This window comes from Varroa jacobsoni, unplaced genomic scaffold, assembly GCF_002532875.2.
Source record: "Varroa jacobsoni isolate VJ856 unplaced genomic scaffold, vjacob_1.0 scaffold_75, whole genome shotgun sequence".
Classification (NCBI taxonomy): domain Eukaryota; kingdom Metazoa; phylum Arthropoda; class Arachnida; order Mesostigmata; family Varroidae; genus Varroa; species Varroa jacobsoni.
Window position 1 is genome coordinate 176,662 of NW_019212977.1, and position 72,089 is coordinate 248,750.

General features: G+C 40.6%; 1 protein-coding gene across 3 annotated transcripts; it reads right to left on the bottom strand.

Moving 5' to 3' along the window:
• Window positions 1–5,613: 5,613 nt before the first annotated feature.
• On the bottom strand, window positions 5,614–45,333 carry LOC111263041 (uncharacterized). Of its 3 annotated transcripts, none has more exons than XM_086969483.1 (7): window positions 43,948–45,333; window positions 40,771–41,831; window positions 27,111–27,220; window positions 15,145–15,222; window positions 11,488–11,909; window positions 10,470–11,079; window positions 5,614–9,752 (listed from the first exon to the last, which is right to left on the bottom strand). In XM_086969483.1, exons 2-6 carry the CDS (start codon window positions 40,812–40,814, stop codon window positions 10,948–10,950), a joined length of 786 nt encoding a protein of 261 aa, XP_086825609.1. In that variant the 5' UTR covers window positions 40,815–41,831; window positions 43,948–45,333; the 3' UTR covers window positions 5,614–9,752; window positions 10,470–10,947. The 3 variants fall into 3 exon arrangements, with proteins under 3 accessions (XP_086825609.1, XP_022693514.1, XP_086825607.1); XM_022837779.2 differs by lacking the exon at window positions 43,948–45,333 and adding an exon at window positions 42,536–43,495; XM_086969481.1 differs by lacking the exons at window positions 40,771–41,831; window positions 43,948–45,333 and having other exon boundaries at window positions 27,111–27,466.
• Window positions 45,334–72,089: the final 26,756 nt, after the last annotated feature.

The window sequence follows — 72,089 nt, forward strand, 5'->3', positions numbered from 1 at the left end:
AATTAACATTGTTTTCGAAACAGAACATCTATGCTTAAATGTTATTAGAAATGTAAAAATATAGCAGAAATATAAAGATGATACTGTAGAGTTTCGGATCCATCAATGCGATTTACAATTAATCACATAAAAAATAAGCTTGAAAACGATGGAACTGTTCGGGGTGTTCGTAGACAATGTTTCGCAAGACCGAAAACATTAAGGAGCCTCACTAGCCGAGGAAAAGTAGTAAAGAGAAAGCTTCAAGAAGTTCGTGAGAAACTCGCGCCATGAGCCTGGCATCAGCAAATCAGATGACCATCACATTTTGAGACGTTGTAAGTGGACAGGTTATATTCCATATGGACGACTCCGGCTTTGCGAATGCTAGTTAGAAAAATGTTGCACAGCTTTTTGGGGAAGATGGATTGTAGCGGTAGCATAATGCTAGATAATATAAAACTAGATAAAAACTAGACATTACTCGGCATCTACATGCTACCATATAGATCTTTGGTACGCTGCGGCATTTCGCGCAATAGACTGATGAATCACATTGTTCATCGTTTCAATGCGAACTATCTGAATTTTCTATAGTAATCCATTTTGTCACGCGCATAAAATAACTGGATGGCAACCGAATGGGGCATCTGTACATTATGATCGTGATATAAAAGCTTGTACCTTTCAAAGAGGTACGTTGGGCGAAAAGGTCTTGCTGGTTCTTTTCACTTGACGCCGACATGATGCTACTTATAATACAGAGACCAACAATATTTAACTATCGTATTTGAACTAGAATACACTACAGAGCTATATGAAATATCCACTAAAGGTCGTTAGTAGAAACGGTAATCATTTCTGGGAATGAAGATTATTATATATGTAATGCAGATTTTTCTTCAATTTATTATATAAAACATATGTAAAACATTATAATTAGTTAGTTAAACCGTGCATACATTTGTATATATATATGCAGTTTATATTGTACCGTGTATTGATATAAGTTGCAACGTGAGGCCGTTGTCGGCCCAGATCACCTTCCTCTAAAACTAGCAATCCTGTAGCTGTGCCACGCTCTTTCATATGTAGTTTTTTTTACCTCCTGCATCAGCAATGCAATTTGCGTAAAGGTCATCTTAATGGGCTGCTTTGTATAGAGTCTGGTTCCCCGTGCAGGCAGTAACTCACACATGTTTACATTCTTTCATTCTTATAATATCTTTGGTCTATTCATGGCGTTAGCTTTAATGTCTCAGCGCAGGAATGGCGAATGTCCTGACATTCAGACCAACTAAATATTTCCGCCGGAGCTGTATATATATTACGGCTATTAGAGGATAGAATATGTACATATCGTACAGCGCAGCAGCGGGCGTGGGGCTAGTAACAGACGACAACGGTAGTGCATTATCTGCATAGCGCCGTCGCTTAGCAGTAATAAGAACTACTGGTAATAAGTTCTTCGAGTCCTGCTTTTATCATTCTCAAGTCAGGCGAGACGGTCTGGTTTGGTCAAGCAAGCGTTATCGACAGACGTTTTAAAAAAGTCGATGTCATTAAGCTTTTTTAGCAGTCATTAGAGGACACCGAATATTGTATATCGCAGTGAATGAGTATGTGTCTTAGACTACATCTGAAGAACCAGCCGAACGAGTGAGAGCAAAGACTGAAACGGCAATGTCTTCAGGGAATAGTACAACTTTCGCCTTCAATCGATCCTCGATCAATTTAACTGAAGCCTGAAGATATTCCTTGCTCTGTATAACGCTAAATGACATTTGTTGTTACAGGGTGTTATAAAGCACTCAGCTCAAGTTTCTTGAGAAGTGTTAGAACTATCGAACGGATAAAGCAATGACCATAGCCGATAATTCTGCATCTACACAAATCCATGATTTCAAATAATGTCAATGGCTCAATAGGACCACATCTGTTTCAAGTGCCGATGCCATGCGATTTCGCCGGTTAGATCTCCTGCGAACGGTGGTGTAGAAAACAAATCCCATTGAATCACAAATAGTCGAAAATAATCTATATCACCGAGGCCTGCCACTTGTGCACGATTAATTCTATTTCGCTTATCATAGAGACCAATATTAGCATGACCCCGTTTGGATGCCAACGAGAAAAGGTCGTCACTGAGATAACATTGGTTAGGGACCTTCGTCTCTTTTGTCGAAGTTGCCCTGACAGCTAGAAAGACGATAGATGTGGAGTCGATCGAAAAGCACCGGTAGCGTCGCATCTTCGAGTAAGCTTCGATGCTGAGCTGAGGATTTTGGGACTTCGCATAAATTCCCAATTTATCAAAAAAGTGTCGTCGTCTCGTCATTTTAGTTGCTTTTGCACTGGGTTTAGACAATAGACGGTCTCTCTCTGAAAAGTGTCGCGGGCAAGGTTTTGACACCAGCTTAAGCTTGTCTCTCGTACTGTTTTTTAGAAATAGCTCAACGTTTTACGTTTGTGCGTTGCTGCCGACTTTCGGTACCGGCTTTATTATGAAATATTCTTTGAAAAAAACATTAATTATTAAAAACAACCGCACGACGTCAGCAGCCAGGGATATTGTGTTTTGCTAACGCTGTACAAATGTACGCACTATACATAGAAGCCTAATATTAATACATCATGAAGTACTGACAATAGATTAGGTATGCCGTACCAATATCCATAAAGAGAACTATTGCTCGATATTTGTTTCTTGATGACGCCTAATGTTTTGTTCGATAAATGAAAATTTCTAAGGGCAGTGCAGCAAACAAATAGCCTCGAGAATCAGTATACTGGTTATATCTCTTTTCGATACTGGCTAATAGAAGGGTTAATAAGAAAAATAGAACACGAAAACAAGATAAAGAGGGATTATTGTTGTATGAATCTACACTTAACTGGTTCCGTTTTTAAGAAATCGCTTGTCTATTCCACCTAAACGATCTTTAGAGGTCGCTGGATGGATATGTAAAGTGAGAAATTACATCATCCCGTTAGTACCGGTATAAACCTTTTCAAGTGAGTGTCGCTCAAATAGAGACGATGTTTGGATTAATGTTTCAAATATAGTACTTTTTTTTCCATACAGCAATTGTATTTCTACGTTTCTAGGTTTGTTTTCGAATTTTCGTCTAGTTAGGCTCGGTGGACCCTCTAATTTTTACATATACTGAGCCGTCCAATGGGTTCTTTGTCTTGCATCCTCTTAATGAATGTAGAAATCGAACCATCCGATATATGTTTGCCTTAGCCTTTGGTTGCATTTTGATTAGATAGTATAAAGCCTCAAATGGTCCCTTCAACCGCTATTTTTATTTGGTGTATTAAATTTATTTGTTATTAAACTTCGTAAGAGCAAGGCGTATGCTTCCACAGGAAAATAATGACCTATTCCCAGTCCACCGAAAGATATACGTCTTAACTCCAAATCGATGTGACAAACTGTGTACTGCTTTATCAGTGGCTTCGTACCTGTCGATAATATTGGCCATTTAGTATTTGGCTTATTCTCTAATCTGGGCTCTAATGTTTATCCGTTTGTCAAACATAGCTATTATGGATGTAAATAACGGTTTTTTTTTTTTTTCTAAATTCGCTAGTCGCAAACACAGCATCATCGAATTGAACTCTATGGTGCCGATACTACATTGTCGATCTGTTTCATATTACTCTATTCACTTGATAAGAAAAGACGCAGTGTTTAAAAAATAGTAAATTCAAATCGAACTGTGTGTTTACTCAAAGATACAATCGATTTACCGATAACTCCTTAAACGCAAAGTATATGGCTGCGTCCTGTGGTGGCGGACCCTCCCGAGTCGAGAAAGTTCTGTTTACCTGAAGAAAGGCTGCAACTTCATGATTTTACGGAGCAGCTAAGACTGTATTGCACTGGAGCAGTCGACTGACATATGAAGTTATATTGAATGCATTGCCTGCAGCGTCTCGGAGAAATCGAATATTTCTCTAGAATCTTGCTGAATAGAGATCTCGCGACCCGTTTGACGGATGGAAGCCCCAGCCGGACGATTATAAAGCGATATCATTCGTCCTAACCATAGTGACATTTGACAAGAAGAAACACCTTTGGTTTCCACTAGCAGCAGCGTTGTACGAGCCACTTAATACCGTTTATGTTACGTAACAGGGTATGGCACACTCATACCGCGGTGCTATAGCACAAAGTAAATATCCGCGGCAGTTCTCTTCGAATATCTGAGTGCGAAAAAAACGAATGAAAGCGAAACAACTGTTTCGCTTTCATTCGTGATTCACGAAAACAACCGCAGTCTGCCCCGAGCTCGATGAACGGGTTGAAGGATGAGCAGGCATGACGTATTCAGAGCTGTGCTTACACTGATACGATTACGTGCCTGACGATAGAGAACTTTTCTTCGTTGGTGGGGTTGATGCTGTTACAGAGAGACTCGGATGTAAACTTCAGGGCATGGCTGCGTGAATGGATTAATTCGGATGTAGATAATTAGGTATTAGGAAGAAAACTTAATTTAACGTAAAGTGCACGATGAAATTTTTTGAGCTACGCGTGCGCAAAAAGTTTCGCCATGCACTACCGCCAGCAAATATGTCCTATTTATTTGAAGTTATCTAAGAAGGATTCCAAAAGCACTTTTGCTTAGTTCTGGTTGAAATATTGACTGAATAGTGACTGAGCTCAAGTCACTATTGCATTGATAAGGTAATCATTGTTTTTAAATCATTTGTATTCTTTTTTTTATTGGTGGTTTATCTCGAACCGACCGACCGTGATGTGAGCGTTAGAGTTTGACCACCTTATTGTATCACTACAGCCCATTTTCCAGCTTTTTCTTGTCCAGTAGTTTACCCATATTCCTTGGAGAAACCAGAACGTCCAGGTTAGCTTTAAAGCGACGGGGTTAATTTGGACATGTTTAAATTATCGAAATTCATGGTAATGCGCTAAAGCCTAAGGGACACCCAGCACTAAAGAATGCGAACCTATGTCAAAAGGTCGAATAAATAAAGAAATTTTCTGCTCACCAGGTGAGCGGTAGTCGAGGTACTGACATTCAAGCTCGACTTGAAAACAAGTTCTATAAAAGCGGAACTAATTAGGATATTTCGAAACAAATATCCGTCACGATACCTCCACCATTCATAATGAGAACTACTGACATTTTTTATTGGAGCAGATATACGAGTCGCTAGCTCGAATTGTTTACTCGAGCTTTAAGTGTAACGAAGTAATCCTACTTCAGTTTTTCTAGTTATAAGCTAAGTGAATATTATGAGCCGAAAAATACCTTATAATACTTTAATTTGTTTACCTTTGATGTTAGGGTTCGTCGAATCTACAGTGTAAACATAAAAGAACACCCCGCTCCGAGTTCGATGAGAACTCTAAGCGGAAAGTTCCACAACTTCCTTCCAACCGCAGAAGTCTTCCGGACATTACAACGAACGTTATAAGGTGCGCGTGATCAATGCAAACCCTGTACGTTCTTCTATAGCATTGTTGTCACGCTATTTAGATTTGCCAGCCGCTGGATTTAGCGTGTCCGTCTAATTAGTACTATCATGAATAGCCAACGACCTATATACCTGTACGTAGGTAGAGCTGGCCACCATAACTAATTAATGAGGGATTTCGCCGTCTAAACCATATGATCGTCGTAATGTTTATTACTTGAACTTGTATTTGTTTATGACTTACTTGTTTGATTCTCCGTCTTTTAGAGTCGTCGACATTTCACAAAATTAAGTTACGAAGTTGACCTTATTTCTATACATATTTTCAATCATCATCGTAACCATTATTACGAATAATTTATTTTATTGTTTGTACATTCTGTAAACACCTTTTTTGTCGTTCTTGATTTTTCTAGACAATGTTATTTTTATGATGCCATCAATCGTATGTATCTATGCCGGGTAGTTTGCAACTTATGGTCCGATTCGTATTCGTGTTTCTTTTGATCATTTTTCTGAATCGCTCAAGAAAGTAACGACACTCGTTGATGCTACAACGAACTAGAAATAAAGGCAATTCTTTTGCATCACGCTATTTCCTTCTATTTTATTACGATGTCAATTGACCTTAACGAGTCTCGATGCCAATCGTTCAATAAATTAAATATCACTTTATTTCTAGAATCGAACAAAATCAAACACACCGTTGTTTCTATATCGAAGTCTGTTTTGTAACGCTTCATTACAACCTCATCAACGTTTTTATCATAAAGGTAATAGTAATAGAATCACGCACAAAAATGTTGTGCCTATTTACTAATTGGAATATGGGTGCATTTAGGCTTACGGGTGTGTGTATGTTTCGCTGTGTACACCTGAAATCTGGGTATTTTTTATATAGCTTCGATGGATTTCAGTGTACGTACTACAGGTTGCTATACAACGTATATTTATAGGTAATTTGTAACCGATTATGCCGTTTAACCTCTTCTTTTTTTTTAAGATTAATAATATCATTGTTTATTCACGCAGATTGTATAGCACTAGGATTGTGTAGTAATCTTAGAATTGGTGTTATTTTTATTGTCGTGTGCTTAGTAATGGGTCCGCGTGTTTTTCTTTCTCGCATTAATTATCTTGATGAGTTCCGTCTCATTTTTTCGACGTTAATGACCGCCGCCGTGTTCACCATTAGATGGGTCTATACTTTATTCGTGACCGTTTTTTTGTTCGGTGTTGTGAACAAGTACGATCAAAGGAAAATTATTTGTTGCATATATAGTAATGTTACAGATTTTACTATAGAAAATACGCTTTTTTTTTTTAAAATCTTCATTCGAAGTCGCTGCATTCTTATATCTATACGTTCTTTTGCCTCTCTTCATCTATTTGTATGTATACATGCATACGTTTTTCTCTTATACAATATTGTTCCTTTTATTATCCTCCATAAATTTTCCATGTATGCCACTCATGTGTCAAGAGCTACTTACAACTATAAATCCTCTATTTTAGACGATGTTCTCTATCAGTTTTACACATTGAAGCCGCTCGATTCCACCTGCTATTTTTACCCTAGGCCTCGAAACATTATACTAACATATAAGGCTAACAAATAGCGAACTGATGTAGCCTTCGACCTCTGTACACGGGCATCGAAATTGGCCACTCTAGTCTAGCATATGCTATGTCTCCGTATGACAGTGCTGGCTCTGAGAGAATCAAATTCTGTTTGTAAAAACCTAACCTTCAAAAGCAATCTCAACAAAGAACTGTTTAATGTATAATTTAATAGACTTTAAAGGTGTGGACGTTCCATAGGGTATTGTTTTTTCATTTATTTATTATTATTATTATATAATTATTCAATTCAGCAGAATTTAGCTTGATTCGTGTCACACGAAAAACGTAAAGGACGAACGAGAAGCTTTCTTATTGGACTTCCGCGACCGCTGTCCTGCGTTAAGTGTAGTCAACGCAAAAAAAAAAGGTCGTTTTTCTACTTGAAATTGTTACTTATGTTGGCAGAGGGTGTAATCAGACTAATACGTTTGTCACTGATTTTTTTCGCTAGCTTTTGTGTTTAATCAAGCTCGGCAAACTATGAAATAGGTTTTGCTAATCTTCGCCGGAAAGGTGTTACTTATGTGTCGCCATTGTCGTACAGGACCTGTATCATTTCTGATCAGCAGAACTGTAGACGATTCAGGCGCGCTCATAGAAGCATTTACTTGCGCACTTATCACTTTCGTATTCGGGTGGTGATCGTAATCGCAGGAGCGATTGTAAGAAAGATCGATGGATCATTTCTCGGTATCGATATACGTTTATGGTAGCTATGTATGTAATGATGAGGTGTCGCTTGATCAAATAGATGTTGTTTAATTTTTGCATGAAGTTTGCTCTTGACAAATTTGACGAAATTAAATGTAGAGAAATATTTCTTAATAAAACGTGCAAGATATTCACAATTAGGTTGTCCTTTTTGACGTTTCTCAAGGTCTGCTTTTTGGCTTTGTGTTTCGAACGAAAGCGAGCTAGCTTAATGGAAAGCGGCAAAACGCATCGAAGAGGGAAGCAAAGCGAACATTTCGTGGTTAACTGTACACTACTGTGCGATTGAAAGCCGTATCGGCACTTATTTCACCGCTATGAATTTTCATATGATCATGTCACGGACCGCAGCAAAAAAACAACCTGCTCCGTGTGTAACATTCATAGTTTGTATAGTAAAGACGGTGTGCTTATTGAATACACTAGACAAGTGTCTTGGACCCATTGTATTCAGTTGAATAAAAGCAAACGTACCATACGTTCGTACCGTCAGCTCCAAGTGATTCCAATGTTGTGACGATAGCCTGCGGCTGTACCATATTTGTGTACAATACCTCCCGCCATGCATCCGAAAGGTTAATGGGGGTGTTCACAGTCGCAGAAATAGTGGTAAGATATGCACGACCTATTTCGTAGATAACGTTACCTTTGATGACGTTCATTTTGTCTGTATGTCCACGCATCTATGAGTTTTCCTGTGTGCGCCTATCGTGAGTGCATGAGAACCACTACTGGCGCTGGGTCATCACCAAACGATTCCACAAAACGCATAATTGTATTAACGAACGGACAAATGTTGAGTTTGTACTCTGCGCGTAAGCATTTTAAGCAGTCATGCAATCAAAAGTGCGTTTACGTGTAAAGCAATAGGAGGACGAGCATGTTTATCCTAGAGCATTCTGTCCTAACCCTCTGATTGAGTGCGCGGCGTCATATTTATTTGTCTGTATATTTATATGCGTAATACTGCACATCTGCCTGCTGCAGAAAAGAGTATTTTTAATTAGGATGCTGTGATGCAGACTTTCTACCGTTCTATTTGACCCAGCCATAAGGGAAGCTTGAAGCGAGTTGTTTGGGGGGTTGGAATGTGCGAGTTGAACCAGGTGAGTTGAAATCGAAAGTTCAACATATGGCAATCATTACATGTACATCTACATAGCGATATGGTTTTGTATTCGAAAGAAAAAAGTTTCATTTCATAATTGACTTAGAATATTGGAATAGGCTAGACGTTTGTTTAGATAACAGTCACGTGGCTGACTAAAGCTGAACTCGGCCTGCGATCTAAAAAAGAGCCCGAAACATACGTTTTATAACGGAATTTGAACCAAAAAAAGAATGATGCGAAGAGAATTGTTGAGACGCAAAAAAAAACAGTAAACATTATTGTTGGCTGAAATAATTTGTTACTTGGCGGTAGCTAAAAACACAAATAGAACTGTAGGGGATACATTAGCGGGAGATAGAGTCGGTATGTTTGCAGTGATCTCAGACGCAAGAGCAATATCATTTTTTTGGGGCATGCCACTTGCTTTGTCGGTCTCGCAATCCATCAGCTGAGTGGAGCTATCCACTAGCGCGAAAGAAAGACGCTCGCTGGCGTCCTAAATAGAAGAGGATTAACTAAATTCATTATGTGTTCGATCATCATCGTCATCGGGGTAAACGTCATATGGATTGTATTTGGTCAGTTACTCCGCTGTCGAATATCAATAATTACACGAAAACGATGTGATAGTCGTCCGGACCATGACACCGCCCAGGCTTGGTGGCCATTGTCCTGGGCCACACATATAATTAATATATATATTGACAGGTACCCGGTGGGGCGGGTCGATATCAAGCGGACCCGGAGTTCTGCCTTTCGAGATGACGCCTGGTGCACCTTCGCCGCGTTGATGTCGTCCCACTTGTACAAAGAGCGATCATGTAAGGTGTTCACATCAGACCGCGCGACTAAGACCCGTACGTCTTCACATTATAGACGCCTACAACCGTAAAGGACAAAAAAGTCTGCCAGATAAATTAGCTAGTAGGGCACGTAGCTTACCTACACCATACATATCATACATTTCTTAGGCGGAAAAATAAAACATTTGCCACTATGTATGATTGATTACCTGTGGCAAATTCATGTCGTCGAATAATATCGCATAATTAAGATGTTGCTAAGCCATTTGGCAAACCTTGCCAAGAACCTGATTATGGCTAGGCGCTACTCTTTATAGGTTACGAACTGCGTACCCAACAAACTCTTAATTAAGTTGAGGGTGCATGAGTCCTCATGCTGACATTGTTCAGGCAGCGGCTTCATAGGAACGAAGCTGTCAATGGTAGGCTAGCCTAGGTTTATTCTTTTCAGACCTTCTGCCGTAGAATTTGTACAGACTTAATGGTTTGAAGAAAAGTGAAACATGGCTTGAGCGAACAGTCGGATGATACTATCCTAACTGAACTCTGAATAATTAATGAAATTTTAAGTTAATCTCTGAGAGTTAGCAATATTACCGAGAACATTTACGGCAACACATAATTTGAATTTTAAGGGCCCATAGAGTAAAATTTTACAGAAATCAAGACTAAAGCCATGCTACGAACAGTTTATACACGAATAAATAGTCATCTAGTTAAGGCTGCCTAAGCATGCTAACAGGACGTGAACAACTTTAAACACAAATGTTGCCATAGTAAGGATTATACTTAACCTGAAGTAGGAGCACGATTTGTCCAGAGGGTGTTCCTGCTACTTGGTTACGGCTTTCCAGTGTCCATCTGTACAATGCGATATAGAGTCTTCTTAATAATAGTCATCTTCTTGGTAGGGTTGAGCATGTTAGCGAATGGACCCTGTAGTCGATCTTCTGTTTTATCAGTTGCCATAATTTAACTCGTTGTTGAACACCTATATCATAAGGGGGCGAACGTTTACATGTTCTCCTCAACAGAACCTAGACGCAGCTCTCAACCATTTTTCAGGCTGTACAATTTTGGTAGTCTTGCTTTTCCTTCGACTTCACACTTCATCAAAGAATCATGACACCGCTTCTTTTGCACTCTTTCTACCTGTCATTGTTTTGAATCAGGTGTATGGGCTCATCCATCTGCGGGGCATTGCACATTCTGTAGTGCTATAACGTACGCTAAAATAGCGGTGACACGTCATTCTAAATCTCGCGGCGTCTTTCAGCTCGCATTAGAGGTTAGTTCCAATTTCTTCTTTCGGCGAGCTCGTTGCTGTTGGCTCCTCCACGAAGGCGTCCTTGGACGAGATGATCTCCGAGGCGGTTCTGGATAAGACATATAGCCTCCTACATTCTGAAGTGAAGTGAACGAAAAGTAGATAAGTAGGGACGAAACATATATAGTTGTGATTATCTAATGAATTAATGATTGTATCACGCCGCATAATTTAGTACCGTGTCTATGTAACCAGCAGGCGAGAATTTCCTATAAAATTTCAAGCGATCAACGACTAGTTTCCCGCAAACTGTGGTTGGACGCGTGAATGCGCCCGGAATGTGTAAGGGGCTTGGGTAAAATCTTAGTTATTATAAGCCGAAACGCAAATGAAAGACAAACGTATGGAATAACGTTCTTCCGAATGTCCTTGTTATTGTTTTTAAATTTTATTTGAGCTGGAAAAACACAACTTTTGTTCATAGCGTGAAGCCCTACATAAAAGGTTGCTAGAAGGCAGCAGTTAAGCTTGTAAGACGCGCTTACTTCAGTTCCTGAGTTCTCCTTGTTCTGATGCTCCCAGTAATTATGGTAGTTCGAAGCGCCATGACCTCCGCTGCTTAGAAGGTTGCAGTTACTTGAAGTGACAGCTGTGGGTGTCAGTGTGCTCGAAGAAGTCGAAGTCCTTGATGTATGCATGTGCTCCCTATCCCGGCCCCCGGATCCACCGTGCTGCCCTTGGGATTGCTGCTGGTGCAGTTGTTGATACTGATATTGTTGTGGCGTTGCCATCTGCTGCTGCTGTTGCTGTCGAAACTGGTGCTCATCTTGTTCATGTAGATCAGACGACTCCTCTTCAAATACACCATCCTTCTCATTGTCTTTATCCTCGTCGGAGGAGTCTTCCATGAACGACGGCTCGAAGATCGACAAGCTGGTTGACCGTGAGGTCCGATGGGTTCCTTGGTCTGTTAGGAATACGCCAGTTTCGATATTTACAACAAATGTGCTGATCTTTTAATCATAGATATTGCATGCTTAATCCAAAGTGAGAACTGACTGGAGGAAAGCAACGTTGCTGCGGGCAGCTTATTACTTTGTACTTCGAACATGCACTACACAGAACGAAAACATACACCCCAAGTTTTAATATAGAAAATAAAACATCTAGGCATCTAGACTAGAAATCGATGACTGACAGAAGTGTCGCTTCCCTGATACGCATTTAGTCCATATCCAGTGCGCTAGCGAACTCGAATCAACGATCAGCGATCATATACATAGACACTCTGAGAAAGATAATGACAGTAAATTGAACCATACAAGCTACTTTGCATTGTAAAGATACGAGTTTGGAGGACCGAATCATTATAGCATAGTACCTTTTTTACCTTCTAGTCCTTGTATAACTATGTATTGAATATTAAAACTGCTTGTTACTCTCAAACCTTGACATTATATGCTTTTACCGCTACACCCTTTCGATTAGAGCTAATCGTGAGAAATAAGTTTTTTTTTTTTATTTTCTGTTCTTAGCTTATGCCTATTTGTAGCCAGTCGTATCACTAATTGTTTGTCACACACGTAGTTTTGTATTAGAAATTATAGCATATCGAGAAATGTTCAGCAAAAAACAATTCGTGGATTTAGTAGTCTCTAACGCACCCAAGTGCGTTCGGTTAGAAGCGGTGAACCTAAAATACACCCAGTACTGCTCATTGTAGACGCTGCGTTGTATTCTTGGAAAAAAACCCGCAGCAATTTTCTAACCTCATGATCGCCATTCACAAATCCTAATGCCGATTTGAGCCGAGCGAGGTAACCGAATCCGATCCCCCCTAACCCACTCACTTGCAACTAGAGCGATTAAAGGCCATTTATATGTATATATAAGCCTTTTTTGCACTTGGGTGACATCTAATGGCCTTTTTCGTTAGCAGATTATATAAGCCCGAGTGTCGTCTAGCGGCACACACAGCTCAGACTAAATCAAACTAAGACGCAATGTAAAGTACTATATGTATAGGTCAAACAGCTTGTTAATGACCATATTGCGGTATTCTATTTCTCGTGCCTTCGATTGGCTTGGAGTAGTCCTATCGTTTCGCCACAAACACGGACACCCACCGTCCGAAGTCAAAACAATGACGATGTATCGTAATTTCAACCAAACTGGACGTCTCCCCTAAGCATTCAACCGTTTCGAGTTCCTCGTCTTGTCTGAGACTCCCACCTTCGCATTTTTTCTCCGTCTGGCCTTCCTTACTATATAATCTATTTAAATGAGGTTTAAGGTGAAATATTATTATAGTCGAAGGTGGATTTTGCATTAGAGGGTATTGAAGCGCGAATCGGCAAGTTCGATTGAGAAATAAACCGTCATCGAGAAATCAACACTAGAGTAGGTGGTATATGTCCGCTATGTATGTGTGTATATTTGTACCTTGTGACTGAAGCTTGGCTAGATCGGCTCCATATCGGGGAGAAGCGGAAAAGAACCTGTGGATGGCCGATTGGCGATAATGTCGCTCATTTTGTTAGTTCCTCTCGAATTGAGTCCCGCGACAAATGGTTTAGTTATCCCTTTCTCGGAGGAGAGTAAGCATATGGTTCTCATGGTGGTGAAGGGCTACCATGTGGTCGAAGCGGCCGGCAGGGCCGTGACTGGTTAGCGCCGGGTGTGTTATTGCAGCGAACAGGCGAACATTTTTGCCGGAATGGACGACGTTACGGTGCAATGCGTCGCCTTGATAGCTATTGTCAAGCAACAGTATGGGTCTATGGCCGTTTTGCCGAAAAGTAAACTACATAATATCATTTTGGAGTACACATCACGTACTACATAACCTAAGGAATGTTACTATATAATATTAGATCACAATACGAAGGTGTTTTCTATGATTCTCCATGAAAGGCCATTTATGGTTCTTTGTTTTATGTGACATAAGTCAATATAAGCGTACGAAAGCAACTTACGGAACAATTTTGGCCCGTATTATTTTAGCTCTATTTAACTATGCTAGCTATGAAAATCACAAGTGTAACTGAAGTAACCATGGACACCGATCAGGCCGGATAAGTTAAGTTCTAGGTTCGTCGAGTCGTATTCAGATTGGTGTTAATTCAAACGAATTTGACAATCTTTACGGATATTAAACTCCCTAATTAAAGATAGCATTAAGGGAAACATTTTCTAGCTCAACATACGTTGTCTCAATGAATACAAGTTACTCGCAAATAGGCTGCCATAAACACAACGTGGTCGGTTCTGAAAGATCGTTACCAGCGATGTTCAGCTCGGAGCAAATCGCCAGCGCGTACGCGGTGTTTTTCATTTTTCATTGTCTCCTCTGGATAGGAGTGTTTTAGCTGCTTGCTCCTTTTCTCAAATCCACTTTCACTTTGATCAGTCGATACCTTCCGCTGACCAACTTATTATAATGGAGATTTACGCAAAAAGATGCGACAAATGACCAATAGTACGAACAATTTCGGTGAAGGTTACTCTATCGTACTGGTGTATTCGAAATGAGCAGACTTTATTTCTGCACTTCTATTATTCAAACGCAAAAATGAGACTAGACTAAGGAATATAATTACAAGCGACCGTACAACTGAACTCGAGGGCAGTTGAAGATGCAATATTTAGAACCAGAGCCGGAGGAGGTTAGTGTCCTATCTCGTTTTCCGTCCACGGAAAGACTCAGCATACTTTACATGTGGGGGCAATTGGGCTATCAACTGCTGCACCAACGACCGAATATGCATGAGTTATCAGGACAGAGGCTCGAACGTCCATCATGAACGTGATTTATTCATGCAGGGTAGACGACGCTGCATATGACTTAGAATTCGATTGAAAAAGTTGACTGAATTTTTGAGAAGGACCTACTCAGGTAACTGGACGCTCTAGCTTACGCCGAAAGTTCAAATTTTTCTAAATCCGATTACGTATTAAAGATTTCGCCGATGTACAATGTAATACAAGCAGGCTCATCTAAGTGTAATGAACACGTTTTCCACCCTGATCAGCTATGACGAGCTTTAGTTTCTTTAAAATCTACAGTTTGTCCCTGAAGAACAGTGACAATAATAGGGAAATAGGACATGGGTTTGTATATTAGCATAGAATGAGTGTTTCGGTAAGGTGCCTCTGTTATAGTACGCGGACAAAATAGACAGATAATGGTAGATCATACTTACAAGATGATGTGGTGGGGACCTGAAGACTGCTCGTAGTCCGACTCATCTGCGAAGAGTGTCGGTTCGAAGAAGGGACGCCTGAAATTTACCGAACCAATTCGATTCAACGCGCCGATATGGGTCTGTGAGCGAGTGACCGCTAGACAATAACGCCCACAACGAAAACAAAAAAGATGACAACAACAACAACAGCAACAGCAACAACAAAAGCATTGCACGATTTGTGAGAATGACTATTGACGTTCAGCTCGTATAAAGCAACCTTTGTTTTCTAGCACAACTATATCTATAACGTATACAATGCGATCGATAGCTAGTCGAAAATGGACGACTACCATTGATGGGTAGGAACATCAAGTACAAGGTAAGCGGTTAACTATCCTGTTAATCAATAGCAATTCGCGGGCAGCACAGGGTGTCAAAACATGATGGTAGAGCATTTCTTTATGGTGGAATGGTTACTACGGCAATCAAACAGCATTTATGCACGTTCCGTTTTTAACTAAAGCCAAAAAAGTGGCTTAATTTAACGTTACACCACTACAATACTTGACACTGTTAATTAATGTTGACAATACGACTATATCGTGGCGGGGGATCGAGACGAAATTATGGGAAATAGCAATAAACACGACGACGACAACGACGACGACCACAACAACAACAACAACATCAACAACAACAACAACAACAACAACAACAAACAGCGGCTAAGAGACAACAACAAACGCTAAACTCCGTGGCACTAGGTACGCACGCAAAACATTATGTTCTTGTGCAGCATTTGTTTGTTTATCGTTGGCGCGTATTTCGTCGAAGTGGTAGATGATAGTGAATTCGTTTACGATCTCTGGTTGTCGTGGAATGGATCGTGCAAAGGCAGGCACCCGAGACGCTCGCTTATGATCAAGGAACAATGAATGGGGCATCAATTTTTACGCCTTTCCAGGTATTGTTGTATCTCGTATGATGCGGTAATTGGACATTGACTAGCATACAGGCTGTATGTTTGTGTGACAACTTGACAATTGTTTTAGTTCTTCCCTCTGTTCGGATTATCAGACTACTCACATTATGTGAGTTGTAGAGAAAATCGAGTGGGCATATATGTCCAAATTATACCTTCAAAGTCGTCTCTAGACTCACGTAGCTTTGCTGTGCAATTGCATACGATTATCGGTCACCAGAAGCGATAGATTTATGTCGACAAACGAAACGTTTTGCTTCAAGAAATTCGCATTGTTAACTATTTTTGCAAGTGTGCATATATAATATTTTCAACAGCTAGCGCATTCAGCAGGATTGGCCGTGTCAAAATACCTACGCAAATTCTAGCGGGCCTGTTGCCAAGTCCTTGAGTACTCTTATGTTATAACTTGTTCGATTTTATGCAAAAATCGTATATTTTAAATGATTTTTTAGCAAAACTTCTTAGTCCAGTTCTCTCGAATAGAGAGGATCCAAATCGACAAAATGTAAGGGTACCTGGTAAACATATGTCCACCGCACCCCAATCACGGCCACGTTTTCCAGGGCTAATGTTCCCGATCGCCGAAGAACTGGAAAAACGAAAAAAACCGATTCGGCCTTTTGTTCGCGTAAAACTCGGCAGCGACTCTATACAAGTAGCTATGTGCAGAAAATTCATTGCTGAACATCGTCGTAGTCTACGAAAGCACTATGGTCTTGCCGAGCGCCTTGAAACCGACGTGCCATTGGAACTTAGATGCAACTGAGCAGTTGTAAGAATCAGGTTCAACTTACTAGTACAAGAAACGAAGTCGTTGTGAATTAATCTAACGAATTCACTTCCATGATCTCGATACATCTGCTCAAATTTGCCAGTTTTTGTCACACGTACTGCCAATGTCGCGCGCGGTAGTTCCCATCTAAACTTCTCATAACTTTGATTTAGGGCAAAAGCCATACGTGTGGTCAGGTTGTTAACTGAGCATGAAATGCTTCCACTACAGAAGTTCCCAGATAGCAGGATTAGATAGACGACGCATACCGGCACCAGATACTGAAAACTAAAGACAGTAACTTGACGACTTTGACAAATGGCATGCTACTGGCTTACCCCCCACACTGGGAGCTTTAGTATGCTTTAAATGCAGCTCCACAGGTAGCATGACCGTTTTAGTAACTTGTACCGATAGTTGTACAGCAAATGTCATATCAAAGAATATATTATCTAACTGTTAGCCAAAGACATAACATAAAATTCGAGTTTGTCTTTGCGAAATTACCGAAACGGCGAGATCCCTCTTAACCAAGTAACGGTCTTCTATTTGCTAGGAGCTTGCGAATATTTCGCGAAATGTTTGCTAAAATATCGTTCCCTCTCAATATAGCCTATTACAATCCGCAAGGATTTTTCAAGAGGCCGATGATTAAAAATGCCATTGAAATATAAAAGACAATACGATCGAATGCGAGCGCCTTAACTCTGTTGGGGCCTGTCGTAAAAGGACTACTTCGAAGGCGTCGTAGACATTTCGAACTGTTGCAATTGGGCAACAAGAAAGGATGATCGACTAGGATTCACGTAGCACAAAATGAACGTTGTTAACACATAGATCTAACAAGGCTACCGTGATAGTACGGAGATGTCCAGCTTTTCACCTCTGGTCATTATTTTTATAAGCTGAGGGTAGAAAAATTGGATGCTGCATAATAACATATTCTTATTTGACCCGTTTTTGAAGGTGGACTCTACGCTAAATACCGACATACATTCTAGTATAATTTGAGTCTTTTTCGTAATAGTTCATTAGGCTTAACATAATGGTAGATTTTTATTTATACGTTCACAATATATAGGGAAACACTTTTTTATTGTAATTGTAAAAAAATTACCAGATTATTTTTGCCCGCCGTGCATTGCATTTTCTGCACAGCAAAGGTATAAATAATAGTCGAAGATAAGTAGTTACATAGGACATATCATTGACCTGCTGATCCTAGGCAATTTTCAAAAGAAAACATAAAACACTAAAATACTGATACGCTAAACAGATAGATAACGACCATAGCTGTCGAAAATAATTAGCAGTTAGTGAACTTTATTTCGTAATGAACAGTTGCTCCTTTAATATCTAACCTCCCTCTCCTTGATTTATTATCTTTACACACACACAATATATTTAAAATATAAATAATAGAACAAAATACCAATTAGACAACATTTGCGGCCAGTTATAGAAATCGTTTGTCTCAACTTTGTATATCGCAAAAACATTGAATATCGTCTCATTGCGTGGATGTACCGCATATCTGGCTATAAGTTCGATTATTCTTCTTGCCTGTGGCAGGCGATATGCTCGAAACATATAATAACTTTAATTATTTTATCTCCTACGGCTTAACAGGACCTGAAAAGAGTTTATGCTGAAGAAATCAATATAAGCGGAGGGAGCAGAATAAGCCGGAGAGCAAACAGTTTCATACTTATTCAAAAATATACCCTCTAGTCTGAAAAGATCTGACCGACAATATTTTTGATGAGAGTCACTCGAACAACCTATCAGTTCTCTCAGGGAGATTTGTATAATTCGTTCGGCCAGAATTAACACCTATGACCTTCGGGACGATTGGCACCTGTTATCGTCGGTTTTCTGCAGAGCCTGTATGAACATTTTATCCGCAGAGTCCATGAAGTTCTCCCCCCGCCGGGGAGAGGTTTTCTATTAGCCCGTAGGCACGTTCAGTGAACACAGGTATGATTCAGATGCACCTGTAATTATATGGATATTGCACATACGCATAATAGAATTACAGTAAAGTAGACCTTTATATAGTCTATACCCTTATTAACACCAATGTGTAGAACAATGTTACCATGAAGTGGCAATGCTAGTTACAGTATGGCTAACAGGTCAAAAGAGCATAGCAATATGGCCACAAAAAGCATTACACCCAACTAAATTGGAATTGGCAAAGGTATTTTTGAGTGCGATACATCTAGAGGAACGCTTCGTGCAATGAGGCGTGGTGAGACGTTTCTTGCCGAAGGAGGGCGTACCATACTCGGTAGTCCCGCTGCCTAAGGATTATCACGACTACGTGGTAGCAGAACATTAAACGCTTCCAACCAAAGCTTCCAAATCTACTGCTGTAATAAACGTTTGTATGCGTATCACTGTGGCCTCCGGTCTCATTCGACTTATTCATCGCCCCTCAGCTGATTTAAACTGTCAAGCCGTATGCTGAAAAAGGGAGCCGTTTCAAGGAGACAGAAGGTGTTAGACAAAAATAAAGTTTCCAAACCTCCTGTTTCGTATAAAATGGGAAGAAGAAACGAGCGAACGAATGGCTTGGCTTGGGAGCTTTTCGGGCTTCGAAAACTTGAGGGGTTCAGCGGAAGAAAAGCATGCCTACCAGCATAAACCACATTCACACGGGGGGCATTACATAAGGAAGGGAAGAGAAAGAATGATTTCAAAAAAGCTTTATCTCTTCTTTGACCTCTAATCCCTTGTCATATTTCTACGTTTCGTCTGGTTTCCAACAGGCTCTCAATTAGATGGCTGGGTTCGGGTGCGAAACGAGGTTTATTTATGTCCAGGTTTGAAGCTAGACAAGAACGTGTCCCTAAGATACCCAGTAAGACTTCATGCTTCTCATAACTGGAAGCACTGTAGATGGCCAGCGCTTGAAGGTGGCCTCCTTTCCAGAAATGAATATCCTTATCCTTTTGCATCTGGAGTTTCATGGCTGAGCTTCGGTCTTGACCTGCGGACTTGACAGGGCTGGCGCGCCAAAGTAAGAGAACTTAACCTGACCTGACATGGATCGGTCTGGGTGATAGCCACAGCACGCATCCGTATGTTGGGCGCACACCACTTCTCTATAGAGATATTTATTTAGGACCAACAAGACCTAGCAGCTAATGAAAGGTAGGTCCTTCAGCTAACTTAAAAAGAAAAAAGTAGTTCTGCAAAGTCAACATTTTATATCCACTAATTTGACATAGAAATCGTAGTGTCACTGATTGCGAGAGTCAGTCAGACTGTACTGTACAATATATCGAGTTGTATTAAATACTAATGGAAAAAAGTTGCTGTTTCACACCCTGTAACAATTTGACTAAGCTGCTATATACTTAGGATAGGTTAACCTCTATATGTTTCGTATGCAGTTGATAAAATCTAATACTGGACGGACCATATACTCATATAATGAGTAGCTTAGAGTTGTGAGTTCCCCACCATTTTCTTTCTAGCCATATAGAATATAGTATTTTAGTTTTAGTAGTAATTATAATAGCATTTTTCTATGCTCGATGGCAATAGCTTTCGAAAGGGCAATCAGCAATGGTAATCAATATCGCTTAGAACTCGCCTATTGTGAATCGCCCTACAATAAATGGTCCCGCAATTTACCCCTTATTTCAATAATTTGTGATTATTTGCTGCTGCTGCCATATAATAGTTGTACGTACACAGAGAAATTTTGTTATCAGAACGTCAAGGAATTCCGTTTTTACGTCGTTTGATTTATCTGACTTTGCCACAGTAATTGCGCGCAGTAGATGCGTCTGTGTGCCTATTCAATAGTGACACAACAAAAATATTATCGCCGAGAACGTGTTATCATTCAAGCTCAAGATCAACGGCTTTGTAGTGAGTGAGTTTCAAACGACCATAATGCAAGTCCTACCAGCCAAAACTGTCCTAAATACAGTGGATGGCCGGACAGGAGATGTATCGTCGCTGTAGATAAGACCTAAACACCAGATGAAATTTAGCGCACTTTTTTCAAACGCTGTCACCTGTTCTACTTTTGTTTATCTTCTAACTGCCAAAAGCTGTGCACGTTTCAATACGCACGATATTATGGTATTTAAATGAATTCTCTTGACGAAGCACGTTTTTTACTGGTTATGCTGCTAGACCTTGAAATTTTGTATAATCTCATAGAAGTTTTGTCGTGTTCAGTTATAGGCACGAATAATAGCTGATAGACGTATATAAACAGTACCGTGGTTCAACTTTAGAAAGATAAAACATTTCTGTTTGACGGTTATTATATATTACTTATTATTTGTATATTATAACGGTTGGATAGAACTGTTAATTAACATTTCTTTCTCAGGGTCATTTCTGTTACGGGAGATTACTTAGCGTCAGCCTTATTTGTTTATTAGGTGTACTTTTTGCCTAGGCAAGTTAAACTTTACAAACGTACACACTGGCTGTATGAATCTTGATACCATGAGATGTCACCGACTGAGGCTGTCAAATAGTGTATAAACTTATCCTGTTCTTCGGCTAGATTCGAACTTGATTTCTAACACATGTTAATGCTTTAGTTCTGCAGATGTTTTTAGACGGATCTGAAGAGAGGATTGTCGTTTTAGCCATTTGGACAGCTAATGCCTCGTAAAAGGTCGTATAGAAAAATACTTCAAAAAAACCGTATCGAAGCCATGACAATATGAAGCTTCTCACATGATTTTCTATGGTCAATTACATATTTGACGACATTGTTGTAATCTTAGACGAGAGACTCATTGCTCAATATGGCTAGTCAGTCAGCGGACAAATCTCCTTGTGTGCGCCTTATATTTACATTTTGTTTACAAACATGCGTATATTCTCGTTAAAAATAGAACACTTTATTCGCGCAGGTTCGATAGTGTGTATATCGTCGGGACGACTTGAAGCAATAAGCCCCTCTCTCTAAATTAAAAATTTGATCGTCGAAGCCACAGCATAGATGATTCTCGATACATCGCATCACATAACAACCCATAACTAACTATTTTATAAGTACATTTTTATTATAAATCAACAGGACAACAACACTATACTTCATTTTGCCATTCTTAAAATGGTGGCATGAACGAAGCGGGCTTTTAGATCGTCGTTCATCACATCCAAATCAAATTATTATTATAAGCCCAGAGTGCCTTCACGCGAAAAGTTCCAGGATCAACACCAGTAACAGTAACAAGGAGCTTTTTGAATATGAATTGTAATAGGCTTTTTTTTTTTTGAAGTTGAGGGCAAATGCATTATGCGGGCCAGACATCACTGAATTGTGCTTTGTCTCGTACTGTGGGACTCTCACCCACTAAACCCTGGACCTCTTCATCAGCTTGCGTCGTGGTTCGGGATATATTTGATAGTACTTTGAAATTGTAATGGACTTACAATGACTACTCATACACTATAAATATTAATATAGCGGATTTTTTTAAAATTGCGAAAGCACTTGAGTACCAGGAGCAGTTCAATGTGCCTAATGTTGCCCGAGAATCAACTAAACGTGGGGTCATATCTGTTAAAATATTTGATCATTGATATTGTAGCCATAGCTTCGTATGGCCAGTGACAGGTGACACGAACAGATTTTAATAGGAGCTTCACGACTTCGTGCAACCTGTTGGTAGAAGGCATCAAAAATAGAATAGAATAGAGAATATTTTTAATGAAGTATGAGAAGTCAGAAAATTCAATTCTGCTTTGAACATTTCGCCACTGAGGGCAGTTGTGCAATTTTAAATGCACCACTACACGACGCTTTTACACTGGGGCATTTTGTCAGAATGCCCTATTATTGTCCTAGAAACCATGTAAAAAAGTATTCGATAATTAGGATATTTACAATATACCGAGGAATATCGATCGAGAGCTAACCGCACCTCAGACAACACATCATTAGGTGGGCAATAAGCTTCGTCTTGAGTTGTCGAAGTAATCTCAATCATCGAAGAATGTGAAATGCATCTCCGGCTTTCTGACTAATAAAAGCACTCACTACATATTGCACTACCCGTTATTCCGTTTGTCTTTCGCTATTCAGTAAAGGAATAGCTTAACCATATAGTAGGCCCACTCGGAAAGCACTCATTATCTATATATGCGCATACATAGACATAAGCTTACAGGGCATAAGCCTAAAAAGCGTTTTATTATTGGGCCGTGCCCACGCCGATAACAAACGAGGCCTCTATGAAAGGCTTATATTCAAAGAAGCTTACAGAAAACCATCTTAAACGAAGCACGTAACAGATCACGACACATGAATCTCGTATTAACTATCTTCCTACATAGAACACGAATACCCGTCAGATACCCCCCGGTGTTATAAAAGGTATTGATGTTCCAATACAGTAAATTAATCTGATGAATTGGGTGATTCGTCAAATCAAGATACAGCCAAGAGTTTTGCTTATCTATTACTATAATTATTAATCATGCGTCCATTAAGGGGTCCGGACCCTAATCAGAGAGGTTTGCGTGAGCGAACGTATGAGTCAATTGCTCCTAAGTATTCTGCCAAATTCTTTAACGGTTAAATGATAAGGAAAATGCAAATCATTGATTCTCCCGCTGCAAAATTGACAAGCGTTTGTTCGAGGTCGACTATACTTCATACTATTCAAATATATATTTCAATATATAGGCCGTACAAATGACAACAAACCTACAAAGGAGAACGGTTCGCTCGCTTCTAGATCCGTATCCATACGTATGTCTTTTGATATATATATTTATTAAATGATACATCTTTGGCTAAAATTAAAAGCCTGTATATACAGCTTATTTTCGTTGGCCAAATTTTGTTTTAAATGATTAAATGAAAATACGAGTGCGTCGTTTCAGAAGTTTTTAATTAAAAACTTCTGAAACGACGCACTCGTATTATTTATGTTTCGCCAACTAATCTGTCGTCAATCGTTACTTCATACCACCTATGTCATTAATGTTATAAGGTATATTTTACTGTAATTTACTATCCTAGATAGAAACGTCTTTTTAAGACCATTCAAAGTGAAGCTGATATTACGATATGATTTCCGTCAGCGCTTTGTTTCTTTTTTAAATTTATTTTAAAAAATAAAAAGCAATGACCATCATTCAGCCTATACAGTAAATATTTATATTTGGAACTGCGTCTATATTTCGTCAGATCCGTTCAGCCTGCGTTAGAACACTCCGTCGCTCGGCCCCATAATCGTCTCGTGTGAAAAAATTGTTTACAGGAATGCATGAAGTTGCTGAAACCGGGGGGGGGGGGGGGCAGTAATCATGGATTGTGACTTGGTAAGAGCCAATAACATTGGTCGCTAGCAAAGAATCCATGACGAAAATGCTGTATAGATTAGCACAGGAGGGGGGAGGAAGAACTTACTACTCCACACGCGAGGAATCTCAAAAGTGTGGGCGGAGATGTTAAACCCCGGCACCAGCCCTCAGACCTTGTGTCGCAGGACCTTGCAAAACGGCCATACCATTCAAGATAAGCACGCTTGTTAATCATAAGGGCAACGCACTTCGCAAGGTTATCGGTAAAATGGGCTCAAAGGTCAAAACGCTAAATATCCTCACGCGTTGGCTAGGTGTCATTTTTAATATACTATATTAACAAGCTTCATTCAAAAGTTATCTAACGAAAAAGAAAAACACCGCGGCATATATTGCAACGTCGTAAGCTCGCTATGTACAAACAAGATGACCGTGTACAAATCAGAATGAATCGCAATTAATGTAACTTCAAAATACTCTAAATATACCCGACGGGGCACAAAATTCTAAGCAGTCAATTACAGATGGCGCAAAGGTGATATTTATTAGGAACATATCCAATGTTGTTTTGTGATTGAAGGCAATAACGGTGCTATACTTTTACTACATTTGTGTAATAGATTAGGGGATTCAGCTGTCTCTGAACGGAAACACCTGTTCAAGTTATGAAAAGCCAAAAATTCGGCTGCTTCATAGGATATAGCCAATAAGAACCAAGCTTTTAAGTTGTTCAAAACCAAGCTAGGCTGAAAGCATCCAAGCATATTCAAAAAGTTCCAGTAACGCAATTAGTCTGCTACAGAATGCGTGCTTGTCTTACTAGGGACTACGAAAAACATACTTCTTTGGGAGCAGCGTACAAAAGTTGTACATAACTTGTAAGGGGTCATCTGGGTAAATTCAACATGTACTTGATTTCAATACCAAATGAAATAAACTGAAGTCGTTTACCATATAATGTTGTTTCCTGTATTTAGAAAAAAAAAACTACTAGTAATACATTGAATAATCGTTGTTTACGAATTTCGAGGGAACGTATTACTGTCAATAGTCAAAGTACGCACAGCGCCTTGCGTTAGAAACATAACCATTGCATATCTATATAGATTCTCAATTTCTGGGGGTCCCTATGGTGTGTTATATCCCCAGTGTATACATATGTTTAAATATATGTGTGTTTATGCCCACCTAAGGTTACTAGATCAGATGTGAGATCATACTGGCGCGCTGATCATACAGTGACGCGCTGGCTGTATACCCTTCGAAGTATCGAAGCCATACCAAAAGCAAGAATATCTTCCAACAAGTAGCTTCCGGGCGGAACTTGTTGGCAGTGGAATGGAGGTCACTGCACCGAAGTGAACATGCTTTCTCACCCTATGCATCCCACACGACTAAAATAGCTTTATGTGCAAGCACGCCATTTGGGCTCGTATGCATCGACCCATTGAGCCTAATTTCAGTAGCAGGAATGCTTGACAGATGGAAAGCGAGCGATCGGCTCGCGCAAAACGCTAAATACCAAACGAGAATAGCGCGGGTTGGGAGAGCGCGTCACCTTTAAATCTACTTGTTGAAGATGCAAAAACTGCTTTACGCGAGTAAATTGGCTAATTAGCTATTTAAAAAGTGTATGTAAAGGCTTCTTTTTTGAACAGCCATGTTCAAGGTTTGAATCGTATATATACCAAAGGACGCATAATGCAGGCGATTTGTTTAGCGTACGTTACTCCGTTCACCGTATGAACGGCATCGCGGAAAAATCACTGATGCTTAGCTTCAACGGTCAATACTTTTTAAGCGATTTTTTTTAAGTGATAGGCATCGAAGTGCAGAGAACACGGCCAGCTCGACGGAAAGCCACCGTAGGCACAGATACGCAAGGGCACACCGACTGGAATCAAGTGATTTCTGTTTCGAACCTGAAGAAAGACCGGGACAGATGGATCGATGAGCCGCTCTGAAGTGACGCGAACTGAAGTAAGTGTTGGGTGTAATATCATAAAAGACACATATACGAGACGCTACGATAGGGTACAGTATACCAACTTACAGATACATAGAAGTATCGGCATCATCATCAGCGTCATCGTCACAACCAACTCCATCATGAGACGTAAAAGCGTGGTCACCCGGTACGACCATACGACACATGACTTCCGCAGCTTTCATCCCGAGCTGATGGACTGATGACAGAAAGGACATGCGAATTCTGTCGCTCGTTGCTTAGATAACTAATGAATGCAACATGGATGGAGGTCTGCAACTAGACCGCATATCTAGCAGCATAACCAGTCTTGTAAGGGGGCGCTAGCTCTTTCCATAGCTACAGATCTGTGTGAGGCCATTAGATGGAAGAGGCATTATGAAATGCTGTACAGCCCTGTATGTATAGTGGACACACTGTAGATACTTGCTTGTTTTCCCCTCATTGCGGTCATCAACGTAGCCATCGCTACCACGATTACAAGATGAAAAGATCAGCAGCTGAACAGTCGCAAAACGGGACCAGATCTGTTCTCACCTTGTTTTCACTTTGCTCTTTTCTCCTTTTGCCTTTGTTGTTCTGCTTGCAGGAACTCCACCTGGTTCCAGCAACTGATAGGCGGCTCGGCCTTTTGGATTATAAAGCTCCCATCTCTTTCTGCTTTTTTTCTCGTTAATTTTTTGTGGCGGTGGAGATGGGGTAGGTGGTGCGGGGAATGCTACAGTAGATGGTTGAGGAGCACTAGATCGATTGACCTCGAGCTACGGGGTCCCTAAGATTCGTCGCCCAAGTCTTTCGCACTGTTTTTGTGTATCTTGTGTTCTTTAAACGTTTCTTTCCGTCTTGGATGGTTTGTAGCTGTTATGGTGGTTGTCGATGATGATTGATAAATTGATGAGTGCTGGTGCGTGGCACTTACGAAAGGGGCCTACAAGTCAGCTCACCTATGGGCTGTCTGCTTGCGGTCTCCCCCGATGACGAGTTCTGCGAGAAGTACGACGAGCGCTCGCCCAGCGCGGGGATCGGCACGTGCATGCCGCGCCCTCCACGAATCCTGCAAGGGAGACACAACGCACAAAATGGAGACAAAAGGAGAATGAAGTAAGCTTCTACTGTCATTTAACTTCGAATTAACGCAAAGTTAAATAACGGTTAAGTGGTCAGGTCACTTTTACAGTATAAGTTTACTTCCATGGAGTACAACGCGAGTATAAATCAAATAGTCTAGTCGGTATGGGGACTGATCAACAATGATTGCTAGAACTGACAAAACATTTCCGCCTGCGGTAAGTTTCAAAATTATTACATGTTACAGTTGCTGCTTCTTAAAAATACGGGAGTAACAAAATGAGAAGCCATTGAATTTCCTTCTAGCTGACTGGTTGGGTCAAATGACGGTCAGCCCTCAGCTTGAAATGTCTAATATTGTATCAAAACTGAATAATCCAAGGTCTTTGATGATACGAAAGAGCAGCACAGATAGATGTAGTTAAGAAAAGATTGCGCATATCGGGAAGCAAAGCTGTACTTTTTTTAAATGCCTTTATTTAAATTTAAATAGTTTTCATTTAAGTTTCTTGGAAGCGTTAGACGGGGAGTTCCTTGAGGTAGGCTAACGATCTGACGATCGTTTTTAGACGACTCTAGATTAATTAGAGTATCATTTGACCTACGTGAATCTGAAGGGGGCTGGAGTTTAGATAAGTTCGGGGCTAAAACACCAAGGACCAAAGTCGTTAAGTTAGTTGTTGCATTAAGCACATCATTTTAGGAAGCACTGGACGGGTGAGTACTCCAAACTCTTATGCAATAAAATGTCAATGGTAGAAATAGGATCTCATATACAAGTAGTATAGATGAGTTAACTAAACGGCTGAAGTCTTGTTTATAGTGAAACACAAAATACAAGCACCCAATAATTTGCTTTAAAAGATATTGTGTTTCAGAATTAAACTGTTGAAATAAAGTTGTTACTATTCATAGACTTTCAAAGATAGCTTGACCAATGCCGGACCGAGCAAAAAAGTATTTGCTTTGATTTTCGTATCATCAACAAGGGTACCAGTAACAGCATTTGGCACTTAATTATTTACCAGAAAAATAGCCGAGACATGTATCGAGAAATAAAACAAATTCAAAAAAGGTGTCCTGGCCGACTTTCTTGGAGTAGGGAGTCGAAGGCAGTTTTCGGTGAAACCCATATGTGAAAAGCTGTTTGGCAGGATGTTGTGATTGCGGTAGTTAAACGGTTACGCTTTGCTACGTCCACAGCGACGCCCGCGACGTTACCGCCCATATCAGACGAACTTAGATCCTTTTGAATAAAGCAAGATTTCTTTCTATTAAATGTTCAGTGTGAATGTCATATTGACGACCTGAAACGGGATTGTGTATATGAAATGGAGGAAAGCTTGATATACGATTTATTTTTAGGAGAGCGTCAAAAAGGGGAATTTTATAGCAAGTGATTAGTAAGAGTTGACATCAGTTTGGCTCCTTTCATTTTGGAATCGGGATTATTGTAGCGGACTTAAACAGCGACAGGACGAGTCAATAAATATTTAGCAGCAGGGTATAAATCTGATAAGTAAAGCTAAAATAAACACCCTTAGTTTTATTATATGGGAACGTTGCGAGGTTTTCGTACAGTTGATTGCGTGATAGAATGGGGTAAGGCACAGCGTACTGCAGTATACGTCAGACTAACTAAAGTCAATAAGAGTGCTTAACCTGCTAGGTACATTAGCTAAGTCTATCGCAAAACAGTTGAACGTTTCAATCATAGCTAAGGCTAAAGGTCCGAATAAGGATGTCGAGCTTGATTGAGGCTGATTGTGTATAGATTGGTCAGGGCAAGAAAGAAATGAAACGTATATCTAATGACAGTTGATCATTGACCTTCCTCATCTGCATACGATAGAGAGGGAACCCAACTGGTCGAGCTAATAAACTGTCTGATGCGAGCGCCTCTGTGGGGTAGTCGCACCAACTAACCTAAATATGCCCAGGGCACGAACCAAAGGAGGGGCAAATAATGGCGTCAACTAGCTGTACGAGTCCAGTCTAGCATAGGAACTTCTAGCAGAGCTTACCTCACTATTTAAGGTAGAAATTTTTATGTTGAAATAGCTAATTAAAAAAAATAGCATTGGAGAGTAGTGGGTAGGTTATTAAAAACCGCGTTTTTGAGGAACGATTCGAATCAGTATTCAGTCTTTTGAGAAATCCAGTTGGGAGGACGGAGTGTCAAATTCAACGTTTTTTTTTTTTAATTTATCGCCAGTCTTATAATGCGCATGGTGACCAATGTTTCCTAAACGTACTTGATCGTTCAATGTAGAACATACATTTTATTTTTCCAGATGACGTGACTCTAAATTGGTGTGACATCTTTTGTATTCCAGATGCACTTGCACTCTCTGAAATTTCGAGCCGTTCACCTTGCTATCGTCAGTCGGGCTTTTAGCAGGCGAGTTTGTAGTGAGCGATAGAAAGTTTACTCTTGACACAGTTTATCGCTGAAATTTTATGCTTGTTGAAGATTATATGACTAGGAACACCGTGAGCCATTTGTTCAAAAAACACCGAAAAGCAAATTCTGAACTCAAAAAGGAATCTCATGAGAGACCCCTGCAAAGGTAAATGACGAAGAGCTAAGCTGGTACGGAGGCCGGCTCACTTCAAAGTGTGCGGAAATTGGTTTTGTGTCTGTAAAAATAACGGGCCCTGGTTAAATTAGAAAGATAAAAAATGGGCAGCTATGTGACACATGATATAAGCGAGAAAAAATCGAAATTTTTTTTCTTTGCTTCTTTATTAAAACAGTGATCTATTCTCGCACTGAATTATGGCAAGTCACACTGATCGAACGTGTGGGTCTTGAACAAATATACCCCAGCAATAGCTAATAGTCTTTAGCTGGTCGTCTAATGCAGGTGTTACCCATTACAGCATCATCAATATTGGGCGTCGATTACGGCTGAAGTATTCTGCCAACGGTTGAAGGAAATGAGGAAAAAACTCCACATTAAACAGTCATGGATTAGTGAACAGGGGTAAACCACAACTATTGTATGATAAGGCTCGACCTCACGCTGCGAGAACTGCGCTGGCAAAAATGCAAGGGCTACAGTTGGAAGCTCCGTCACATCCACCATGCTTGCTCCCACGTATTACGATTTTTTTGTTACTTGTTTATAAGAAAATCATGAACATTTCAAAATCATATCATAATGGTTTTTTAAGACTACGGACTCTCGAATCCTATGCTTCTACAGTAGTGGGATAGGTACAATTTGTACGCTTCAATTTAAAATAAAGAAAGTGAGCCTTCAAAAAAACTTAGATATTGTCTTCTGAATTCAGAAATTGGCACACTGACTAACTTTAAATCAAATATGAACATGTACTTAATTTTACTTTTGTCCTTTTTATATATTATAATTCTGAGGCTTATTTAAGATGTTCAACGCAATGAAAACATTCAGATGACGGATTCAGAGGTCGTGTAATAAGGAAATATAGTTAAACAAGTAATAGCAGTATAATTCTTATTTATAATGTGAAATTTCGCTCGTTTCCGAGAGAGTTCGGATCAGATTTAACTAATTATTATTATTATTATTATAGTAAACGCATAGTCAGCAGTCAACTATTGTTCCATTGTAATTAACATTAAATCGTTGATGAATTGACTGTCAATGAGCGACAAACGAATTATCCTACCGATGATATAGAATAGAAAGAATATAAGTTCCAATACAAAAAAAGAACTTAAGTTCTGAAAACTAAATTATAATACTCGTTCAAATCAAACAATATAATTTATAATAATAATAATAACACAAATAACATCCGTCGCCGAGTAAACTTGAAAAAAAAATGAAATACAAACATTGGACTCCAAGCTTTTCTTTTTCATATTCAAGTTACAGTGAACCAACACCAATAAGCATAGCAACAACAACAGGTTAGGAAAGCAACAATGGCTACAACAACGCTAGAAATAACAGCATCTAGTAATTCTTCGATATCCGTCACTAAACGCGTTCGATAATGACCGATCGAATGGAAGGTCGATAGAAAAAAATGTGATTTTGTTATTGGTTCGTTGTTTGTATCACTTCTATTCGCATTATTTCAACGGGGTATGGGTACAAGCTGGCATCGATGGTTGATTTTACAAACCCTTGCTTTTTATTACATATCTCTGTGTTATTATGTTATCTAGATTAGGGAAATATCGCAAATGAAGTTCGTCTCTTTTTTTTGCGTATGATCCAGATGAATCAACACCATCATCCAGAGTTCAGTTTGAATTTAATGGATGTAATAATCAAATGAATCAATAGTAGTTTTCAGATGACAAACGTTTTTATTGTTGCTAGGCTTGACTCGACATGTATGTTTTTTTCTGTCACTCTTTGCAGACAGATTGGGTTGTCACCGTCTACCTACCTAGATGGGTTAGCATATTTGGGGTAGTATGAATCCCCTCGGCGTGATATCATACAAAAACTAAAATTCGACAGTTGTAGATACACTAAAATTTTTGCGAGCTGCCTTTCAAATCTGGGATAGAGTACCTTGAAAATAAATACAACTTTGCGAAAGTTCGTCATATGTTACAGTTTCATTACAATTTCAATGTTTATTAACATGCGTTTTATGACCTGCGGCAAAGCCCGGACTAACGTCAACGAACGTGATGCTCTGTGTTTGGTGGGATTGAGAGGAATCGGACATTATGGGTTGCCACTGTCATGTGACAAAACGATTGATTCAAATTGTTGTTAACAACAAATAAGATTACAACTCGCTATTGAGCAAAATCCGCCGACACAAGTGAATAGAAAAGGCGTCGATTTGGAGAGCCTGATAATACCAGGCCACATACATGTTTGGCTACCCGGCAAAAACTGAGCGAACTCCAATGGGAAATTTTAGCGCATCTGCTGTATAGCCCGGATTTCACACCGTCAGAGCATCATCTGTTTCGGCCTTTACAGGACTCCTCTAAAATATGTTCATTTAATTTCAACGGTGAGATGCGGGAAAAGTCGTTTGTCACCATTTTTGCCCCCAAAAAAATCATAGAAGTTCAACGGTGGCAGTGCTATAGTGTTGTCTGAAAAACAGTAGAATATCATAGATGAAAATAGCCTACATTAAATTTAGTAATAATATTTTAGAATACAAAAAGTACTTGCTTCAACTTAGCTTGAATACTTTTAAGCGATCTATATTAGATTGGAAATAGCGCTTTTTTCTAAAAGACATCCCTTTGCCGTTACTTGTTCCTTACTTCTAACTTTCTGTGCGAAAACCTGTTCTATCAGCTTGTTGCAACATCTACGTCAATAGGATCTCGAAAATTATTCCAATTTTTTTTTCTTGTTATATTTCTAATTACGCGTTTAGCTTGACGAGGAAACAGTAGCGTGAATATAAAAACGCTTGAAAAACTTGAGATTCAGTGAGGGCTATCACCCGACCTCGTACTCATAAATATATATATGATAGATATAAAACTTACACGGTATGTTGTAAAAATGAGTAATCAACTTGCCGGATGTCCTATCTAATCTATCTTCTGCTTTGTTTTGCTAGGTCAGCAAAGGCCAAATCGTTTGTTAACCTCGACTGTCTTGAAAAATACGATCGAACTGGGACGCAACTTTACTTTGATAGACACGTTAGGAAAATTACGTTTATATACGCAGAAAATCGCTAGATTAAACATTTCTCTGGTCGATTAGTCAAACAAAACAAATTCCTTATCACTTCCTTATCAACGAAGTAGGCGTTAATGAGATAGATTTTCGACTGCACTAATATAATTTGCACAGCTGTTAATATTTCCAAGAGATATGAATAGTTATGTTGAACAATATCGACCCACCGTGCTGGCTCATCCTGTACCAAGGCTTGCGAAGCAGGGAGCTATTTCACACCTAAACTATACGAAGATGATCCAAGGATCGTCTGAACTCGATACGAGTGTGCCGTCTCATATCTACCCTGCACTCAGTCGAAGCAATTTAAGCAATATTGTGTAGCCTGCTTTACGTATTGGATTAAATAAGTTCAATTGGCAAGTTGCAATTTTTGTTTACAACTTTTTAAAGTATAGTTCTTCTCAAACGTTTAGCCAAAACAGAAGATCCACCAATATTTTATCACGTGTGAATTCTATGAGATATAGAATATAGATACAAAATATTCTTTGCGAATAGTTTGATAGATGTCCTGATATTAAACTTGGCGCACCCTGTTTAAATGCTTATATCACTGGATTTTTGATCATTTCATTTAACCGTTTTAGCCTTATGTATAGCAGTGGTACAATGCAAACAGCAAAAAAGCAATTTTGGTAAATTAAAAAACATATGTAATTGAATAGGAAAAGCTCGGAATGAAGTTAATCCTTCCTTCCTTAGACGTCAATTTTTTCTTACATATAGCAATTTTAACCGATTATATAAGGACGCTTATTAAGGCGTCGGAAGCGTGAGCCCGATAGAGGCGATTAGTGCATTGGTCCTTTCTTTTAACATCAAGCCATTAACAGCTATGCATACATACGCTGGAAGCAGTCTGACATTTAGGTAAGCGAATCGATCGTCGTGCATCTAAATGCATTGACAGGTGCTTTCGTCGGCTCGATTTCGGGTCGAGGCGTAACACAAGCACTCGACGAATATGGGTTACAATTGATAAATTCAATATATTTCTATAGCAGTTTTGCTGCTTGCTTATAGCAAACACTACATGACCCGTTTGGTCCAAGCAACCAATGCTTCAGCTATCACTAATTTCTTTTATCGTGCCCACGCTGCACGACGACGGGCATCGCAGCCAGTACAGGCATTAAGTTTGTGCTAGATCCGTATTCGAAATGTTCCGTTGCTGTTCCTCCGAAGAACGAACTTTTCAAAGCTAAAAATATCCACAAAGTTACTAAATGTAGCACTGACAGAAAATGACAAACGGTGAGATGTTATTTAGTATATGAGTTATTTCAATCCTCCCAAGAGCTTTGCCTCACCAGCCAATCACTGTTCTCACAGAGCCCTTTACGCTTCGTTTTACAACACGCACACACGTGGTACGATGTGTTTAGGCTTACGAAGGGAAAGCGTCGATCACCTCCTTAAAGCTGTACTTTTTCATTATAGAATTTTGTTGCCTAAGATTTTCCATCTCGAAAAATATTCCTTTCGAGAACCTTAACCAATACATAGGTAACGTCTCTGCAAGTCGCCTAAGTCATTACAGCACCAGCATAGCCGTGCGTTACAAAGTATTCAGAGCTCGATGGTATATTTCTGAGAAGCTTAAATCAACTAAATAGTTAGTCCGTTTCTACGGAACACGCCATTAGTTATCCCATAGTACAGGGATTGTACATCGTTTGATGGCCGTACTGACTTATACCTTTGCAGCTAGAGTATTATAGCCTAGGCGTCCGTAGTGATCTGCTGAACCCCTTATATAATGAATGCAAATACTTTGAGGAGAGCATCATGCACGTAGCAGAGTTTTCCTTGGCGATGCATGGGGAGAATAACTGGGGTCGAATGAAGAGTTCCACACTTTCCTTCTAGCAAGAAGTAAATGACGCTACTCTTCAATGTTGAAATTACATAAGAAGTAGATATCTCAAATTGGTAAAGCGAGACAAACGGCATAGGAGAGAGAAGAATACGGAAATGTCGTGTTTAGTAGCTTTCGACAATGCTAACAGATAACACGAGGATAATGGTACAGCCAGAAGTAGCTCGTTAAAATGTCAGTATCAATGAGTCGCATCCTTATCCCCACTGGCCAGTTCTCACGGCCACTGTATCAGACCACTGTGTAAATAGGCGTATAAACAGCGATACTATAGATGGATAAAAAGAGAGACCAAGGCGTAATAGATGTTACAGCATCGAGTATGTTCTTCACGTTCAACATATATCACATGTTCCGCCAGCATCATCCGGCAGCGTTGTAATACGATAATAGGATATCATTTTTACAGTATATTCATTTTGACGGCCGACGCATCTTTTTTTTTACGTGGTTAGCCTCGTCGTTTGTTGCTAGTCAGGAACAGGAGGTAACATACGCCTGACGTTGCCTTCTTGCCAAAAAAAACATGCGTTCACATAAGCCTCTCCACGAAGAGCACTAACTTCTAGACCGATCGAGCATCAAATGAAGAGTCACATACAATGCAGCAGACGCTACGATCTATACCGAACTGAAGTTTATTTATTGAGCCTGTTGCTGCCTTGATTGATTGCTCTAGACGCCTGATAGTCGGGATTCATACCTATCTAATGGACCCTGAGTTCGGGTAATATCCCAACGGTTAAAATGGCGTAAGGGATACAGTAGCATTACTTAAGCATATACAGTTTGTTGTCTACGTCTAGTCTCCCTGTCCAATATATCAAACATAGGGTTTGTCTCGATCCATCGAACAGATGCAAGAGATAGGACGGTATGCCGCACTGTTTCTGTAAGCAAGAACTAGTAAACTGGAATTTGTACCTATTTGACAACACTCCGTTATTTCATTAGGAGATCCCTCAAATTTATCAGAGCTCCCAGGATTAATTGGACGACGCGTACAATCCGCAGCGCTGTTGCTATCATAGGATACACGAAAATTGTAAGCGACGCTTTACGTACATCAGGTATACATACCTTACGCAAATGCATCATCATCTAGGTTATCACGGGGACGGAAGGGTTGTGGTCTGGGTTCGAAACCGGCCATGGATAGATTTTAGTTCCTGCTGGGAGCTAGTTAACCGTCTGACGGAATGCCTAACGGCGATGCTGGACATACAACCCGAAACATGGACTTGTATTCATTGTCAAATCATCCTGTATATTTAAAGCATTATTGGTGTGCGCAACTATGACTCCCGCCGGCCCTAGTGATTCATGCAAGTAGATCTACATGTATTTTTACAGTTACACATCGCTAAAATTTATCCCTATCCATCTTATTTTCTGCAATTTCGTCTTATATAAAAATTAGCTCTTTATAAAATAAGAAAATCGCTACTATCTACAATTTTTCGGTTAGCTTCGAGATGAGCAGGTATTTAGTCTTCATCCAGGTAAACTCTAAATGGCTTTCATGTGCTAGAGAACATAAATCGATTTTTTTTTTGTTTTGACATATACATCCAATATAACTGTATAGGAAAGGCGTGTGCTTCCTCGAAATGCCCCGATTATACATCTCAAATCATCGCACCGATTCTGGATGTTCTTTATTTGCGTGTGTACCACTTGGGCTTAAGCTGCCATTGAGCCAAGTTTCAATATTGGTCAGATCAAGGAAATACGTCGCGTAAGAGGATAGATTTTATCACGTTATATATATATATGTATAGCCATCGTCCACCTTGCTCGTCATCCGGTACAAGTACACAGTAATAACTGAGCGATCATTATTTTTCAAAGGGATTCAATGATCATGCGTTAATCGCGTTTGCCTCTGAGGTAGTAAATAGGCAATATGGTAAATCTGGACTGCCATAGGACGTGCCACTTCGAGCTAGATCGAATTTTGGTAATGCTTTCAGTCCGTTTCGAGACCGTCGTCCTCCTCCTGGATAATATTAATGATTATGAATGATCCTTTCCTCGTTGTTCTCTAAGAAATTGTGCGCTTAACGCTTTACTCGATCATTTAAGCGATATCGATGCCTGAAAGTTGATTGATGTCAGTATCTGCTGGTAATTATGTAAAACATAACATCTTCAACTTTGAAATTTGTACTACGAGTGAAGAGTCTGATTATAGCATAGATTTCTGGATATCGTTTTACACACTATCGTCGTTCTTCTGATCAGTAGTACCCTTTTCCTTATGTGTACACTTCGAACAACGCACCTATTTGATGTGTTATATTCTCGCTTCTAGTGAAATTTTTCGATAACTTATTGTTTATAACTTAGACACCAGCTAGAAAAAATTCTCTGTTTCTTTTTAGGTACAGCCGTTCCATTTCCTTCGTACGCGTGTCAGAAGACTGCATTCTTTTGCATGGCCCTTTTCAGAGTACAGCCAGCGTGCAGTAGGATCTGTACATTTGCTTCCTGAACGCTTTCCGCACAAAAACGTTTCGCATACAAGCTGCCGCACGATAACCTCTACAAGGCACATTCGATGCGTATGCAGATCGAGTACTAGTCGAGGTAACTTTTGTAGAGACACAGGTCCCTCCCATGTCCATCTTCTTGAAGTGATTGATATGAATGTTGTTTCATTCTGGACACGTTCGAATAGTTGATGCATATGTTTACAGAAATAAATGTCTCCTCTCATTTGAGATGAAAATCTCCTAGTTCGTCCTTGTCCTGCAGCCTCACCATACCTCCACATTGACCGTACATTTATCTATTGAACGGGTCATACTCTCTCACTTAGATGATTTCATGCTTTGCATAACAGTAGTATAGTAGTTGATACGGTCTACTTAGATTGGAACGGTTTTACAGGGCGTAATACATTGCGAGTACTGTTTAGCTAGTTGGGAAAAGGATCTAGAGTATATATACCTTCTAATTCCAGGTAATTATCTCTTCATTCTGCAATTTATTATTCGGTGAATAGATTTGAGCTGTCTCTCGCAGCCCCTAGAAGCCGCATTATCGCGTCGCCTTTGCGTTCCACACAGATTCGCAATGTGTGCCCGACTGTGCCTGCTGCTATGTTTCGCCGCTGGCCCAGCACTATCGGCTGGCCGGAGGACTTATTGGTCTCAAAGGACAGATTCAAACAAGCGTAAACATGTATCTCGCTACTTCTTTTAGCAGAAGGTATGGGCTAGCAGCACCCATTTTAGTCCGACTTACTTTGTCACATATATCCTTCCCGGAAAACCTTCTCTTTTTGAAGAAGAACTTTTGCAAGTCAAAAAACATCATTTTTGCGCTTGAGGACTCGACGATCTAATTGGCCTCACAATGTATGCGTCTCTCGGACGTGTGGCTGCAACAAACCTACGGCTACTGATCGATGCGGATGCCTTACACCTGTTTGATTTTTTACTCGCTTTTGCTTCTATATCCGGCCAAGGTCGGGTGTTCGCTACTTAACTCTGGTCGAGATGAGCTAAATCAAAGGATAACTGTACACTGATAGGTTGCCATAAGCGAAGAGACATAAATAATCGGAAAAGCGGTTGTTTTCGACAGAAGGCACGCTTCGAGCTTTGTCATTGCTTCAGAGAGAGAGAGAGAGAGAGAGAGAGAGAGTGAGAGAGAGATCGAAGACACCACAAGTTTCCGTATCTCACCTAATTGCAGAGAACTTTTAGGGGAGGTTGCGACCAGGGGCCCAATGAAAAACGTCCAATTGTGCGAGTGCATGTTAGACTCATTACTCATTGGTTATTCTGTCCAATTGTGTCACTCATACGTTAGCGATAAAGCCTAGCAACAAGCAAGCTTATGCCTGTTAGTTGCTGGAGTTGCAGTGCCTTGAAAAAAAAGGACGACAAATATACTTTTTCATTTCCGTTCATTTTGGACAGGCTGCGTATGCTTAGTAAAGTGTTTTCTAAAAAAATAAAAAGCAGTAAAATCCGCCTTTTAGCGGAGGACGAGCGGGAGCATCGCTAATCTGAGCTTGAGCTCATCATCAGTACGTAGTGTCGATGTTCGATCATTTAGTGCAAGCGAGGTAGCGGGCGCGAAGCGTGATTTTTAGTTAAAGCTTCGTGCTAATATTATGTTTTACGTTGAAACGATCGTTGCTAATGTTCCAATTTCAGGGTAGAAAACGAAATGTTCTCTCGTGTGCTATCTTCGTCTCCACACCGCTCCCGCCATATTGCAATCCCTTTCCGCTATACAGACAATTAACAAATTGCGATTAGTCACTTGTTATCGCTTTTAGTCAATATGGATCATTGTTTAGCATTCGGGGTTGCTCTTCTTGGGTCGGCCTAAAATGTCCTACCGAACAAATCGTACCGAGTGGTCTATAGACAAATGAAACATATCCCTATTCATCCGGCGGATGGCTTGTCAATTTGTAGAATAGCTATGAGATTGTTCAGCGATGTAAAACGACAAGTGCCTGTTATATGTTTGCTTCACACTGTCACTATAAATAGAATCGGTTCACGATTGAGGACGACTCTGAGCACATACTATGCTACTACTGCACTTTTACATAAAATATTATCTAGATATAATATCATATTTTTGTGATCGGTTTTTGAATTCTCGCGGGAATGCTGTGCAGAAATTTCTCACATTAGAATTAATTATCTATTTAAACATTCTGAGATCAACCAAGTTCTGCAAGTAAGAGGTGAAACAGCAGCGGTGTTTTGAGTATCGTACTCTGAAGCCCTCGTTTTAAAGCCAGCTCATGAAGCATTCTGGAGATATTTTTAAAAAAAAGTGATGATAAGAACGACAAATACTTCGTGACAATATCCGACCTTCGGAATAGTAACACTTTAGTAAAAATATAAATAGAACTTAAGCCATTTGATTATGTAATAAAGTTAAGTGCGCTACTTGCAACGGAAAATACACGAGCATTAGAAGTGTAACTGCGGGTGCAAATAAAGGATAATACTCTTGGTTGGAGATAAAATGTATATTTATCGAACTGTTATGTTGCTACAAAATCAATGGCTTTTTGCAAAAGTAACTCTTTAAAAACGACACCCGCATTTTTCTGCACTCTTCCATACTCTGGACCATATTAAATTGGAGCCGTCGAGTACTGTGCTTCGCCTAGCAATATGGCTTGCAGGGTGATATCCATCGGATAAATGCCTGGCCTTGTCCTTTTGGGAAACAAAACGAAGCAAGCAAGACATCATAGGCTAGCATATGCTGAAACTTTTACTCTGCATGTTGCATACAGTCGACAAGAGCTCTCCCGCCTCGTCTTGCTGCCTTCTACAACACTAATACATAATGTATGGTTTTCCGAAAAAATAGCAGATCTTGTATATTGGATAGTGCCACAGTTTCCGCTTCTTCGCATATAATTTCTGCAGTCGTAGTTTTTATCTGTTATCTATCAGCTATTATGGTGTCAATTAGTACATAAAGTTATCTATGCAGCATTGTATCTACTCTGAAAAAAGAGTTTATAGTTCTGCACACACACACACACATGGAAAATGCAGCACCTCAACAACGATGGAGAGCAAAAAAGTTTGCAGAATAAATAGAGCTGACTTCTTATTCACAGATTCACCTAGCGGTATTGTATCATAAGTATGTGATCTTTTTTCAGTCGAAATTTCTACAGCTGTCATCTCTCGATTTCACCATAACTGCACCTAAGATGGTTACACATAATGGCGTGTCAATCTTTCACGAGATCTGCCTAACTGACCTATATAACTTTTAAAAGCTGTTCCTAACATTCCCTTGAAGCCGACGACAAGACAGCTAAGACGCATGGTACGCACAGCTCTTCGTCGCGATATGAGGACTTTTCCCAGAACAGATAATCCAACACCTGTATATATTGGCCGGTTTCCGCACCGTATGCAAGTCTTAACTTGTAAAGCTTAAAATATTTGTTTATATCTATTTTGCGTGTTCAGACTTAACACTTACCCTCCGCGGAGACGTTTCCTGTGCTCCTTACGTCGGAGTCGCATGGCTCGGTAGCGAAGTGCGCAGATAATGATGAAAGCAATAATGGGGAAAAAAATTATAGCACTAAGGATTGGTATAAGGACGGGCCGTGGATCAAGGTGAGGGGGAAGCTGCTGTGGGGTGAGCCCGGAAGTAGCGTTCAAATTCGAGTTCGGGGGGTCGCGGCTCTTGGGCGTCAGCAGCGCGGGGGGAGGCTGGGTCGGGAGGTACGTGGCAGGAATCGAGGGAATGGTGCCAACCTGCAGAAACCACCAGCCAGCTGGCAAAAGCAACCGACGTTATTTTCGTGGTTCACAATATAATTAAAATTTCCGTCCGTCGTGTTCCTCTGTAGTCTTTGCTTCTCACACTTTCATTGACACGGACGCGCAGTTTTCCCTTTTTTGAACCAAAGGCGGCTGCTTCAATGAAGAAGATGAACTTCGATATGGGCGCACGACACGAGCTACGGCGGGTCAAAACGACAGTGTTGGTACGGAACAGGCTGGCATTAGCCACGTTATCTCACGGGTTACACCTGGGGCAGGCGATCACCAAATCCTCAACTTCTTCTTGTCCTTGTTGATCTTCACGATCACAACAACACTGATTGATGAAGATTTTTTAGAGGTTAACACGGAACAGAAATACAGTACGCTGCGCTTTTTATCCCCGTCTGTCCGAAGACCTCGGATTTTTCTCTGCCTCTTGCTCTATGTATGCTTACTTCGTAGAATACAGTATTTCAACGTTGTTTTCTTCTAACTATTTCTATTGTCCCTCTCATTCCTTTATGCATATCTCTCACTGCATCCCAGTCTGGGCTACTGGAACAGCATTGACGCCAATGGTCGTCGCGATGCCTGTTGCGGTCCACTCAACTGTAGATTTTACGAACGCAACCACTGGTAAGCGGCGATACCGACCGCTGAACCAGACCTTTGCCACCAAAGACGAGTGGTATCGATAGCGTCGGGCCGCGCTAAGACCTTAAAACCGAACAAGCAGGCTGGCCGTAAAATCGGACGGGCGAACTCGACCTATCAAGAGAAAAGAACATGAAGCACACTGAAGAATTATAGTATAGGCAGGTCTGATCGAATGAAAAAAAACTGCAGTCGTTGGTACAATAATGTAAATCGAAGGAAAAGCTTAGCTATACAATTGTAACAAACGAATTTTCTTCACTCGCGGTAGGTACGCTTGTTTGCTGCAAAAAAAAAACTGCTATTAGCCAACTGCGTAGAAACTTTTAACGATACTGCGCATATGTGAACAAAGAGTGAAGTCATGCCCAACACAGAGTAGGCCAATTGTTATTGGAAGGATCAGTGTTCATTACCGAATCGTTTGTCTCGTAAGTCTAATGCCATAGTTGGAAGCCATAGCCTCTCCCGGCATAGCTCCTTCTACTTAGAGCCCGCTACATGCATTTGCTACACATCGCGAACACGTTCAGTGCAAAACGTCACAGTTCCGCGCACGCCAGTCACAGATTAATATAGTCTCCTTGCTAGCTAGGTGCAGAAATAATCAGCACTGGCTCGCTACCGTTATTTATAAGCCACAATTATAAACATAATATCTTTCCCTTTATAAATGTGATCGAATACATACGTAACAGCCTCATATTTTCGTCCCTCTTGACCGCTCGCTCTTCATCTTCTTTTTTGACGCCTTTGCTCTCGTATCGCTAAAACACGCGCACCGAACAAGCAAACATAAAGATCAAAACAAATCTTACCGTTATCTAGCGATTAGCAGGTCGTACAATTCCAGCAGTGGCAAACATCGTATAGGCATTCTCTGTCGAGCTGTATCCATTGCCACTTTCCATTGTGATAAATCAACCAAGCAAGCTAGTTGAGCTCGTCGTGACCGTAGCCCTCTTCTGTGCCTGTATCACCTTGGCGACGCACCACGGTTGAGCTGGCTGCACGTCCACACAGGCGCGACAGAACTGCATGGCTAACGGTAGGCCTGCTAGGTCACCATGACTGGGGGATCAGCGGCCTTGTAATAGGCACAACACTAAGGGAATACATTATCTTGCAACACTGGCAGCGATAGCAGCAGCGGCAGAGCTTTCAAGTGTGCCAGAAGCGTTTGTAGCATTAATAACTGCACAAGGGGCAACAATTGTGTACCCGACGCGTGCCTTATGCATCCATAGTCTCGTCGACTATACCCGTATCTGTCGTCTGCAATGTCCAACACGATCCTGCTTTGTATACAATGAAAATCTCGACAGCCTTTACTGTATACGACCCACTACCGTCGCTTGTTTGTGGTCATTAAAATTCGCCTGAACAACAATTGTACTAGTGATATCATTGTATCAGCTAGTTGCAATGGTAAACAAGAAGCCTTTGGCGATCAACGACGATTACCGTAAGCTATATCTCATAAAGATGCGAGAGATGGGTTCAAGTCACAGTAATAGCAAAAATTACGACGGCCTATAGTCACTAGATGAGGATGGTCACAAGACTGACTGGGAGTTAAATCGTCGCAGCTGTGGTAGTAATCGCTAGAATATAGCAAGTCGTTGAAGGAGTATCATTAACTGAGACCGAACTCTACGATTATACAGTACAATAGAATACTCTTAAACAGTCAAATGGATTCAAGGAGTCGAGGACAGCCTTCCAAACGCGCGCAGTACTCGCACTCAACTAAACACAATTCGTACATGACCAAACTCTCGCCACAACTTGCTTCTTTGCTGGTCCTTAGACACTTGCATGCTTGGCGCTGCCTCCTCGTCCAGCCATTGATCGCAGAGGACTACTCCTCCTGCAACCCTCCCCCATAGTTGGACCCTCTCCTGTGTTGCGCCCTCTGCCATCTTCAGAAAGAGAAAGAGCAAAAGGCCAGCTTCAAATGTGGCACAACAGCTGTATCTGGCAGCGGCGTGGTCTTCCATTCTCCTCCTCTTAGTGCCTAGTGTAAGCATAGTAAGCGGCGCTGCGGGAACAGCAATACCTAGTAAAGCATCGCCAAGAAGATGCACCAGAAATCCTTTCGGTTAGCGTCAATAATGGAGGTGGTTAGTTTCTCAATTGTGGGCCCTGTTTGCTAACACCACGAAGTAAACACACTAACTTCAGCACGCCTCGTTTCAGCGTATGCGGTCGTAAGAATAAAAGTACATACCTCAAGTGTATATGAGGGTGTAGGGGCGGGGTATCATAACGAGCGCAATTCGTAACTACTCTAACTTGACGATTAGCTCGGTCCAGGATAGATGAGCCAAAAATCAAATGTCCATGACCGCCAAAGTATACACGCTTGCCCGAACGGTATCTCCTTTGCTTTTCCTTCCTCGGATTCAGTTGTTACACAGCCAATGGCCAAGCTGCATACACGTTCACCTGCGTCGGAATGGCAGAATTATGTGCAGAACCGAAACTCACGTCACAATTAAATGTGAACTATATGCCGTAGCACTGCGGATGAAACTCAGAAGAACACATCGACGCCATTCGCGACAAGCACCCAAGAACTCAAGCGTGCTTCGTTCAGTAACTAAAGAACCGGCAATGACGAACCGACGCCTGTCTACGTGCAATATTTCTGTGCGTGCTTGTGGTATGTATATTGAAAAAGGGATCGATAGAAAGCTCTAGGGGCAGGTATATATTGTCAGAAATCGAAAATCTGTCAAAAGAAAGAGGCAATGCTATGGGCTTGCGTCACGGACAGGTACGCGTTAGGAAGCTTGTAGCTTGAGCATGGTCCCGCAGACCGTAAAACTTTTGTGTGCGATGTTGAAATAGAGCTGGTACAGAAGACTTCGAAAAAAACGTAGGTGCTGAGATAGACAGCTAGACGAGATATGCATAGATGCACACCAAAAACTCGCGATAAAGGCCAACATCAGAATGCACGTGAAAATAAATGTCATTGTTTAGTGCAAGAAGACGGCGAGATATAGGAGAACGTTTCGTCAATTATGTCTCACTCACATTTTTGCAGGCGCTGAAGAAAGGGCAAATCAAGGCTTCTTTTTTCCTGCCTGACTTTACTGGCAGAAGTAAAAAAGATCTATTCAAAACATCTGCTTCGCATGTGTTCTCAGACTCAACTTAACTATAAAGTGTAGTTGGAAAAAACGGGTTGTCAGAATTCTATTTTCGAAATGAAAATAATAGTGGAAGAAAAGAAGACTACGACTCTGGCGTTGCGCGAAGTCTCTTTCGCAGAGTCAAACTCGCTTTAGAGGAAGAAGATACTAATACAGACTTAAAGTCAATTGTAAACGAATAAGGCTTGCGCTTACCATAGTGCCGGCTTATATTTACCACCAGCGTCCGTCGTTCATAGAAGGCGAAAAGGCACACATACGCGCATGGCCTGAATTCAGGGTCGGCAACGATTATACAATCCGGAAAGTGGCAGCCATTCGACGTGGTGACTGTTGATACTATAAGTCGTTTAGATCATAGCTCGTCACGATGTCGAGGGAAAAGGTCGTCCCAGGCCGTTGTATCTTGTATTGAATATCATTGCCTTTTTTGTAAGTAGATCCTTAATACTGTAGTGCATATAAGGACGTATTTGGAAATTCGAAAAGCCTCCACCAAAAATTTAAATAATTATCGACTAGTGTAAGATGTATTTTAAATTCTAATATAGTAAATAATTAATGGATGACTAGTGCTGGGTGATTGATGCATCGCATGAAGAACATCAATAATTAAAATGACTAGACTTGCTGGTATACTAATTCCGCTATGTGTAATTGTTACCGCCAGTGCCAAGGACCGAAAATAGCCACATTTAAGGTTCTCTGCTTTCTCTATATAACCCTTCTACATGTGTTCGCCAATAATACAGCCAAGTTTTTGCTAGAAAGCTGAGCCCAGCATCATAGATACGATTATATTTCCAGAACATGTCCAGCAACTTGTTGGCATTTTTCTAATTGTTTGCCTGTTGGATACAGACCTTATAACTCACCAAAAACCGCTCGTTTACTGAAAGTCAACGGATAGTATTACTCACATACGCGTAAAACCCGCGCACTGAACAAGCTGAAAAGGGTCTCGTATTTTCTAGCAAAGAGGAGGGTTTGAGACCAAAAAAATGAACAAATAGGCTACCCAGACAATCTATTTAAAGCCACTTGTGAAAAGCATCGTACATAAAATGCTCTAAAAAACGACGATATTCAATACTAGTTCTCTGTCCTATTATTACAAAAAAGACGTTTGTTTTTAAAAACACTAGGCTAAATGATTCGAATGTTCTATTTTACGCCTTCCCGATCTGGTTTGAGTCTGTGATTGAATAAGCACGTAAACCAAACACGACTATGTTACGTTTTACGTTTACACGTCTGGATGCGGCAAACACGCACAATGTGGCGTGTACGCGTTACAGGGGCCGGCCACTTACAACACGCGAATACCTGGTAGGGACTGTCTGCCCTCAAATTGTCCTGTTATTAGGCCGACGGCCGATGCGCAGAAAAAAGCTTATAAGTTCACTGGCTTGTTAACCGTAGAACCTGATACGGATAGCCGTCTGTGAAGTGTTCGGGGTGCAGAGAGCTCTAGCAGGATAAATCTAGTAAGGAGGAGTTTCACAGACTGGTCAAGCTGGCTTTGGTGCCTACTGAGCTAACAGGTCTTCCCACTATTAAATAGCTTAAGCAGACAAGGTGGTAAAATTGCTTATTGCGGTTTGTTGACTATGGCGCCATTGGACGATACGATGGCGACGCGAAGCTAAGCAGCTGAGTGTGATTGGGAACGCTGTTCGATAATGGCGAGTTTTTTTCATCACCAACGATGACTACAGGAAGTCAAGCTAAAGACCAACGGTGTTGAAGTTGCGTACTGTGACGCGTTTTGCCAAGAAGGCCAAGACAGTGAATTGCAGTAACATCTAAGTTCAATAATTGGCCCTTTTATTTGTGGAAGGCTTAAAGATGCCCTCCGGGGATCATGTCGCGATTTACCTATTCTATGATGAAAAGGTAAAATGTCAATATAAGCAATCTGTCTTTGCGTTCTATCTGTACCAACAATTTGCACTCGTAAATTGGAATACGACACAGATCCCTTTACTTGTTGATAGATATTAAACAAACTTCCATTAAGGCACAAGCTAAGAAATAGTAGGCACAATTCATTTGAGATCAAACTTAAACGGGTTGTGATCTATTTTTTTAATATTATAAGGAATAATTTGCTGACTTCAATTGGGTATTGTGTACGAGTTAAATTCGCCTGTCGGCTTCGCATTTAAAGCGCATAGGGTAACTATTCGTATTATATGCCCACATGACAGTTATGATTTGACCCAGGTTTGCTGATGCAGGCTCTCACTATTACGCACGTTCCTTTACGAAAACGTTGACTTCGCTACGCCGCTTCACGTCAATTAAAGTGAAATATCTTGTGATACTGCGATGCGCGCATGTTCTGATCACTTCCAACGGATGCGGGCAGCAAGCTTAACTTTACAGATGTTCGCCCATATTACGGTTAAATATAGCCAAGGATTACTCGCAGGTAACTTCCTTGACATCGTTTCGGAAGGTTGGTGTCATCGTAGTCAATATATTGTAACACATTGCTGTCTTATTATCATTTTGAATATAATTTGACGCTTTTCGAGAGGAACTATAATGTAGCGACTGCGTTATTATTTATTATTACGTAACCTAGGTTCACGAATTCGACTCCTACGTAAAGTAACACGCTTGACCCACACGGCCTCAGAGGCCCTTACAGCTTTTACAAGTGGGCTATTATTTCGGAGAACGACATATTGGTCTATCATATCAGGTTTGTTCGTTTTGAGAATGACTATATCGTGCAGTCCGTTTATCGGAGTTGACGGAGTAAATTTCGTGAGAGCGTCATTGGCATGTTTCTGCACTTCATCAAGTGTATCACCTCGTGTGTTTTTAAAGCACAGGCACTGTTTCTACAAACAGTCGAAAAACAAACAAGTACAACTAAACTATTGTAACTAAATTAAGTTCTTTCTTATTTTTGTCAAAAAAAACCATTACAAATATGGTCGATGGGTCTGTCACAGTACGAGAGAGGAATAACGATAGCGCTTAAATCATGGATTGTCTATTTTTCTACGCTCAGGTGCCCCTTTACGGTTTATACTGTCATATTGACTAAATGATTAAAACATCGTCTTAATACGCGTCAAATGACGCACACAGTAAAAATATCACAGAGACTATATATAGCAGATATGCCGTCCGCATATAGCCTGTTGAAATCACTTTGTTGGTGGCAGTAATAAGTAGGCTAAAAATCTTCATGCGACCCTGATGAGGATCTATTTAGTGAAGCGAACTCTTCATATAGAATACTTACGTAGTTATACCAGTTTCTTACCACCACGCATATTCGTTTCTGCATGTCTAAAATTGTAACTAGAAAACGCAGATAATTGACGCTGTGATCAACAGGTCTGAAATTCCGTATCAACTTGATGTTGCAAACGCATCTAGGCTTATTTGTATGCCAGTTCATCAAAACTAACCTTTCATGCACTCACGGACAAATTTTTAAGTAACTTAAAAAAGCCTTTGTCTACAAACATTCTGAAAGTATCCTCGATTTTTACAAAAATAAGTTTTGCAAAGGCGGAATGATATCGATTGACTCGTATCGAGTCGATCCTTTGTACGAGCAGCCAAGTCTTGTAGATTGCAGTGATATCAGGTAAAACAAATTTCCCTAATCCAATGTTTGCAATTAGATTGAAAATGTTATCGCCATTCCATATTATATATTCAGTGGTAAAGCACAAACCCATACTTCCAATCGACTGGGTCTGCAACTATTGAATCATAAAGTGTACCAGGTATTCAGGTAGTTCGACCATTTCACTATCGTTTTCGTATAGCAAAATGTCTCACATTTGTAAGGCCAATATCTCATTGTATGATATTATATAGTCAGTGTTATTTCTTCAGCTTAAAAATTCGCACACAACTGTGTCTCGTGTCGCCACAACGTCTAGCGCTATTACAGCGCTCAGGAACCATCCAGGAGACATAATCATGATTATCCTTTGCCTACAAGTGGAAACGCCGTAGAGGCTTTCGATGATTCGGCGACTCGGCAATATTTGGCACGGATTATAGTAAATGTTAGTTGGCTGGTTGCTTCTTGGCATTTGTTGACCGAAACCGATGTACTGTAGACAAGAAGCTGGAACAGTTTTTCCACGACATCGGCTAACTAACCAAAAAACAAAAAAAGAGGAACTCTGACCCGTTACCGGACTGTCGCACATGCGCAAAGGTCAATTATATAGCATATGTAAAGTTGCGGGCACTCACGTCCATACAGGCATAGAGGGTACAGATATTGTATTTGCTCTATTCGCAGACGAGGTCCTATCCACACCTAAACGTAAGTACGTACTCGACACGAGATTATGACCAGTTATCCTAGTGACATCATTCTTTATGGAGCGAAAAATCATTGTCATGCCAATCTATTCTGTCTGGCCCAACGGCACCGTACAACTTTTACCTACATAGACACACGTATAGTAGGACGGCCGTACAAACATTACATCTACATAAATGTAAATAACCCGGCGTACGTACAGTGATAATATAGCTATGATTCGTCATGGTGTGATGCAATTGTAATATGCAGTGACATCATTACGGATGCCCAGGACACCGCAGGCTCTTCACGCCTGCGTGAATCATAGAACAGCCAGCTTCAACCTGACTAGATACAAATGACAATGAGTTAATTTGGTTTTTGGAAGTAAAGATCAGCCCAGCGAATATGTGTACTCCTTTTTTTATGGCGATTGTGCGATGTTTGAAACAACCTTAACCCATATACGAGTTGTTTACTTTTAGCTATTGATTACAGTGCTCGACTTCACCTGTGGATCTGTGGCCAGAAATTATTCCCTTATATACGCTAACTCAGTAATGTATTGTCCTACCTTCAAGTTAACCCATAACCGGCGAATACTCACCACAAGCATCGCAATGGCGCTTAATGCAATATAAGTAAGGCTCAAGGTAAAGGTCAGGAAGCTTAAGACTATTTAGTTTAAAGGACAGGGTCGAAGTTTCGTACTCAAAATGGAATTTACCTCGTTAACAACTCTATAGGAGCAGCATGGATATATAAAGCTTTTTTCCAGTATAGTTTGTCGTGAAAAAATCGAGCTTACTTATTAGCTCTTAAAAACTTACTTATTAGAAAATTGAGGCTAGAATTATCGAGCAGAAGCTGCACCGTTTGGACTCGCCTTGCACAGACTCTACAAACCCTAGTATAATACCTTCCAACGATGATTCCCAGCCGTCCTTTTGTATGGCTAATTTAATAATTTGCTTAGCTCAGTAAACATCCTACCCGAATAAAAGGACACGATATTGTCGATTCCTTTCCTAGGTTAATGGTGGCCACGTGGCTTTGACGGCGGACTATGTAATCTCTGGCAAACTGTTCACGAGAAAAATTCCAATCAATAACATATTGTTCGGCGTTTCACTGCAACGATCGTAAATTTCGATTAATCGTGATTTTTGTAAAAAATTACAATTACGTTTCAACTTATGTATGTAAGTGTATAAGACAAAGACTGTTTCGACTGACCTTTCCTCGAACCCAGCTCCTCGAACCGAGTCAACCCGAATACTTGCCACGGGCTATTGCGCGACCAGGTAGACCAGCTCAACACAACGTACCGCTGAACTCTAAAATCTACATGTAGAGTCAGAAGTTTCAGCCATATATATTGGACCTACACCTGTTTACAGGATAACACTGGATCTCTGCTACCGCGTACCGGTGCAATAACTTCTTACGCACTTAGACAAATTAAAGCAGAATTAAAATACATACGCAAAATTTCTATAGGCCAGCTTCGCGCAGATAGTTCTTCATGTTTACCCCACGACAACTATTTATTAATAAAGACGTATAATTAACCATGTCACTCACAATGCATCAACATACTAATCGATAATACATAAAAATTCAATACGACGTTGACTCTAAAAGAATCACGGGATGCACCGTTTCTCCGGTACATCAGACGTGATTCTTCGCGCTGGGCTATTTCGCTCTATGATGAAACTGTAGATTTCTAGTGAACTGTACTTTCAGCCACGACCGTTCAAATACCAATACGTATCTTACCGGCCGTGTGTATGCGTGTACTCAAAAGAATATGGCCGAGCTTTCGAAAGAGGGTTTGTCATTAGTAGTAGCGGAAGATTAAAAATATTTCATTTTAAAATACCAGCGGGCAATCATATTTTAAGATTATTTTTGGACAAATGAAAGACCAAAATGAAATCTCGTAGGTAATGCCAGAGTTGACACAAAATAGGACGGCATACAAGGCAGCGATTGAACCAGTCCTATGAAGCCAGGCTACTTAAGCTGGACTTTACGGAAGGTATTTTCCGGTGGGGTATTTGCTGGGGCTGGTGGCGCACACAGTGCTTCTGTCCTGCAACTGCTACCGATGCAGCTGTCGTGGCCTTTTCCGAAACAGCTTGCGCAAATAGCATGAATAATAGTCTTTGTCGAAATAGTGAAGGCGGCGACAGGTCCTATTAAAGTCCCTTTCAGCCACGTTTTCCTTCGCTACACAGGCATCAGCAGATTTCTTAACAGTTTGGTTTTTTTCAACCTCACTCGAGTGTCATGCGTCACTCGCTGGTTGAAGCTTGTTGAGACAGCGATGAGCGCTTTCATTTCAGCAGAGTCTCAAAGCCTATGCACTCTACCACTTCTCCAACACCCCGTTTTCGTGCTAGCTTCATCCCACTATACTGTTGCCTTGACGAGCTGAGCACACGAAGTGCTTTTGCTGTCCTGGTTTCCCGCACTTGTACGCTTTAGCACGCTTTATTTAGTCAGTCGCGAAATCCACGACGAAACAATCACACAATGGCAGTAGTAGCAGTTACAGCTCCCAATAGGTAAATGAGGTCGGTAGCTGAAGGCATGAGCGCTTTTACCGCACTCCAAAGCGGCGTCGGCAACGAACGACATCTAATGGCAGTTTAACTTATTCTTTCTACCCTTCCTTTTTCTCTCTATTTCTTCGGAACGCTGCCTCATGGGGTACTGCTGAGGATGGATCCACCGCAAATGAATGCCTATCTTGCATAAATCTGCTAAGGGCAAAGTAGGCGGTGCTTTTCACCTACAAGTAGCCCGAAAACAAACTAGAACGGAACATATGCGGTATTCAACTAACAGAAGGTAGCTAGGTTTATTGTGACGTGGCTGGTACTGATTACCCTATTATATTTGCTGTACTTAATGCTGTTATGCTAGATTTTTATTAGGACGTATAAGTTAGTTAGTTTCTGATTTAATTAGTGAAAGAAAATAAAAACAATCCATTTCTTATTTATGGTTTATATATTTATCTACATATTTATTTACGGTTGGAGTAGAGACGCAGATGGCTAGAAATAGGAAGTGCATACGTTTCTTTTAGAAGAGTCTCTCATTATGACGCAGTTATGTGATACGTGCAGAAAACGCTAGTAAATTCCGTTTATAAGTTGTCGCGTATAAATAAAAAAAACGGAATCTCTTTCAAGCGGTTAGAATGCACGGATCGAACTGTTCTATGATTTCCTTACTTATCTGTTTCAATGCGTTCAGTTGTATGGGCAGCTTTTTAACATTATATGTTCCTCCACGGGGTTGCAACTATTCGATTTTTTGTGCAAATCATGCAACATTTATCAAGATGGATTTTTTTTATTGAGGACGTTGCTAACACTTATTGAGTGTAAAGCATTATATCTGCCGCAGATCTTTGCTTGGAAAACAAGGAATCGCCATAGAAATTATGAATCAATAAAGACCCGAAAACTTATGCAACTGCTAAATCTGGGCCAGCAACGACATTAAGAGACGCTCTCTGTAAAGAACTGTACAATGAACGCACGTTAATATAATAATAACTTTCATTTGCGACGTTGGAAAAAAACAAGCGAAGTGAAGTTTTTGCGATAGCTATAAAGCTTTGTAAAAACGCCAGGATCCTTGAGCGAATCTGTGCCAAAAACTTATCAAAAAGGCTAGCTTCGCTTAATCACAGGTACGAGTGCTGTATATATCGTTCTAATTACCACTCATCATTGAAAGGTCGCTGGTTCGAACCTAGCAGCATATATATAGCAGCGTATTTGTGGTCACCAACCTTTTCAGGGCCGAACACCACTGACAGTTGGTCTTTTTTTACGGAACTGAGTTCATTCGTTTTTTAGCAATCCAGTTCCTATACTGGCCCACCTAGATTTGCAGACTGGGCGCCCGACATCGACGCGTACTACGGTAGTAATCGTCGATCTAATCTAATGTAGTGGATAAATGTAGTCCCTTTTGTTGTTGCGTGGCATACATCCTCGTCCAAAGGTAGCGTGTATTTTGTTTATGTTGGCCTACTTATTTGTTGATTAATGCTAATTAGTTGAAAGTAATGCTGTCCTTGTTGGTCATTTCCTCAGTGGATTGACCCATGCTTCATTTAATGATAGACAGAGGATCGCGTTCCCGTTAATCGCTACGAACAGAATATGAGTCAATATTTAACGTTCAATTTAGCCTCGATCCAGCTTTGTACGGAAATTACATATATGTCTAGCATGCTGAGTATCTCACGGGATCAGACATTGTATGAGCTCGTTCATTTTTGATTCCTAAAAATTTTCAAGAAGCTCAAATCGACTCGCAGCATGTCCCCAATACTCTTCAACAATAGACCTAACTGACTTTAGCTTGGGGCCAGCGTATAGCGTATACCTGTACTTTCGTGCGTGTTGCGAAGTCCCCTACCGAATGTGAGCCCCCAACGTGGAATAGGCATTAAAAGTCATCCTGTACAAATTTATTTATATTTATTTACTTGAGAATATTGCCTGCTACACGTTTTCATCTACCTTCGATACCTACGCGGATATCTGCAAACAGCGAAGAGTTGCATTTTTTGCTAGTTATCGGCTATACTTACCGACTTGGCCAGCGCTCCTGTTTTGAATCACTGAGTGTTCGTAACGACGAGGTGTGGCAAAGTTGAAACTCGTCTGATTAAAGGACCCCGCTCCCCAGTCGATAAAAATAGAACCTATTAAAATCAACATTGAACAATACCGATAATAATAATATTCGTGATTCCAGAACTTACTCTATCTGACGTTGTGAGTGATGAGAGGATTTAACTGGTTATATAACCACTACTCGGCCGCATTTGCGCCGGGAATCAAGAATGCCACGTATAACGTAGGGCCGTTGCAAGAGAATGTTGATTGGAAGCCGCTCGATCTTACCTTTGTACAGTATCCTAGAGGAAATTGCGTGGGGGAATTTTTGGCATTCGTTTCCTTAAGCCCACTAATTACAATAGTGTCGTTATTGACGCTGATAGCATCTCGAAGAGATCTGCACACAATCGCGTTAATGCTGGGCATAACACTTAATTGTTGCCTAAACGTGCTTCTAAAGCACATTTGGAAAGAACCACGGCCGACGGCAGTCCCCCCACGAAAAGAATCAATTTTTTCGACCTATGGAATGCCGTCGGAGCACTCGCAGTTCATGTGGTTCTTTGCGATCTATCTGATGTTATTTATAAGGGTCCGAGTGCATCGTAGATCAGATTCAAGCACGGACTCAATCATTAAGGAATTGCTTCTAATTAGTGCATGTATCCTGTGGGCCTATACAGTCGGTGTGGCCCGTGTGTACCTCGATTATAACACATCGATTCAAGTCCTGATTGGAGGAGGAATCGGAGCTGTCATGGGATGTATATGGTTCGCTATCACTCACCTGTTGCTAACCAGGCTATTCCCCAGTATGTGCTCATGGCAGATTTGCAAGTTTCTGTTGCTGCGGGATATGACGAGTATTCCAAATGTGACAGTCTTCGAATATAATTGCGCTCAAAAAGCCAGTGAAATGGCGAAATCGTATAACAGCAAATACGCGCGATATAATGAAACGGCGAAACTCAAGAGATCATAACGAAGGACCACGACGTCCCGAGTAAGGTAGCACGAAAATAGAAGTATAATTCAAATATATAAATACTCCGAAGAAGCAAGACAAACCGGTATCCCTTCATGCAGACCTGTTTGGCAGTCCTAACCCACTTTGTTAGCCATAAATGTAGGTCCAATGAAACGCATGGAGAGCATATTTGAGAGAGTGCTGTCCTAACACATTCCGTCGGAGAAGTTTTGTCATATGAATTCGAAGGTCGTTAATGTGGAACAAAATTTAAAATCTGATTAGTAGCCTCTGATTAGTACCCCCTGATTAGAAAAAGTAATAAAATTAAAAATAAAAAGCAAAAAAAATGTTCGAAATGCGTTAGCAAACAATGATATTGAAACTGAAACAACGACTGGGATGGTTTTAGCCAACGTACGAGCGAACTAGGTCATCGTTTGTAAGGCTACTCCACTGTTCTGAGCAGCCATATGTTGCTATTAAAATACAATGATAGAGAAAATAATTTTTAATAAAAAAAAAATAATAAAAACAAATATTAATAAATCTTAGTTGAGTGTCATCATGAAAAATGTTTACTGCATCTGGTCTATCTTCCGTTGCATTGGCAACGAGCTTTATATATATATTGAACAAAAGATTTTCAATTTACGTGACAATGAAGAATAGCGTAGTTTTGTGTAGCTTACTGTATTACGTGTACGTCTTCAGTTTTATTATAGAAAACGAAATACTCGCGTAACCGCTTCCTGATTTGTGAAACGAGTGTCGTTCGATAAACTATATTGATCTTAAAGGCACTTCATATCTCGCCAGGCTGATCTTGACAAGGGCTTTTTCGTTTTTAACGGATAAGTCACGACGCTTGCATAAATGGTAATAGATATTACATGTCACATATGTACCGACTATAACCTAAGACAACCTACCGTATAGGTAAAATACTAGAAGTGCCTAACTTTAAATTCTAGTACACGCTTCAAAACCAGTCCTAGCAAATATGATTAAAATACATATTGTTTCGTATAGAAATCCCTTAGTGCAACTCTAGGCAATATAAGTAAGCAAACCACTGTATTGTTATTACAGCGTTGAGAGGCTTCACTCGTTAAACAATAGGATATTCCAGGAGAACACGCCATAAGTACCATTGGCTCAAGGAAAAGAACTCTTAACCGTGCCCTGTGAAAACAGAAAAGGGCTGAGTTACGAACGCTCAACCAAAAGTGAACTATTTAGCGTCTCTTCGCGTGGCTTTAGCTGATTTTCTATCGTTTCGTTATCTATATATTTGTGTCAGGACACTCCAGGCCACCAGACAGCATTCATACTATACCAAGATGTTGTGAAGAGTTGTACTAACATAACGAGGCCGTGAGCGATATAAGCATCATGTATATTTCAGAAGTACACGCATTGCGGTTGTCCAACGGAACGAAGTCGCTGCATTTATTGCTTGAAGACCACCACGTTCTTGTTTCACCCTCCAATTTCCCGATACGCGCACATCAAAGGCTAGCTTGCGGTTTCCTGAGCCTGTTGACTGACAGGTTGTGGTGGTTTCCTAGGGTTACGTAAAGTTGCCGCCTAAACGTGCTTCCAATCAGGAAGACAACGTAGATTGAAAGATGGCTTCCAGAACCACCGAATTACCACCGGTGAGTTCACGTCCAAGAAGTGCTTAGCTGTGCTGGTAAGACTACAGGCGGCGCCTGGTTTGTATTTTCTAGTTCCTCGACGCCGTCTAAGACGAATCCGAAGAGAAAAATCCACTCGCTGCCAAGCTTCGGCCACGGTTCCTGAACGCGAGAAATCGGCGTAGTGCCAACACAGAGTTCAGCACCCGGTTGGCTCAGGGGGCTTAACTTAGTGGGCATTACACGATGGAATCTGGGTGTTTTGTTCTCGGAAACCATCTACGAGTTGGGTTTGTAACCTGCAGCCGAGTTCGTTTATAGCTCACGTTTACTGCTGAACGTAGCAAAGCGACAAGCAAAAACGCCGGAATCGTCAGAGCTATCGATAACGGCAGCAATCGGCGACGCAGTTCCAAGCATTGACTTATGCAGGGTGAAATATACGCCGGACAGCCACGAAAAGGATTTGGTGAACGCCAGAGTACTGAAGAGGACTGTGAATAAACGGGTGGACGTCGGTGTTGACGCAGCAACAGTCATTGTGCTGGTCTCTGGGGTCGTCGTCGCGGCGAGTCTCAATCCACATGAACTAACCGTTACAAACGAACAAAATGACTGGATCTGTTCAGGAAAACACTGTGTGTGTCGCGCAACGGTGATAAGCAATATAGCGCGATATGTTTTGGGAATGTCTGTGGGGGGAAACCTCGCTCTTCTTTTTGTTTAGAGCATGCAAGTTTGTGCCTCGGAAAACATTAGCGGATAGTGACATTAGACGCGCGATGAGAACGTTGCCTTATTGAATTTAGAAGTAAATGCCTAGAGGATTTGTCAGCTTTGACATCCTTTCCGTCAAAAGAGGTTACCAGTAATTAGGCTAATCATTGTGAATTGTCTTACCGTGTGGTATAAGGCATCGCCATATGGATCAATCATTAGATCGAAACTGCAATAATCGTTACGTACTATCTAAATCAGTTTTGATATGCCATATTGAACGCCTAAATACTACCAAAGCTTTAGGTATACTTTTAGGATCTAATGAATGCTTTTAATTAATTAGATTAATTTAAAGACTCCGATAACTATAAACTTCGGTATCGTATAGAGCGAAAAAAATGCTCCAGATTTGATTCCCAACCAAAAAATTGATTTTCGTTCATACTGAAGATATGTATATAGAGTCAGGTCAGTGGGCCTGTGACGGTCTCTACACGTTCCCACAACTGCCAATTGATTTATCAGCTTGAATTCGCTTTAGCTTCTATATATTTTTTGCCTTAGCGATACGGAACCCAAATAGGCTGGATAGCTATAGCCGAAATCATATTAGGAATTCATTATAGTTAAAAAAAAAAAAAAAAAAAGGTGTAAATCCACGGTAAACTTATTTTTGCCGGAAATTCCGTATTTTATCAATAGAGCTATCAGCACGAATTCAATCATAAAGATAGCTGAAACTACTGCTAAAGTGGAAATAACAAGAACTCGCTAAAAAGCACTTAGCCAACCGTCTTCTTATGCGTTAAGTTACGTTTGTTCCATATAGCCCGTCATTTTCCTTGATCCAAGAACGAGACGAAATTCACATCCAAGATAAGCGATATGGTTGTTTCGTTATTGGCTAACAAAGATGAACAAAATTGTATAATTGTAGACAAATATGCACTGCATTTGTCGCAAGCTTTGAACTGATAAGTACTCTATCTCCGAACGTCACTATTCTTGCGTATAACTTTTCGAAGATAGCTATCAGAAACGTGGCCGACTAGTTTTTTCAACTTTGTTGTAATGTACATAAGTTTGGCCGTGGGCTCATTATCATCGCCACCTTAAGACGAAATTTTTGGCCGAGTGGTGTGAGCTAATTTTTGTTAAGCTCTAGAATGTATCTCAACGGATGTATGATCGGCTAGAGCCTGTGTTGCCGAAAAAGTAGGACACTAGCAGTCTTACCTAGCTCCAAGGTAAGAGATGTTTTTGTAGGGCAAAGCAGTCCTCGCTAGCAGGGTTTATATTTACGGTTATATTAATAAGAGACCGGGCGGATTGGAGGAACTGAAGCGTTTCTAAGCTTAAAACGCCTTAACGCTTTGTACTTTTTAAAAGCAATAACAACGTAAAAACATCGCTTGTTGTTAGCCTTATAAGTCAGGATCTGAAGAGCTAGATACTTAAGTAACTGTATACTGTGAGCTATATTCGGTGTTTTCACTGACTCTATTTTCAAGAAATAGTAACTTAATTCAAATGTTTCCTTAAAAGACTTTGGCAGGTTTTAATATACTTGTTCAGTAACCTTTTACCGAGTTCAAAGATTCAGATGCTCTTTGTTTATATGGACGCATATGGTTATATATAGCAACAACAATTCTTATTTTTCGGCGTTGAGCAAAATATATCTTGTCCTTTCAAGCTGTAGGAAGAACTGATCTTGTTAAAAGGCCCGGGCGCCCCCTTTGCCTTACAATGCAGATAAGAGGATTTCGTTGCCTTCCTCAGCCTCTGTATCTTTTACTCTGTAAGGCCTAGCAGCTAAGTGGATCTATTTTAGGTGCAAGTCTTTATCATGTCAATACGTAAAGTTTAATATATAAATGTATCTCGCATCTTGCTAGCCAATTTTTTCTTCCCACCTACTTTGTTTTCTTTTGTGCGTCTTATTAGACGGTCTACGTTAGGCAGCCTAGCAGAAGTTCGGGAAAAATATTCAAAGTATGGAAGCAGGCTGCAAGCATAAAACTATTGCAATTTTGCATTTAGAATAATTTTCATCGTGGGCGAGTAGTTAATTTAAAGCTCCAGCCACGTGTAAAGGGTCCATAGCAGCTTCTATCACACCTGCTGATATGTTACAATAGCATTTGTCACGACTCAAACAGCTGATAGCGGTTAAGGATCATTCTTTGCTAAAGGTTTAAGCGAAGTGAGAACTGTGGTCCTTTTTGGTGTGAAGGGACTACATTTCTCATAGAAACATAGTCTCTTTTGTGGGTACGGTAGATTGCTATTCTTAATTTGACCCTATCGTTGATTGCGGGACTGAAGGGATACAAAGGTGATCACAACAAATTCGAACGCAAAATTAAGCCACGTTTAGGTTTTCAATTTTGAGCCTATGTTTGTGTGTCAATGTGGAAGAGTATGAAAATGGCCGGATCGATCTCTTGTTTGCGAAAAGAGTAACCCAGTAAAAAGCCATGCTGGAATAACCTAATATAAAGAGAATCACATGACTTGCAGTCCTTAAAAAGAAAAATACGTTAGACAATCAGAAATATTCACAATGATGAAGTACAACTTATCTGAGTATTTTTTGCCACAAATTAATTTACACTTAGTTTTGTTTTTCTCGTAGTTTTATTCCATGTTCTTGATGACCGCTCTCATAAAAATATGCTTATACCTGTTTGATGTCATTTAGGGCCATTAGCAGGAATCAGCACAGCCTGCTGCGTCAACTAGACTAAGTATGGTGGTTCATAGGGCAAAAAAAATAGCTCAACTCATCCCGAAGCATATGCCCCAGATACGCATGGCGTGAAATAATTTATCTCTGTATGTGCTTTTGCTGCAGCAGAAGCAACAGAAGGAGCAAACGGGAAGCAATCGATTTGGCGCAAACTTCCAGACCAGAAGGCATGATATTTACCATTGTCTATTTTGCTTTGTAGGGCGCTCTAGTCTCCGATCCGACAGACCCTTTGAGTGCTGCCCTATCTTCGGTCCTCTGAATGCATTTTGTATAGAACTCTTGCGCAGAACGATTATGATAAAATGCTTCTTTTGATAAGCCAATATTGAAGAAATGCAGTCCTTGTAGATACGAGTTCCTTATGCGATGAAAACACTTAAACAGCGGAAACCCACCAATAGCGCTGACCACAGATTGGGGTACCACATGGTGCACCATGGTCTGTGCTAGAAGAAGTCAGAAATGTCTAGACTTCGATTTTTAAACTTTCTTTTTTATTGCTGGTTGCTAGCTACAAGATAGGAAAAATAAATATAAAACATCTTGCTCACAAGGCTTGTATTTAATAGAACACATGTTAGAGTAGATTTTCGATAGCATGAAGCACAGGAAATTTTGACAAGTATTGATCCTTGAATGCTGTTTAACCCCACTGTCAGGTTGTTTATCCTTTTGTTGATTGTGAAATTAACTCATTTTTGTGCAGATGCGGTAATCTCCCAGTCATCAAACCTATTACTAACCAACAGACAGAGAAATTCAGTAGTCACCGCATATATATTCCTCTAAACACTTAGTGGATAACCGGTAATCATTAGTATCGCGATTATTAGTATAGTGAACAACCCGTAAATAAAAGCGTTTTCGTTCTCTATTCCTTTGAGTTTGTTTTGTTTCTTTTTTATATATCGCCACGTTTGTATCTCTTCTAATATGTGCCACCCTTTGATTATACGAGATTTTCCGGTTCTCTCTGAGCCGTAAGAGTCTTGATTACATTATAGCAACGGCTTGATCAAGGCTTGCAAAAAAATACTAACAAGCTATAGTGCCATGAGTAGCTAAGACACAGGCATCCGAAGGAACACTACGACGGATCCGATGGCGAAAGTGTGGACCTGCATCTTTGTATTGTATGTTTGTTAGAATGCTTTCGACTCGGGTTTTCAGACATAATTCAGCTTTTTTTTTAGGAAAGGTTAGAACATCCTGTTGTTGTTGTTGGCACTCCGAAAGTCACATAAGTACACGCCAGAAGACGGCTTTTGGGGGTACCGACAAACGCACAAGACATTTGTTTTTCATCAGGCAAATACATTTGGTTGTGCCCCTTGGGGAACCCATAGAGTCGTTTGCACACTCGTCGGTCTAGCAGCATATACTATTCACAGAGGGAGTATAGTGCAGTCAGCCACCGATAAGGCCATCATTATCGTTCCGACCACTACGCAATGTCTGTTTTCCTCTGTAACCGCCTAGGCTCTCTGCTGTCAGATGGAGCACATTTTGACTACAGTCGAATGGACAGCCAGGGAGCTCAGCGTACAACGGGTCCTCAGTGTATAAACACGGTAACGACAGGTCTTGAAGTACAGTGTCGTCCTAAGCCACCGGCAATGGCTTATGGTACAAACGAGAAATAGTTCCTTTTAGGCGGAATTAATAGCGCTAGTCGTTGATAGATCCACCGTTTCAGTTATAAGCTAGCTACAGTCCTAATACTGATGTCCTGACGATTGGCCATGTCTGCGGCCTATATAAAGAACAACTCCCATGAGACGATCTAGATTGGAAAAATGATCTTGCAGTACATGGTGTCAGTATGGCATTATTACAGAAGTTCAAGGGAAGATTGGCTCACTCCAACCTTAGATGGCCTGTTTATTGGCATTATCCTTGAATAGCGCAACCTTCAGTGGCATACATTTACCTAAAAATGATTGAATCTAACAAAGACACGGTACGAAGCATTGAGAAGCGGATACGTCCCAAGCAAGGCAGTAATATATACGATGTTTGTATAGGCAGCTGACGCCTTGTGTGAGCATCCAGTTAGATAAACATAATTCTAACAAACATAAGACAGCTAAATGAAAAATTTAAGATTTATCTAATTACTTGTTTCAGACATATGCAACGTCAAGTCAAACACATCTGTCTGCCCGACGCTACGATGCTAAACATAGGAGCTAATGAACCTTGCATCCAAATCTTGGATTAGATATATTTGCATCGTGTGGAAGCCCAGCGGCCTGATGCAATGTTAACGAAGCTTCGCACGTAAAACGCTCATTTTAATTCAACATATTTTTTTTGCATAGAAGTGTAGCAGTAGCTTCAGATACACGTATAACTTGCACAGGATCGTAATTTTGTGTTTTTCAGAGATGATATTTTCAAAACATTTAGATCAAAATTACGCAAGCATAGCAATAACAATTGAACTACTACGTGCGCTGAATACCTGCAATCAATATGCACAAAAAAACTTTGATTTCTTTTCACAGAGAATAGAGAAATGATGCAAATTAGGGTTTTAATTATCTGGAAAAACTCATGACTAACTGCGTGATCTTAGAGGAATAACTACTAGAGGAATAGCTAGACTCAAATCTCGCTTCAAACAATGCGAGGTATACATTTTCGCAAAATGTGTGCTTATATATTTTTTGAGTCTGCAAGCAATATCGGGACATATTAGGAAGAAAAGCTAAGTGGAAGTTTATTCGGAATACACATAACTTCTACAGCTGCTGCCGACGAACAAGGCTTAGCAGAAGAACACTTCAGTGTTAAACATAGGTGTACATTTAATAATATAAGCGACCAGCAGAATTTTCTATTGTGGTCCTTTAAAGGTTTCGCTATAGGTTAACTTCGAGGAAATTCGTCTAATATCAAACGGACTGGGAACACACAATCGAGTGACGGTAATCGCTGATCGCATAAAGGGGCATTCTGCCTTCTGCTGCAGATAGTGTTGCCATTTGTCATTGTACGGAAGCGTCAGCACGGCAGTCAAAAAGGGAACGATATAAATTCAGGTTGATAAATCAAACAAATTACACTTGAAAATATGTAATGGTTGAATCACGCGACAAATTTGCTAGATGGATGAGAATATTAAAGGTGTCGATATGGACGCTTTTTAAATCCTTCCGGACCTGACTCATTTTTTATAAAACAGACACATATATAAAATAGCAAAAACGCAGTGATTAGCCCCGAACTTGGCGGCAGAGATTGTGACTAGCTTTTCTCCAGTCAACGGCAGCATCTGGATAAACGCTACGACCGGATTGATGGCGATAAGAGACTCTGTTTCTGCATTGATAACAACGCGGTCCTGTTAAAATATTCGGAAAGATTTGTGCACGGATTTGAACGAATTTTCATCTGGCGAACTTCCCGTTTCGTCTGCAGCAAAACTTCCTTGTGCGGTGACGGAATCTTGTCTAGCGTAGTATTTTTGCAGCTTTACATATCACATAGTACTCCTTTGGTGATGGACCCAGGCGCTCTGGTTACAATATTCATAGGATGAAATAAGGCATGCTACTAAAATGCAAGGACACCAATTAAACAGACCCTTATATTGCCTGCAACCTTTGCAAACAAGCATACCTGTCGATAAAATGACAAGGCGTAAAAGGTAGTTCCTAAAATACAAATTCCAACTCGTGTTTTGTTCTAAGTAGGTCACTCCAGGGCGGAACGGCATCGTGTATCTGGTTTAAAAATGGTTTTAGAGGAAGAAATATCGAACTCGTGTATATTTTTTTCTCCCACGGCTGTAGCTGATCCCTTTTCAATAGTTGTACCCAACGAAAAGCTTACTTTCTTCAGGATTTGTCTTTCGACAATACTTTTCTCTAATGCAAGCGAAACACTTTTTGCCTCTTGTGAATATTTCGTCGGTAGAGGCTTAGGCCGCGTTTCAAAAGAAGACAATTTTGAACAACGTATCTTCTCAGAACAAAACGCAATATAGCAACAAATCGCCTGCCTGTATATCGTGGCAATTTATGTTAAAAAAAAAATGTATAATTACATTTATTTCAGTCGTACAAAAACAAAGCTATATTTGCTACTAGTTATTCTGGTTAGTCCTGTTTGCTTCTAGGCTATTCGTACCGAAAACTGCCGGATGCAGCCTAATTGTCTCAATATTGCTTCGTCTGCTTCAGACCGCCAATTTATAGAGGTTTTTCCTGTGGAACTTTTGCCACTTTGTTTCAATTAATAGAGACGCCTATCTTGGCCAATGATGGGCCCTTATTGCCAACGTCGGAGTACTGATACATCAGCCATACAAGCACAATGTCCTAAAAAACCGCGCCAAATTCATCGTTACCCTGGTGCAGCTAGGTTTTACTGAATCTTCAAGAGTTTTTTTTTGTTGTAAACGCTTGTATACCTGCTTACATGTATTACACTACATTAATGCGTATAGAAAAATCACCCAACTGAAACCAGGAGTGATAATCGCTGCAATAATCCCTCCACAGTTCCCATTAATAAAACATCGATACAATCAAGGTGATACCGTCAAGGTGATACAATGTTACGTGACCCGTCGACATATTCCCAATAACTCATTTTGTGTAGAAACGCCGACATCAGTTTTATCGGACGGCACGCATCTCTCAAATATTTTATGCTCAAAACAGTCCACAAAGACCACATCCTAAAATCCTTCATAACCTAACGTTGTTACCACTATATTAGCACTACTTTTCACAAACTATCATGCATGGCCAGTGAAGCCACATATATCGCAGAAGTTACCACACTGAATGCATACCAACTTGTTGCATGAAAGAGCACTGGTCCTAGGAACAGTCGATAGAGCAGAATCTGGGCTGCTTTCGGCTAGGAAAAGTGTTTTGTTAAAGCTGGCTTCAGAGGACACTATCTTCTTCACTGAGCTCTACTGCAAATAAGATCCCCCAGGAGGCGAACTACTCTAGGTTACCAAAACCTACCGGATATTACAGGATACAGTGTGCACAATGCAGAAAAAGCACTCACTCGAGCAATGATGTAGGGTTAGGTTGACTGCATAGAGCTGCGGCATCTAAATGTGCTCAGATATTTTAGAAAATTGGCGGCCAGGATTAAAGCCCAGTATATATATTTCAACTGTTACATAAGAATAACGCTATTTTGTTAGTTTACACACGGGATTACCGCAAGTGCCAACTCAGGCGTGCGTACAAACATTTAAGTACTCTCCCCTATGTGTTCTGCTATTTTACTATATATATATTATTACTTTCAATGAAAAAGTAATCTGGGGACTGACTAGTGATGTGGATACCCTCGACGATAAGCCAAGATAGCTCGTATTCGTATAAAGATAACCTTTTAATAAGCTCACATCAAATCGGTAAATTTAGGTGATAATTGAGTCTGGTTCTAACAAGCTTCGCATAATCCTCAGCACTTTCAAATCGAATACGGTTAGAATTATGCTACGTTGTAAGGGTTTAGTTTAGATTTTCCGTTTAGGGCGCAGCGCCGATTGATCTCTGCGCTTGAGTTCATTATTATTACTGTAAAAAACCACTCTTGGGAACGTTAAAGCAGGCATGACCCAGCTTAAGGGTCGCTGGGTCCCAATGGTCCGGTTCGTTTTGAACATGACGATCCGAGTTATGTAATAAATATCCAATCACTTCTACGGAAGACGCCCAATAGCTTTGGTCGCAAAGCGGCTTCTGCGTCCCTCTTAACAACCACTCAAATCGCGCCAAATCCGCGACGATAACTTAAAAAAAAAGGCTAAAAAAAAAAGCAAATATGTAGGGTTTTATCATTTCCGTAGTAAGGTCATTTCCTTCTCGTATCATGTCACGTTTCGCACTCGAAAATATCTTAAAAAGATACACACGAGCCAACAAAGCGCAGTGTTCGTTTGATGATAATTACACAGTACGCTTGAGCTACATAATCCTGCACTAATTATGGGTTCTAAATGGTACCACTAGATATTAAGCTGTGTAAGGATTAAACAGGCCAACGTTTGTGATAGCGCCATCAAAAATTATTTAAAAAATAAAATTGGTCCACCGCTAGACTTTTTTACAGCGATATTGTTCCCATACCCTCGACACTTCAGTGACATCACGGTAATTACAATCAACCCTTTGACGAAATCGGTCTTTCGAAATGTGGAAGAGTTTGCGCAATGGTCTTACCTAACTATTAAAAAAAATACGTTGCAATTCACTCTTCTAACTAGTAGTGCATATTCTTATACACATCTATTTGCTTATAAATCATTAGAATGAAAAGTACGTCCTTTTTAGCCGCGATCCAACATAATACATTACAATTACATTACGAAAGAGAAACCTGGAAATTTAAAGCGGCCGCGCATATTTTTTCGAGAGCTGATTAAAACAGATTTCTCTGCCCTAGCTCGGGGACATTCTGATTTCGCAGTAACCAGCGTCAAATATGAATCCTGAGCTTTAATTGACAACCCTCGCTTGATATATCATAAACCAGCTAGGGTTTAGCTTTGTTCATAAAGGAATTGGCTCGAATGTATCGAAAAGTGAAAACGCAGTAAGATCTATGCATACCAACAGTGGCCATGGGTCCAGTAATGCTAAACGCTGCAAAGCCTTCTTGGTTTGTCTACGAACTGTTTAATGGAAATCAGTCCTTAAGCATTTGCATTCACATGCATAGCTTAGTTAATAATCCCTTCCGGTCGCTTGCAGGATATTGGTCTCAGCAGCATCAATCTTTTGTCCTTGTCTCAGATACATATAAACACTATCGCCATGTGAAAACAAACAGGCCTTCTTCATTATCTAATGTTTTTCAATAGATGACACGTAAAGGTGCAGATATCAATTCCGCGGTGTTTGTACACAACTGCAGGGATTCCTGTTGGTGCTTTTTTACGCTGCTGGTTGTTATAGACATTCCCTAGCGCTCAAAAGTTTAGCTTTCTTCCGCATCAGAGGTCGCAAGGCTGTCATCTGACCGTACGATAACAGTATGCGGGTCTTATAGTGCAATGCATCTTAGCGGACTCGGCGTTTTCATTGCTATTGCTTTTCTTCATACAAAACTCGCTGTCTTCGCCATAAGGTCAGGCCTGTTATCGCTAAATATGTTCTGATAAGCTGCTTTTTTCACCATAATCAATAGCTAAAACATTCAGCTCGATCAGAGAGTTTGATCAGTTCATGAGCTCGCAATGCATCTAATCAGAAGTTAGACTGCGGTGAAAGTAAAAGTTCACGCAGTACAAAATCGTTTTTATCATATTAAGTTTGAATTTACCAATTTGCCTTTGAAGTTTACCAATGTACACTACCAGGGCTACCAAAAATAATCTGTGGTACATAATAGATACTAGGATATGCGAATATATATATACGGCCAAAACACATAGAATATTTTATCGGTTCATGTAAACTAAAATATTAGAAGGTTTGGATTCGTTCTAGTTTTACCTTGCCCCTTTTTTCAACTTTCTATCCAGTTCTCAAACGTTAAACTCAGTTAAACTCGCCGCTGTACCTCACTTTCCATAGATTATCAGTGTGATAAGTTCTCCGACTTCCTTGTCCCGTATTTTACCATGTTGATAGCCGTACCGCTGGTCTTTACACATCGCCAGCTATCGCCCTCCTGTCAACGAACCGAAATAAGCAGTTAGTCGTCTCAAGGCGAAATGTCCTTCCTTACGTGGCACGATCTCTGATTGCGTCTGGCTTTGCGTTAGCCTAACGCAGATTTCTTCCTCACCTCTGCTGCCCTATGTCAGCGTTGTTGCCCTTCTCTATCAGACCATCACCGAGAGCTTCGAATAAAACGTAAGTGAGTCATGTTTCTCCTTGAAGCATTTGGTCCACGCTAAAAGCCAGAAAAGTCTCTGAAGTACTTAGAAAGTAGGAGGTTCTGGAACGAAAGCAAACCGAATAGGCCGATGTAAAGGACCGCGCTTTCTACGACTCAGTCCTCAGGAAGGTACAGAGTTGTTAGCTGTTAGTGCTAGTGGTTGACGGAGCCGAAAAACGGTCATCCACGCACGCTCAAAATAAGTAAATGGGGGGCAAACGAGCGAGCGCTCATCGGAGAGGTATAAAGATGTCAGCCATGTTAGAGGCGGCACAGCGGTAACTTTGTGTATTTGTTTTCGTGTATTATAAGACCGTGCCCATTTTGTTTTCGGTGAGAAATTTCATGAAACTGGCCGCAGAATTAGTGGAAAAAAGAGAATCAAGGAAGACGGAAAAAAAACTAAAAAAGCATTGCTGGCAAGCGGACAGCCGGGCAGAAGAAGTGCTCGATCTTACAGCGAAGTTGTAGGGTGGTTACAAACAACGCGTTACCATTTTCGCTAATGAACTCCTGCTTCAATAGTAATCAGCGGGGCCTCAATAACAATAATAATGCGGTGCTAAGTAGTAATACTTGAAGGTACGAGCTTCACTGTACAATAGAAACTCGTTTGTGTACATCGGAGGCTATATTTACCTGTAAATATATCTATAAGTGCGAAGATGTAGCACATCGTCCAGATGTTTATTTGAGCATGTGTAACTGTCCATATGGATGGATAGGCATTTCACGATGCTGGCCAAATCTATGGAAAACAAAATCTAGGGAAAATAGCTGTCGTGTAAATAACTTGCACGTGAATTAGTCTATGACGAAGGGAAAGCTGCGACTATGAATGTACGTCCCTCTGTGAGAATGTTCCACGGAAGAAATTCTGACCGGCCAAACAACCGTCACTCTCCACCCCGTCCTGACGCTATTATCAGGTCACGCCGTATCCTTGATCCTACCCGAAACATACATTCTTTTCTGACTAATGTCCAATATTAGTCAGCATACGTATGTGTTGATGGACATAGTACGAACATTGCTCTGTTTAAAAGACTGACTAACTTCCGTGCAGCTGCAGATAGCTGCTCAGCAGGCCATGCAGCCATGAGTACAGTCTGTCTTACAGCATCTGATTAGTTCAATCAGTGACTTCGTTCGGGCTGAGGCAGTTCGCAGGTAAAAAGACTTCAAGGCTAACAAAAATCGGGCACAGTTTCGCACTCTCAGTTGCAGAGATTTAAATGAAGGCGGAGATGACGACTCTGCCTCAGTAAAGGGTAAATTTGACCTTGATTAATCCGGTTGAGGTCATCGCAGTGTCGTAGGTAGTTTTTGCATGGCAGGCACAGGCGAACATTTAGCGATTTACGCGAATTACGTAGAATAGTGTTATATGTTTCTATGTGAACTCTACTTAGCATTAACTGAAGAAATGACACGGCATATAGCGGGCTAAGGATTCAGTGTATAGCCGTCCCATTATTGCGGGTTAAGCAAACCTTGCCAACTATTTAGTTTTGTATGATAAAACGCTAAAATGTTTTTCAAATATTAATGATTGCTGATTGTTCTACTATCTAAGAAAACAATCCTTGGCGGCTGTCATACAGATGTTAGCTTACCGCGAGTCAACTCTTTTTTGTTTGCACTATTAGTAGCCTTTGCTACCTGCAAACTGACCTTACGTACCCTTTCCGTCGACAACAAGAGCCTATACTCAAGCTGATTAAGTCTATATGCAAGTCATCTTATTCACCTACATCGGTCTACATCTTTCGTTGGAAAGTAGTAATAAAAGCAGTCTCACTCTTATATTAAGCCATTGGCTGGAAACTGCTGAGTAGGCTGTTGAAAGCGTCAGTACATGGCTTAACGTGTAACATATGCAAAAGCCTCCCGCATGGCGGCGCGGATATAGAAGAATTTTGAGCTTGGCTCATGGCTCACAGCCCTGGCACCGGCTGGCGGCCTTTTGGATTCGCGTTTAGGCGAGAAGTCGAAAAGCTAAGAACGAATGGAACAAGAAGAGGTCGCGAAAAACGGAGCAGTAGGTATAGAAAAAGTGCGGCAGGTTTACATATCATTTACGAAGCAATCACTGGTCAGCGGGTACACGGCTGACCGGGCCTTTAAGCAATAACGCCGCAACGATCCAGCAGATCCCCCGCTTCGCACGCCCCGACCACCCATAGCAGGAAAAGACAGGATGAAACTGTCTGACACGTTTAGCAAGTGAGGTAATCGACCAACCAGACCTAGTAGTAGCAGCGAGACTTGCTGAGAACCTCCTGATATGCAGACATAACCATGGTACCTGCCTCAAACCATATTCCTGCCGCTGTACCGACTCTCCCCTTTCCCCGCGACGACAAACGCATGCCAACCGAAGTAACGAGAAAAATGGCTGAAGACTTTTGCATACCTCTATCCTCACTACAGGGTCCTAGCCACTAACATGGTAGCGATAGAAAATTCTTACGAAATGGCCGCAGAAGCCTGTCCTTCGGTATTTTGCAGCCCAACAGGACTTGAACTAGCAATGGAATTCAACTAATGTGTACGTTGGGTTGCTTAACATTGGTTGACGGCGATAGCGTGTCGTTTGTGCAGATCTGTTTTTCGTGGATGGGTAAATGGGTCGGTGCATCTGCGGGTATTTTGCGAAAGGGATCGAACGGCGATAATCGCTCGCCTTCTTCCCTCATGAGCAACGTAAGCGGTGTTGTCGCTATGTTCATATATGCGTGTGTAGATCGTGTCCGAAAACTGAAACACGCGTGTATAAGGCGCAGCAAAAGCCTTCAGGACCGAATTTTGTTAACACGTTTGATTTTTATTCCTGAGCTAAAAAAAGAACCTAAGAGTTCTTGGATTCTACACTTTAAACTTACTGCCAAGTTTATTGATGTTTAGTTTATTGATGAAATGTAAACGATCAATAATAGCCTCGATTTGTTAAAATCTGTTCCTGCGTTCGTACGATTTTCCTTTAACCTATCGATGTTTCAGTTAAACGAAAACGGCAGGCGTATTGAGTAGCAACCCAAGTGACTGACAGCTATTAGAGGACCTTTTGTCCGAATCTGTACAACCGTAATAAACCAAAATTAAATTGGATACGAATTTCCCGTTAGCGACTAAGAAGCTTTGTTGCTTCACTGAATTTCTATGAATATAAATATAACGAGAAACATCATTGTCCGCATTGACTAGTATTATATGCTATTTAGACAACAGAACATCAATCTGATGAAATGAAAATCATAATTTTTTCTTACTGATTTTAGCACGACCAAGTTGACGGTCAATCCTGCCAGTGTCGGAAAATCTCACAAGTATCGCCCTAGCCTGCTATAGAGGTGCCTGTGCTGCTTTTTTCTAATTCTATAAATAAAGCATGTTTCACTCGAAGTCAAGGAAACGTACGAACAAAAGAACGCAATGTATTTTACCCAAATTACGGATATAATAATACGGAATAATGATACTTATCCAGTTTTTGTAACGATCGAATCTTCTTGCATGCTCAAGCTAATCTTCACCCATAAACAACATTACATAATGTTGTAGGCTTTATCAAAGCTTCCCGGCTTCCAAGATGAAATCTTTGTGCACGTACTAAATTCGTATACGGAACATCCTGCTGTTGGTGTATAGGTTATGACCGGAACATGCAGAACTGTTGCAGAAAGCGGTATCGGCCGCTCCATAAAGAAGTTGACTTCAGCGTTGCAATGGCGACTAATCTGCCACTGGGTAATTAACCAACCCGTCCTTTAAAAATAACTCTGTGAAATGAAGAAGGTAATTCGTTTTGGGAAATGTAACTGGGTTTACACACACCCGTTGTAATCGATAGAAAATTAAAAAAAAAACATATTTCAATCTATTGAACTAGAAAATTTACGGGATTCATAAACATTCCCCTAGACATAGGCGAAAGATTGTCATGATTCAAGTCCAGATGTTACGCTGCAGGTTTCATATGAAAGCAGCGTCTTGCAAACTGTCCTATTTCTGTGCTTTCCTGGCCGTCCGTTCCTTGGAGCTGAACGACTTGAAGGTTTGCTTCGATTTATTTCATCAAAATATCGGCAAGCTGTTAGCATGACGCATCCGTAAATATTTTAACCCTTTCTCTGTCTGAGTAATGTTCCCGTCCCCCGCGTCACGATCATAACGTTTGACTTTGCCGAAAGTTGCTGTGAAACGTTATTGAGCCAAACGAATTTTGTGCGCGATATGACCTCAATCGCGTTATGACTGACGTAAGTCGCTATCTAGGATATATTTATCAGCCGCCCTTTTTTTTTTGTTTTGCGCAGC

What these genes read in the sequence shown, in the direction of transcription:
- LOC111263041 (XM_086969481.1), bottom strand. Translation starts at nt 27,285, where the DNA reads ATGACAGTAGAAGCTTACTTCATTCTCCTTTTGTCTCCATTTTGTGCG. An exon ending in GGTCCCCACCACATCATCTT is followed by an intron (nt 11,910 to 15,144) that starts GTAAGTATGATC and finishes TATTCCTAACAG; the next exon opens with ACCAAGGAACCCATCGGACC. An exon ending in AGGAGAACTCAGGAACTGAA is followed by an intron (nt 11,080 to 11,487) that starts GTAAGCGCGTCT and finishes ACTTCACTTCAG; the next exon opens with AATGTAGGAGGCTATATGTC.